The sequence below is a fragment of the Ursus maritimus genome, unplaced genomic scaffold (assembly GCF_017311325.1).
Source record: "Ursus maritimus isolate PB19 unplaced genomic scaffold, ASM1731132v1 scaffold_7, whole genome shotgun sequence".
In the NCBI taxonomy this organism is placed as follows: domain Eukaryota; kingdom Metazoa; phylum Chordata; class Mammalia; order Carnivora; family Ursidae; genus Ursus; species Ursus maritimus.
Window position 1 is genome coordinate 14,318,385 of NW_024426885.1, and position 72,089 is coordinate 14,390,473.

Genomic DNA, 72,089 nt, shown 5'->3' on the forward strand with positions numbered 1-72,089 from the left:
TCAGAGATGAGCCCGATGTGAGTGTGTTAGTCACCCTCTGGGTGGTGTCATCCTAACTCTACTGGGCATGGCCTCTGCTCCCTCTGCCTGGGACCCTCAAGGAAATGATTGCCCCTCTGGCCACAGCGCTCACTCAACAGATCCTTGACGGATAGATGTGTGTGTGTGTGGATGGGCGAAATTCCAGTTCTATTTCTCCGGGATCTTAGCTAGTGTGAACATAAATTACACCGAATTCCAGAATGGAATCACTTGTAACAACGTATGTGGTGACCACAGATTTCAGAAATGAAAGCTGACTGATTTCTGTCTACTGTTATCACTTCCACACGAGATCAATGAGCAGAGGGTGAAGAAGATGAGAAAGGAAGTATTTGCTTCTCTCTCTCTGTGCCTGCTTCGATCCCAGTGCTTGCCATGATGGGTTCTAAGCAAGGATCTCCTTTCCCATGTCCTCCTGGGTGCTGGGCAGAGCGCAGGAGCAGGGGCTATCTCGTGTTTTACATAAAACCTCATTACTTCACACAATGCCTGGCTCAGGAGGAAAAGAGGAGGATAACCCAGGAAATGTTTGCTCAAAGAATGAAGGAAAGAAAAGCCTATGAAAAGAAAGGAAAAGTACGTGACTAGGGCAAGGGAAATATTTGCAAGACGCAAATATAGAAAATAGGCTGCCCAAGGAAGAAAACGTTGGCCCCAAATCTTTGGCTCAGTTGACACAGACATTCAGCCTCTCCTACTGGAATGAAATCTCGTAGAAACTCCATTCTCCTAACACTTAAATCATTTACAGCAGAACTTTTAGAGACGTACGTGTAAAATAAAGAAGCCCATCTGGTGTTATAAGTATGTATTTGGGGGGAAAAAAGCATAACACAAACAAAACACACCTATCATTTTTATTACACGATCTACAGAAAGCAAAGGTTTACAAAATCTTTTTAGTCAGAAAGTATATGAAAAAAGATTGATTTTTCCCAAGTGGAGGAGTAAAGAGACATGAGCAAGTATTTTTACATGAGATTTTTATGTTTATCTAACATGAGCTGAGGTTTTAAGAGGCTGGGAAACAGTAACTTGGCATACGGTTCTGTTCCTGAGGCCCCGGGGCTTGTTCTGGACATTTGCAGAGTCAACAAACCCCGAGGGCTCTAGTAAGCAGGGTAATTCCTATTATCCGCTCTGATCGCTCAGATCGGAGGAGCCTGGGGAGAGAGTCACACAACTCAGCCGGGTAGCTAATCTTCCTTAGCTTTGTAGGACCCTTATTGTCTACCTCCTTCTGCCCCAGACGGAGCACAGAGTTCAATGCCTCTCCCATAACCGGATCTTCACACGGCCATTTGCCCCTCCTCCACTCTTCCCAGAGCACAAACTCTTGCGAGCAAACTCCTCTTCGGGCACTTTCTCCTCTTAGCCTGGTGTGTTAGTATCCAGAGTCCAAGCCATCCATTATTACTCTCTTCTACCCACAACTCTCATTGGTATAGCCCTTTCCACTTTAGAAGGTGCTAATACTATACACTGTTATTTAAAAGAAAGAGAGAAAGCACGAGCAAGCACGAGAGAGCTGCCAGGGGCTCATTCCCCACTACCCGGCACAGAGGAACCTGAGCCTCCTCACGTCTCCCAGCCTCAGAACTGGTTTACAGGAAATGCACGGGACGGACAAATGTGTGAAATGATACCAAGTGGGTTCCAGCAGCTGAAGGAGAGAAAATTTCCAGGATGCGTGACCTGGTCTATTTAATAACTGGTGTGCAAGAAGGGGAAGGAGGAGCTGTTACAGGTGAACAGAGACTGAGGGACAAGTCGATCAGAGGCGGCGTATGGATTCTGCTTGGCTCCCAGTTTAAACAAACTCACTGCCAAAAGACATTTTTCAGGCAATCTTGGAAATTTCAAAACCACCTCAATGTAAGATGATATTGAGGAATTCCTGTTAATTTTTTCAGTTAACCAGAAGTTTATTTAAAAAAGATTATTGTTGGGGTGACTTGGTGGCTCAGTTAAGCGTCTGAGTGTTGATCTCAGCTCAGGTCTTGATCTCAGGGTCGTGAGTTCAGGCCCTGCGTTGGGCTCCATGCTGGGCATGAAGCCTACTTAAAAAAAAAAGATTATTGTTAATCTTTATAAAATGGATATTGTAGTTATGTTTAACAATTTGAAGTGTAAATGGGAAGAAGTACAGTAAAACCAAACAGGTTTGGAGGTGAGCATTTGGGGTGATATGATGACAAGGTATGGGTGAACTAATGGCAGTGAGGGATGGCTCACTAGACTGGCAGTCACTCTGCAGCATTAATGGCAGTCCATTCAAGGAGCAGAACTTCCTCTCAGTCCTTGCCCCAGTATCTGCTGGTTCAAAATACTAAGTAACCATAATGCAGGGCACTCAGAGAGAAAGGGCGTCATTTTTTAGTGCTTTCCAAGGAAACAATAGACTTGGAAAACAATGTCATACACATGGAAAACAATGTCATTCTAAACTTTCAGAGTCGCTTTGCCTAGATAGACCATGCACACTTTCATCCTCACAACATTCTCATAATGCAAGGGAAAAAAAGGACAATAGTAAGATCTATGGAACAGAAAGTTGGTGTTTTATTAAAATAGGTTGCCAGAAGTTAATTGACTCCCATTTGTCTTTTCAAGCTTAGAAAGAGCCAGCCAAGAGGCCTCTTGGGCAAAGAGGCAGGCCACACTCACAGAGCCTAATGCTGCTACTTGATCCATAATCCTTCCTGCTGATGGCCAAGCCCTTTAAAAAAAAAAAAAGAAAAGAAAAGAAAGAAAGAAAGGCTGAGCAGAGAACAGTGCAGGGTCAGGACAGCTGCTGGCAAGGGAAGGTGTCCTGCCCCCAGAGGCATGCGGCCGACTCCACCGCCAGACTGCCGAGCAGTGCTGGGCTGCCACACTGTTAGTAGGACTCAGAGACTCAGACCGTCCCAAGTTGCTGCTCATGGCCACCCTGTTCCGGGTTGGCCTAGGCCTTGGGTTGACATGCCCACCAGAGAGTAGACAATCAGCCAGATCGTGCCAAATGTGTCCTCATCTCCTTTCCTCCTTCTGTTGAGTCTCATGCTCCAGTCAGTCTTGTATCTCCCACTTGCACAATGGGAAAGAGACACGCTACTTGGTTCTCTGCTATCTGCCCCAGCACAAGTGTAAGTATACCCAGGGGCCTCTTCCTGAGGTTCACTTGGCAGCAAGGCACCAAGGAGAATCAAGAAAACTTCTGCAGAGGAGCTGTCATCATTTCTTTTCAACAACACTTATAGTCCAGTGCTGTGGGCTAAACACTAAACCCATTAGAAAACAGAGCAGATAAAAACAGTCATCTTTGATTTGCACTGGGTAAGGACAACTGAATTACAAAAAATTGAAGCAAAGTTTTAAAAAATTGACATACTTAAATATTACAGGATCATTATTGCAAACACAAAGGGTAGTCAAGTGCTTTACAAATGAAATGCTCCCTTTAGGCTAATTGCAAATTTGCAATGGGGCTTCTAGAGAAGGGGCTGATCCTCAGGGCCTATTGCTAACTGTTGGACGTATCACAGACAAGCCCCTGAATCTTTTACTTCACACACACCTGAAGACCATGGAACACCTTGGAAATACTAATGTACTCTCATCGGTTTCCATTATTAATACATAGACATACCAACCCATGGGATTATCATCTACATATCATGAATTATAGCCATAATTTGTCTTACCAAGATTTAACAATGTAATAAATATTCTTTAAATCATTCTAGAACAATGCTTATTCTACCTGGACATACTCAAAATGTACTTCAAATATTCAACCAGACAGAGTGTCACTTCTGCGTAGTGAATTTATACCACGACACTTCGGCATCACTTCCTCTCATTCAGGGGAATTCCAACACAGCTTTATTCTGGCAGTGATACCCAGATTCCTACAGATTACCGTACTATACTCTGTCCTAGGACTCCGTCTGTTTTTAAGGCACCTACAAAGTTTATCAAGGAGAAAAACATTCTATATAGAAAATAGCAACAACGGTACTTTTCTATCTCACTCACGAAGGCCAGGTTTGGTTCAGATACCAACCAGAAGGAGATTCTTTCTTTCACTGCTCCCAATAAACAAATCCATCAAGACTGTATCTGAAATTAGCATGGTTTCAGGATCTGGGCAATATTGGGTCCCATAATGTCCTGGCTACAGAAGGTAGATCTGAAAAATTTTAAGGGGGAAAAAAAAGGATATTAAAATGATTTTAGGGGGAAAAAGAGACATGGTAGATCTAATTTAATGAGTAATTATTATTTTATAAACAGTTTTGCAAATACAATGTTCATTTCTTAAATAAGTTTCCATTTCTTTAATAATAAAATTTCAAGATGTACAAATTTTTATACAAGTTGCAAATTTCAAGTTACATGTAGGTTTCAAATACCATTAAACATTGAAACTCTGTTTGAAAATACAAGGGAAAAAGTAATACTTACTCGTACCCATATTTTCCAGATATATCTGTCACCACTTCTGCTCCCAGCTTATTCTGAGAAGGCCCAAACAAATGTTCCTTCCACATGAACTCCATATTTGTTACATTTCCAACATTAACGTCTGCATCAATTAATTTTGTGTAAGTCATTCCTGGCTTAAGTGTTCCACTGTAAACAGAAAAATAAGACTCATAAGCTCACACTGGGTCTTCTCGATGCTGCACTGAAGCCACGCGTGGGTACCATGAAAGAGAGAGTTGCATCCGCCGACATTTGCTTACAGATGTATTCTTTTCGTTTCCGTCAATCAGCATCTTGGAATAGCCGCGTTCTGAAGCTTGAGAGGAAGGGTGAGGTAAATGGGAAGCTTGACTAGTCGATGTTGGGGAATGCCTAGAGAGGCGTTATCTTGACCAGATCTCCATAACGGAAGGTCTGGTCTTGGCTTCCTAGTCTCAGAAACCAGATTTTATGACACCAGGAAATGAACAAACTTTCAATGAGGAGCTAAATTCACAGAAAACTGATCTCTCTATTCCCAAGGGGGAAATGCTTTCTTTTTATTAACCAAAATGTCCTCCAACTCTCTCCCTGGTCACTTCTTTATCTGCATGAAAAGAACCATGTGACCAAACTAGTCATCAAAAGATGTTTTGGTGAGCATGCCACCAGAGCAGAGAGAAGTGGATTATCTTGGGGCACAAGGCACACCCTTTCCAAGCCCAAATTAGACCAGATGTGATTTCCCTCTTCCTGCTGTTTCCTTCTTCCATCGTTCATGTATTGTCTGTCTCCTCTCCCTGGAAGAAAAGCTCCACAAGGACAGGACCGGTGGCTGGATTCTTAGCAATCCGAGCAATCCCTGGCACACCGTGGGCATTTACCTGTCTGCTGAGTGAATGAATGAATGTTGCTATTCCTAGGGCCTGTCTTACTCTATTCCATATAGAATTAACTGCTTTCATTACCAGAAGGCAACTTTTCTTCCAGCTTTCTTAGGGAGAATCTTCCTGCTGCTCCCTGATCCGCCTTCACTCAGTAAATCTACTGTGTAGACCTTCATAACGGTGTCATTAGAAGCCCACGTGACTGAGATATAATCCACAGGGAGGGACCAGACTCTTGATGCTTGACTGAAAAATAGGAATAGAGAGCGTGCAGATGCATTTATCTGACTTCATTTCAAGATGGGACATCTGCTGTGAACTAGAGATCCTGAATCATTCTTAACAGGATTGGTGGCTATGAGACAAGATGACGAACGGCTTCCTTAGATATTTGGAAAAGAAATGCAGACATGTCAAAATATTTTACCATTTTTAAAAGATCTTATTTATTTATTTGAGAGAGTGCGCATGCATGCGGGCTCTAGGGTGAGTGAGGGCGAGGGGCAGAGGGAAAAGAATCTCAAACAGACTCCCTGCTGAGCACAGAGCCCCACGTGGGGCTCCACCTCAAGACCCTGAGATCATGACCAGAGCCAAAACCGAGAGCCAGACGCTCAACCAACTGAGCCACCCAGGCGCCCCCAAATATTCTTACGAATTTTTATTTGTTCCCACCTGCCCCAGGTCAGAGGCCTTCCTGCAGGGCTCTAACTGCCCAGTCTTAGGCAATAGTGAGCCTCAGAGCCTCCAGCACACAATCGATCGTAGGGAACTGCTCTCAGAGAACGAGCTTAATGGAGACACAAAGAACACGTGCAAATGAGGTATGTTAAGACAGGGAAGGGTATCTGGAACAGAGGAACAGCATGAGTGAAGTTGGGAAGAGAGGAAAAGGTGGGATCTAGTCAATGCAGGGTAGTGTAATCACGGTAATCTGGCTGCGCTAAAGATGAACACACCAGATGGTGGGAGATGGGGCTGGAAAGGTGGGCTGGGCCTGTGCATTCACCGGGGTCCAGCGGATCACAGACCAAACCCATAGTTGCAGGCAGGTGCACTGAGGCAGGATGATGTGCACACACGGCCAGAAGGATTAATCTGATGCATTCTTCGACTGACAAAATAACCACAGAAATCTCTTGTTTTTCATGCCTCTGCCCACTCTTTGAAGATGATGGAAAGCAAAGAGGCAAAAATCTAATCCATTCATTGGTTTGCAAAATGGTAGCATCCAATTAGTGTGCATAACCTTAATTCGGAAATGGATTACAGAATTAAACAACGTAAGTGAAATCTCTAATACGAAAATGCTAAGGCTGACCGAAGAAAAGGTTCAAGGAAACTCAAGATAAAAGGGACTTTAGCCAAAGGTACACAGTGAACGTCTCTGCTGAATCATTCCCACCTTTGACTATTTCAACACGTGTCCTATATCTGTGTGTGCTACTCACACAGCTTATTAGAAATCTGGCCATTTACATATATGTCTTATTCCATAAGTAATTTGAGTCTATACAAACCAAAACATATGTGAATTCGTATAATGTTAATGGGCCAGATTAACAATAACTCTCGTTTATTGTCCACTTGCCTTAACGATCTACAGCTATAATTTTATGCTATCACTTTCTGACCTTTTCTGTTTGTAGGTGGAACTGCAGAGACAATAGATCCTATGATTTCTATTTTACATCTGGAAAGCCGGAAGTGAAAAGAAACGTCAAATATGTCATGACAGCCTGAAGCATTCCGCTGTCGGAAAAGCCCGAGCTGCTGACTGAGCCAGTCTGAGTAAGTGCCCAGCACTGTGCCACCTGCCACTTCCTCGTCCTTGGCCCTTGCCTACCTGGCCATCACAAACTCCTCCGTGTCCCCAGTTGTTCCACCTACACGGAGAAACAGGGTCCCTTGAGTGACGTTGTTTCCATCAAGTTTGACAGATAATTTGTGACTCCAACCTGGAAATTAAAAAAAAAAAAAAAAAAAAGAACGAAAATGAAGAGGTGAAAACACAAGAAAAGCATGACCTCCTGGGCACTTTGACGTGAACGCAACTTTCAGCCTTGAACGAGGCTGCTTGTGTTCACGAAAAAGCAACTTTATATAGCTTGAGTGAATCTGGTAAAAAACCACATTTAAAAATACATATACATGTACATGAGTTCATTTTGTGAAAGTAAATAGTGTCATGATATTCTTTAAAGAAAATTCTTTAATTTTCCAGGCATTTTTATGACTTTTCAAAGTGGAAGTGTGTGTTCCTCCGACTATTACATTTGTATTCTGCAGCATGTATACTTTGCACGGCCAGGTTTTTATTGGCCATGGTTTGGCAACTAACCCAGAATAAATCTAGAAAGCCTAGCAGGCAAGAGGGTCTGTGTCTTTTAGAATGGGAGGTGAACTGAGTTGTCCCTTCCTCTCCCGTGGGGCTCTGCACTCAGAAAGCCCAGTTAGCCCAGGTCTGGGGCAGCACAGAGCCTGCCAACAGGGCAAATCCCTTGCAAGTGGCCAAGTGTCACTTTTAAAAAATCTGGAACGAAACAGATCTTTCATTGTGAATTCTGAAATTGCTGTATGTTTAATAACACATTGAAAAAAAAATGCAGTTCTTCCTACAATTGTTTGAAAAACGTCTGGAAGGGGAAAAAAATCTCCAGAGAGAATTTCCAATTCCTGAGTTAATTGTTGCCAGAGTTCCTCCCTCCTCAGCCCACCCACTGCCACCTCTGCACGGAAGCCCCTCTCCCCGGGCTCCCAGTGACGGCACCAGCGCTCTATCCCATGAGCCCTGGGGACTGTTTCATCTGACCTGTCAGCATATTTGCTGCAGTGGCTCCGTCCTCCCTTCCTCACTGTCTTTCACTGGCTCCTCTTACCGCCCTCCACGCTGGTTTACCTTCTCTCTCTGAAAGAGACTGAGACCTTCCTCGGTCTCCTTTGCAGGTTCTCTTTCTCTGCTCTCTTTCTTCTCATCTGACACACTTTTCTTGGCTAATTCCGTCATCCGCCTCCACAGCCCTGACGGCTGTCTACATGCAGGTTTATCTCTAAATCGTTAACTGTACATCACATCGGTAGCCCGTATCTCTGACGGCCTTGTGGGTGCACACCCCCCCACGTCCCAAGGCTTTGAAAAACCTGGTAAGTTAGAAACTGAACCCATCAATTTCCTCCAAGCCAGCCTTTCTTCCTGTGTCATCAAGGTCAGTGAATGGAACAACGTCCAGTGAGCCACAATCATCCTTGACTTCTCCACTTTGGGCATCCCTCACATCCATTCACCAGATTCCATTTTGCTTCTACCTCCCACCCATCTCCGTACTCTCTCCCCATCTCCCACCTTTCTGTCCAGCTTTATTGAGACATAAACACTGTGGACGCGTACACCTTGACATACATATAACGATATATTGTGAAATAATTAGCATTATAAGGTTAATTAACATCCCTCACCTTCCCTGTGGTGAGGCAACACTTGTCCTAACAGGTCATTCTGCCTCCATCTTGTCTCCCTCTAATCCATGCAGCAACAAGAACGACTTTTTAAGAAACCAGTCTGATAATCTTAACACCTTTTGGTGGCTTTCCAGGAGCTCATAAAGTCCGAACTCACCACGTGGCTCACGATTTCATTATTTGCCTTAATTTACTTCTCCTGCCTCATCTCATATTTCTCTCCTCCTGGTCTCCACAGTCCCGGCAGGGGGTTCTTCTTTCTCTCAATCTCTCTCACCTCCAGGCACCGACCCACGCTGTTCCTTCTACTTGGAATGCTCCCATTCCTTCTCCCTCTGACTCATCTTCCAGGAGTCTGCTCAGAAATGACCTTCCCTCAGAAAGCTCCACTGACTTGGTTCTAGAAGACCTTCCTTTGCACGTCTCTTAGCACAACATTTATTACCCAGGATTGAAACTCCCCACTAGTCTAAACTCCCTGTATTGCTCCTCACTATATCCTCAGAGTCTGGCCCAGTGCCCAGTTATCTAGTAGACACTCAGTAAAAACTGTTGAATTTTTAAAGATAAGTACCTTAAAGCATTACAATAAAACTGAGCTACAATACTTACGGGCAAATGGGGAAAGAGACCCTGTGTTTAAAAAATAATATGATCTATTAGGCTGCATATTTTTGAAGTGAAATCTATCAGCAAAATGACCCATTGTTGGGCAACCTTCTTTGGGACAACGGAAGCAATTTCCCTGGTGACAGAAAATAAGAGGTAGGTTAGAAATATAATTAGAAATGTTGACTTTCAACAAACTTTTTTTTTTTTAAAGATTTTATTTATTTATTTGACAGAGAGAGACAGCCAGTGAGAGAGGGAACACAAGCAGGGGGAGTGGGAGAGGAAGAAGCAGGCTCCTAGCGGAGGAGCCTGATGTGGGGCTCGATCCCAGAACGCCGGGATCACGCCCTGAGCCAAAGGCAGATGCTTAAGGACTGCGCCACCCAGGCGCCCCTCAACAAACTCTTGATACATTATTAAACTATAATAAATCTTTGAAATTTAAATAAAGCGTATGCATTTAAAAATGGCTAAGTTGCCTAATAGGCCACCCTGTCTTCAAAAACAAACAAAATAAAACAAAAACAACTGAGGGGGAAAAAATGGTCTATTAGAAAAATGAGTAAATGCTATGAATAGATAATCCCCGGAAAAGGAAAATCAGATAGTTGGTAACTATGTAAAAAGCTGCTCAATCTCACTAGTTGTCAGGAATGTGCTAATGAATACAACACACAATTTCATACTCAACAGATTTGCAAAAATTAAAACAAGTTGCAACATCAAGTAGTGGTGAAGACAAGTGTGGGATTCTCATTTGCTCCTGACGGGAATGTAAATTGAGGGATGTTGCAGACAGCAATCTGGTAACGTCTAACAGAGACAGAAATGTGGGGCCCTGGGTGGCTCAGTCCGTTAAGCGTCCGACTCCTGATTTCAGCTCAGGTCATGATCTCGGGGTGGGATCAAGCCCCGCGTGGGGCTCTGCTTGTCCTTCTCCCTCCGCTCCTGCTTTCACTCTCTCTCTCAAATAAAGAAAAACAATCTTTTAAAAAAAGACAGAAATGCACTTAGGCTTTGACAATTTCACTTGTACTACGCCCTATAATGAAGCTTCCCCACAAGCACACTAGCAGACACACAGGAGTGTTTACCGCAGAACTGCTTTTAATAACAAACGCTGGAAACAACCAAAATGCTGTTAGTAAGGGAATGAAGAAATAAATTGTGACCGATTCCTATAAAATAAACACATTAGATCTACATATATCAATGTAGCTCTCAAATTTATAAAATTTAACAAGAAAAAAAGCAAATCCAGAAAGATACAGTGTAATACTATTTATCTGATACATGCAGGATTCACTACAAGCCCTGCCTCAGGGGAGGGTGTTAAGGGAATAAAAGGGAATCAAATTTTATCTGTACATTTTATTCTTTTTTTAAATTTTTATTTTTTAAAGATTTTATTTATTTATTTGACAGAGAGCTAGAGAGAGCACAAGTAGGCAGAGCGGCAGGCAGAAGGAGAGGGAGAAGCAGGCTCCCCACTGAGCAGGGAGCCTGAAGTGGGGTTCGATCCCAGGACCCCGGGATCATGACCTGAGCCGAAGGCAGACGCTTCACTGACTGAGCCACCCAGGCACCCCATATCTTTTACATTTTAAAATCTAAAGCAAAACTAATAAAGTGTTAACTTAAAAAAAAATCTGGGTAGCAGTATTTGAATATTTGTTATTTTAGGTTTTGAAATTTCAGATTTATAAACCATGGACATTTAGGCTAGGATTATAGTAAAACATTCCATGTAAAACTATGTTTAATGAAGCAAACTTGTAACAATAATAAAAGGGCTCATATTTATTAAGGGCTTACCACATGCCAGGCACTTTTTAAGCACTTTATCTGCATTTAACTAATTAATCCTCACAGGCCTTTTTATTATTACAGTGCTTTTAGCCTCCCTAGCTAACAGATGAGGAAACCAAAGGGCAGAGCAGTTAAAGAATTTGTCCAATGATGCGTGTTGAGTAAGTGAGGGAGCAAGGATGTGAACCAGACAGCCTGGTACTACAATTCCTCCTTCATTTTATTTTATTTACTTTTTATTTTATTTTATTTTATTTTATTTTATTTTATTCCATTCTGTTCTGTTCTATTTATTTCATTTCACTTCCTTTTTATGACTGTTTGGGGAGAAACACAATAAAACATGTCAAGGAAATTGACACGATGTTCTCTAGTTTGTAGCCATAATTAGCATCCATGTGGCACAGGAGCCTCGCTTCGCCCATCTCGCAGACTGTAGCCCATTATCTCTGACTATACTGTGACTCTGAGGGCCTCTTCCACCTGCCTTCAGTATAGTCAGTGCCAAGATCCCTTTAGCCACTCAGAGCAGCATCTGGGGCTGGAAGAAGGAGGAGGCAGCATTGGTTATTGGGGAAAGGCCAGGGTTTGGCTGGCAAGCTTCCCGAGCACAGCAGTTCACCAGGGCGTGCCGTGAGTAAGAACAACTGGCTCGGGAGACGGAGAAGGTGGCCAGAGGGCATCCAGTCACCTTGCTCTGTTTAAGAGGACGGAAGCGGCTTATTCCTGTCCCAGCACTGCACTTACGCACCAAGTGCTGTTACTTAACAATAAATTCCAGCTGGAAACCTCACATTTTCTACCCTGATGAAACAGGGAATTAGGTCTCTGAAGCATAAGAAGGAAAATCTTTCCACTTCCCACTACAAAATAGATTTTCTTTCTCCTTTTCATAGTGATAACCAAATGAAAAATACATTTAGCTCAGATCTGGGACCGTGCGTTTTATGACTCAAGCAAAATCAGATTTGGTATTTTGTCCCTTATTGATCTGTGTGGAACTCCTGTGAGCTATCTGTGCCTTAGTTCGGCCCTGTATAAATAATTAAATTCTAATAAAATAATTTTCACGTTCCAAGTAAATAGTAATATGTTTGGTTGTAGCTATTGATTGGTTCAGCCTTTTCGGGGCATCTTTGAAGATGACATTTAAAATATATACACAGAAAAATTCTGCCCTGGACTTGTGCCTGTTACACAGTAGCATCTAATTACTGCATAACAAATGGCCCCAAACGCAACATTGGATATAATCTTCAAAAGAGCTGAAACAACCAGAATACAAATAGTTGGTTTAGTTATTTAAGCCCTTCAGCAATCCAGCTACTGTTCAGTACTCCGCATAGAGAAAGAATCTATTATTTCCCAAAATGGCAGATGCATTTTTTTGCCACATACTCAAAGCACTAATTTTTAGTTGGCTGATCATGGTTCAAAAAATGACTTGCTAATGAAATTCCACTGCAAAACACTTTACTTACGGCTTTGAAAGATTTGTAGGATCTACAAGGATAAGCAATAAATGCTTCAGGATTGAGAACGCTTTCAGTATAGAAGCGATGACTTCGGGCATGGTTGCATTCAAAGAAGGAAGTCACTTCTGTGAAGACAGTTTCCAGTTAATTGAGAGCAATAAACGGATTAACTGATAAGTAACAGTACGAACCATTTCTTAGAAAAGTAACTTAAAACAACAGATTCTTGACTTGGGAGGTCTAGACAGCCAGACTTTGTGTGTAGGCTTGGATACTGCACAACATTTATCAATAGCACGTATCATTTTCTTTGTACCAAAGAATTCTTTGTGTGACCCTCAAGCGACATTCAAGCAGGATAAATAAACAAATGCAAATGTAAATGACTCTGTGTTCTGCTACTATTATCTTCAGCACTTCCCAGGTCTTTGACCTAGAGCTTGAAAGCACTTAGAGCTTTCTGTATCCTTGTGCGCACAGCATCTTCTCCGTAGACCCATTCGTTCACTGTCTCCCTGTTTCTGCAGGAAAGCTGATCTGCCTCCTGTTCAATCACAACACAGCCAGCAACACCCTCAATGAGCTTTGAGGTGTGACAAGTGCGAAGTATTATTAAGAATGCTACAGACAAGTTAGTTTTGTCATTGTTAGGCATGATATTATGGGCACTAATAGTTTGGATTTTTACAATAATAAATAAGATAGATCTAAATACATTCGTGCATTCTGAAGTTATCATAGCATTCTAGTCATTTATGCTCTTTATCTTCTATAGCAACGTCTCTAGTGTCTGCCATGGACTATTCTTCCAATGACCTACACAACTTGGTTGATCTTTGAGAAACTAGATTTTGTTTTAGTATATGTGGTAGATCATTATACTGTAATAGTGACCTCCAGTGAGTCACTCTTTTTTAGGTCCTTACCCCTTTGCAATAACAAAACAGATTACCATTCCTCCCTTCAAGAGCAAGGAGTCTTTTTTTTTTTTTTCATTCCCCCCACCCCACCCCACATTGCAAGCTAGTCCTGTGACTTGCTTTGACCAACAGAACATGGAAGAATTGACCCTGTGCAATTTCAGGTCCTCAGTCTTAAAAGACCTTCTAGCATACACTCTTGCTTTCTTAGAACCCAGCTTTTCTGTTAAGAAATCCCGGTTAACTGCCTGGGAAGAAAGGTCCTGAAGGAGAACAGACCACTTAAAGAGAAGAACCAGTACCAAGAACCCAGACGCGGAAGACCATGTTGAATCTTCCCACCTAGCTTAACCCAGTGTAGACCCCAACTGGATGCAATCACAGGACTCACATTGCAGAGCAAAGTCTCTGCAGAACTCTGCCTGAATCTTGACCCTGAGAACAATGGGCAATAAAACCATTGTTCTTTTAAGCCATTCTGGCTTGTCATGCAGTAGATAACTGAGACAGGGTAACTTCAGAAAGCAGAGATCAATAATTGGCATCATCTTTTTTTAAACAAGGCCATCTCTTACATCAGGTCTTTTTATATTCAGATTTATATTCACAATTAATTGTAATGTAGACAAGATGGTTCGTTAGCATCTGGGAAATATAAATTTTAGAAGTAAATGATTTCTTAGTAATAAATATAATGTAAATTCGAATATCTTAATGTCTTCAAACTCATCTAAATCATAACATGAATGATACACATACTTTAAATAAAGTTGTAGGAAATTTTATAACGTCTTAAAATGATAGCTTGTGATAAATGTATTTTACTTCAATTAATTCTTTACAGAATTTCAAATGTTCTGTGTACGTATACAAGTTAAAAAAGAAATATTATGATCTATATTTTATACTAATAGAAAGGATTTTAAGTCATAATATGGAAAATAAGAAGAGAAGTTTTATAATAGGTCTTATTGGAATGAATTTTGCTTATCTCTTCTAGCTGGAATTGGCTTTCTCATTTTGAGTGTCTGTAATTCACCAGTTATATTGTTTCTTTTCTTCAGTGGGCATGGCAAACAGATACTTCTAATCACATTTACTCTTCAGAACAGATATTGAAACTTTGCAATTTGTCTCTAGAGAAGAGGACATTCCAACTACTCTCAATGTCATGATCTGTGTATCTTCCCACTATACCAGCCAATTGGAAGATCAAATAATTACATCATCGAGAGACTCTAACCATGTGGAATCAGATGGTGAGATATTTAGAGTCATCCATTAATTATCATATCATCATACATTATATTATTATGTATTTTATATATTATGTATGACACATTTCATTATTTACATTACATGATGATGATATGTAGATCCAGAGAATAATGAATTCCCAAATAATAACTTTTGGTGCCTTATTACCAGGCACTCTATAGACACAGTTGTTACTGGAAACTATTATAAAGGGTTAAATACTATTTGTTTAATTTGTGATTAATTTAATATATGATCCATAGTGATTCTGTTAAAAAGTAAATCAAACTGTATCTCTTTTTTGCTCCAAATCCTCCCATGTCTCCCATCTCACTTGAGTAAAGCTGAAATCTTTACAATGGTCCATAAAGCCCTGTATCTTCCCCCTCTGCCCTCTAACCTCATGTCTATTACTCTCCTCTTTCAATTCACTCCAGCCACAGTAGGATTCTCACTGCCATGAACTTCCCAGGCAGGCTCCTGCCCCAGGCCCTTTACACTGGCCGTCCCCCACCCATTGGCCTGGAACGCCTTTCTCCCAGGTATCCTCATGGCTAACTCCTTTAGGTCATCTTTTCAGTAAGGACTCCCTGGCCACCCTATCAAAAATCTCCTTTTCCCACTCGACCCCCACTATCACCAACACCTTACATTTCATTCCATGCTTTATTTTGTTTCCTTACTCTATTGTTTTTCTAGCACACTAGAATATTAGTTCCATCATGGAGGGGTTTTTGTCTTTTGTATTCATCCCTACATCTGCTGTCCCTAGAATAATGCCTGGCACATAGTAGGCACTCAATACATCCTGCTGAATGAATAAGCATATCCTCCCTGTTTACACTGAGTGACTACAATATGCTAGATATTCTGATAGGCCCCGGGGGATACGAACATAACTAAGACATGGACCCTAATCTCGCAGCTCTCACAACTGGTGGGAGCTTTATACATGTGATTGTGTTTTGGGCTAAAGTATATTTTTATATTATATTATGTGCAAAATGGTATGGATCCTATCCAAGGAGGGAGCTGAGTGAATGTATAATATCCTCCTTCATATTTTAGAAAGTATTTACCTTCTTTGTAAGCATTGAAATCAAAGTTAAATAAAGGTGTTATTAAGTCTTCACATCCTGGCATGTGCTTCCCTCCATTTGGGTAAAAGTCAAGGTGACCACAAGCGTTAATAGTTCCAGCACCTGAAATAGATAAAAGCAGGATAAATGCTTCTAAAATTCTTTTCCATGCTTCAGTGTAGTTTGTTTGTATCGAAAACTTACCAAACTCAAAGAGCAAGCGAACTGCATTTGTATGAATGACATCGACAAAGTCGGCATCCGAGGGGTCCAACCTAACTTCATTTGGAGTATTGTGGAAATATGGCCCGGCTGGGTCCAACCCTGGGAAAAAGCATGAATGTCCATTAAACCAAGACATGTTCTATCCAAGAGTACATTCTTAGTGTTGTTATTTTGGAAGGATAGATGGTGAGGGCAAGGTATTCTTTCCTTTATGATTTATACAGGTCAAACACCACCCAAGACAAAGTGTAGATACATAAATTGAGTGGATACATGCAGGTCTCTATACATTATAATGTCAGATTCCTATATACAAGTAAGGCTGTGTCCAGACAATGCAAAATAACTAACAAAGTCAGAAGAATCAAATTCCAGGGTATGTATAGGGATTACCATCTACATAATTAAGGTTATGGATTGCAGACGATTTCAAAAGCAACATCTGTATGCAAAAATATAGATAAAAATAAAAGATAAGGGGCACCTGGGTGGCTAAGTCATTAAGCGTCTGCCTTCGGCTCAGGGCGTGATCTCAGAGTCCTAGGATCAAGCCCCACATCAGGCTCCTCCGCTGGGAGCCTGCTTCTTCCTCTCCCACTCCCCCACCTGTGTTCCCTCTCTCACTGGCTGTCCTTCTCTCTGTTAAATAAATAAATAAAATCTTTAAAAAATATAAAATAGAATAAAGGTTAAGAGCTCTTCAATATGTAAACACGAATCTATGAAGCAACACACTTAAGCTTAGTTTTCAGCTGTGGCTCATTTAGTTCCACTTCATCATACTACAAATGAAGAGCCTGACATCCCGTGAAGTGAAGTGATTTGACAAGGCCGCCATATATTGGAGGCAAAATGGACTAGGAGCCCAAGTGTCTAGACCCTCAGCCCACTGTCTCCTGTTCAAATATCTAATAAAGAAAAAGGTAAGAGATCTAGAGGTCTCTAAGATGTTATGACCACTCACATGTCCACTCATGTATACATCTGACATTTATTTATCAAGCACGTACTACATGCCAGGAACCAGGTTCAGCACTTGGATACAAGGAATAAGGCCTAGCTTTGTCCTCACAGAGCTTTGTGTTTGATGGGAAAGGCACCTTGATCCAGCACACTCAGTGCAGAGACAGAGGTGAGCCTAGGGATTTGCAAGCACAGGGAAGCCACACATAAACCAGTCTTGGGAAATTGGGACATGCTTCTGCTGGAGATGGGAAATATGAGCAGAGATCTGAGGAACCAGAAGAGTTGGCCAGAGTCAAGAGGGGTCAGCAGCACCCCAGGGGTAAGAAAGAGACTCTTCATGGCCTGCGGGTGAAACAGTTAAGCACATTTGGGGAACTGTAACCGGTTTTTGAGGGCTGGTGTACAGAGTTTTAAAACTGGATGAAAGACAAAGCTAGCATTGTAAGCAGGAGCCAGATGTAATCTGAACCACGCAAAAGGGTTTGGACATCATCTGGTTGGCAATGGGAAGCTCTTACAAGTTTCCAAAAGGGGAGATTTACATTTTAGCAAATATCTCTTTGCTGTAAAGTGGAAACTGGATCCCAGAGTGGAGAGGACTTGGAGCGGAGGAGAAGCCGACCCCTTTGGAGATGCGGCAGGAGTGAGAAGTGAACATTTGTGCCCCACGCTTACAAGACACAACAGTCTCAGGGGCGCTCTTAAACGCTAGGAAGTTTGTTCGATTGTGTAGTGTGCAGTCACCAATTCGCTGCAAACTTCTGATGAAGTCAAGAGCTCTGCAGAGATGCATCCACATATAGGAGACCCGCCTCTGACTCCATTGATCAGAGAAGAGGCAGACAGAGGGAAGCGGGGCACCCGCGTTCGTGGCTCCTGAGGTCTCAGGAGGAAAAGCAGCAGAAGGTTCCACTTATGCAGGTCTTAAAATCTATCATTTAATTTTGCTTTGAACTGGTTTTATGATAAAGCTAGTATCTTTCTTGAAGTTTTGGTTCTTTTGTTACTCAAGGAACATGATTGTTCAAAAACTAACTGCTTGCAAGGAATATAGATTGCAACGTTCAAATTACAGCAATCTTTGGATTTTCAGAGAGCCTTTAAAAAAAGTATTGTTTTCTATTTACTCAACGGGATAATTCACTGGGCAGGAAAAATTGGAAGTTACATAGTATCTGATTTTTGAAATCAAAATTGAGAAAAACAAAGTCTTCACAAATTTATGGTAACCCAGTGTGATTTGTAATACGTGAACAGCAATGTTCCTCCCTCTCGTTTATGGCTGAAACGCCCACAGGCTGTGCAGGCCCCATGACGGTCCATCTTCACAAACGGCCGTCTCTTCATTCCCCCGGGCCTGAAAACTTAGAGCAAAGGGGCATTTTTGCTACCCAACGACTTCAGAATAAAAATACAATTTTAGGGGCGCCTGGGTGGCTCAGTCGTTGGGCATCTGCCTTCGGCTCAGGGCGTGATCCCAGGACCCTGGGCTTGAGCCCCACATCAGGCTCCCTGCTGGGAGCCTGCTTCTTCCTCTCCCACTCCCCCTGCTTGTGTTCCCTCTCTCGCTGTCTCTCTGTCAAATAAATAAATAAAATCTTAAAAAAAATACAATTTTATTATTCCAAATAAGAAAGGCGGCTGTGGGCTGGCATTGGGATTGGGATTTGGGAGCTGGAAGAAGTTTGCAGCAGGAAAAGTCTGCTGTACTGAGAGGCTGCACAGACAAGACACTGTACATGCAATCTGGAGTTCGTAACTATTTTTAGAAAAGGATACGTAAAGTTCAAATTTGAATTTAAAGCATAAGTATGTGTTTGTATATATATATACACACAGAACAACAGTGTGTTGTCTTAACCAACAGGAAAGGAACACATACTACGTGCCAGGCCTGGGGAGGGGTGGGGGTAAGGGAGACTTTCTTAGTAGTTCAGAGTCTAACAAAATAAACAGGTGAATGAATAATTACATATAACCATACAAGAGTTGCATTTTCGGGTATAATAGAGGCATATTTCAAAAGATATGGGAAGTAGAGAGAATTAACTCTGCCTGAGGAAGGTGCATTTGAAATGAATCTTGAAAGATGAACAGTAGCCATTTAGGGCAAGGGGCAATAGCTTGTGCCAAGGCACAGAAATATGAAAAGCCACGATGAACATGAAACTATTTATGTGACAAGCTAAGAGGCTTTGGGCAATGGAAAGTTCTAACAGTGAGTGATGCAGCCTGTATTTGGAAACACAATGACTTGGCAGCACTCATGGGGGATTGGGGTGGGGGACCAGCCACAGGTGGCCAAATCCAGGTGAACGATGAAGAGGGCCTGAGCTGGGACAGTGGCCAGGACACAGACAGGTGCAAAGCAGAGGAGGAAACCTGGCACCTGCTGACTGAATGTTGTTTGGGGGTATAGAGGAGAGAGAGGCCAGGCCAGCTTGTTGATACTGGAGCTGATATTTCGATCTCCATCCATCTGACTCAATTGGTTTGGAAGTTGGAATACAGGGAAGGGAGATGATTAATTATCATCCTCAAAAATCTAGTTCACAGTATATACTAATTCATGTTAATTCATAGTATATATACCTGACTCTGCAACTTATTTTTAGACTTGACAGTATATTCAGAGGTAATATTCAACATTCTAGAACTGGAACAGCATGGGCACAGGCCTTAAACCAGTTCCACACAGCCAGTGTGCACTGTGAGCTGCGATCCTGATGTGTCCCGGACATCCTTCCAGAACCATCAGTGGGGCTCTAACTCATCCTCTGTGTTAGCGGTGTGGAGTTGCACACCATGTGTCATATTCATCAGCCATCCTCTACGGCTGGGTGGTCAGTTCCCATTACTTTGCCACCACAGATAACGCTACAGAGAACATTCTTGAACGTGGATCTACACCCGCATGCTTGGAAAACACTTTTATGGGTAGTTGAGTCCCATTTTCTCCATCTTACATTTGCTTCCTCTACTTAGTTGGTGTTTCAAATACTTGATTTTGTGTGTGAACAAACGTGTAAGCAAATTCCAGGCCCAACTCCAGGGCAGGCTTACCTGTTATTCTTCCAAGGCCAGGCACCCTTGACCCAGCTTCCCCAGCCAGATGTGCTCCCACGCTGTGGCCAATCAAGTGAACTTTAGAAGGAGAATATCCAAATTTTTTCTGATAGGATTTTTAAAGGAAAACAGAACAAATATTTTTAAAAGACCAGGTGGAATGGCTTAAATGTGCTTGACATATGCTTGATTTATCTGTGCCTCTCACAGGATGGGGACTAGTCAATAGACAAAGTGACCCCCACATCCACCCACCTCCTTGTCTGGCTGAAGGAGAAAGCACCGGGCAGGACTGGAGGAATGCCTTCTGTCAGGTTCTTCTGCCTGTGCTAAGGGGCCTTGTGGTCGTCAGGAAAAGAACAGCCCAGCAACCACATCTATGGCTTCCAGCCCATGCCCACTCTTCCTAAGACCCAACCCTTCCAGCACACTCCCGACACAGGTCAATGCAGCCATATCTGGGCTGTCACCCACCCTACCTGTGTCTGTCTCCTCCAATTGAAGGCAACTCTAGCAAATGGCTGGGCTGAGTTTGGTCTTCAAGAGGAGTTTTTAAGAATATTCACAAAATGACTATGTGCCTAAGAGTTCACACACACACTCACACTCAACAGGGAACAAAGGGGCAAGCATTTTTAGTTTCATCTAAGCTTCCAGTTCTCTTCATGGTAACGGTGAAAATCAAGCAATTGCCTTCACGTGGATAAATTTATCATTGATCAAATGATCCACTCTTTTTCCCACCAGTAATGACAGTATTATATGCTGCTTTATAAAGAGTATTTTCTCTCTCATTTACATGTGAATGGCCATTCCCAGGATGTCTCCTGTCCTTAGGGGGCTCCTTCCTCCACCACTGCCCCGTTCAAATTTCTGCTTTTTGTCTTCCTCCACAGCCTGGTATCTGAGGTCAGCCCTCTTTCCCCTCAGCCCTCCCCTCCTCTGTCCCCATCAATTCACTGAACACGTACCTCAGTGAACGCTTTCCTCTCAGCTCAGCGAACGTTTCCTTTCCTACAAGCCACTACTATTCATTTCCTGGAGCCAGAAGAGCCCACAGCGCAGGCCCCAGGATCCACAAAGAAATTCACAGAAGCTTAGGACAGGTTCTTCTCTGAAGAGGTGATGAATCGGATTTCACCCTTTGGATCAAGGACCCATTCTAAGTACCTCCTTGTGCCCTGATCTCCCTAGACAGCAGGAAGAGCAGACAAGCAGTGTGGGGGCAGAGGTGAGGACTTGGCTCCCCGAGTCTTCTCCAGCCGCCTCCTCATCGTCCTCAGGGTTGGAGTATCACCTCCCTGGGCTGCCCATGGGGGTGAGCTGCTGCTCCGGTCCCTCTCCATCCCCCTGCCTTGGACTTCCTCATAGTACCGTCCCCACACTTCGTCAGAGCAGAAACACTGTCTCACTCGCCCTGTATCTTCAGGGACTAGAACAGCGTCTAGCCCACAGCCAGTGCAGAGAAAACTATTTGTTGAATGAATGAGTGAACCCTCCTTAAGAGTCTGAAAGGGTCATAAATCTTTAGATTTTACTTCACTGCATTTAATGGTGGGAAATTACTTTCTATAATGGTAGGGCATTTGGAGATTTATAAATGTCTCAGGGTATAACCCTCATAAATAGCAAAGTCTATTTTGTTCTTTTAGAAAATGTATAGGTTATTGTGCCTGGACTGGACTATAGACCTAACTAATTCACTGCCACAGAACCCAATTACTGTGGGAAAATGTATTTCACCTTCTAAACAAATAGCATTCATAAGATGGGAACAGTTTATAATCATTAAGGATAGGTTTACAATGGGACGAAAACTAACTGGCAGGATAGGGTCCTACAAGCTGACCCCAGAAGCAACTTGGGGGTGGGGTTAGGGGTGGGGAAGCATTTGGTGAGGAGCCTGTGAAGGGACACTGCCACCAAGTGGCGCTTTGTAGAACCACAGGCACTTCTTTCCCAGGAAGTAACTGCCCTTTCCTGGTCACCATACAGAAAGGAATGCTCAGTATCTCACACGTTCAGAACTCGTGTGAACTAATGAAAAAGCCGTAAAATCAATGCAAATTCTTGGTGTTATGATGCAAAGCCAATTAAACGCAATTTTTTAAAAACCAGCTTTTCTTACCGTGAGAACATCAATAAAATACGCCACCTCAGCCCCAACAACGCGGAGATTGTTTACGGCATGGATGTACTCCAGCGAACCATTAATCCAGTCTATGTTAATACAGTTCACGTCTTCCACTTTTAGTAACACCTGGTACAGAGATTTATTATAAGGATGTTAGAAAAAAGAATTAAGGAAAGCCAAAGTGCCAGAGTAATGGATTCCATAATAAGAAATAACACTACTGGGTATTGAGAACCTACTACACGCTAGGTCCTGTCCTAACCCTTTTACATATATTATCTTATTTAATCCCCTTTACAGATAAGGAATCCAAAGCACAGACAGGTTAATTAAACTTGCCCACAATCATAGTACATAGAACCATGGTATGAATTCAGGCAGCCTGACTCTATTATACTATATGGCCCCATAAATAATTGCTTACTATGTTAGCAGTCTATTAATCTTGAGTATAAGAGAGGAAAATTAATTTCTTGGAGTGAACCTGGAGAATTTTTTCCCTTAAGTGAGAAATTTATCATAGCATTCAATCTTTTGTCAAAAGTGAGAATTTATCAAAGAATAATTACAAAGAAATATGCTCCCATTATAATCTATGCAATTCATAATAAGTGAGTATAAATGGGAAATGGATAATTCATTTGGGGCCTTGGGACAGGGACAATGTAAGTAACTGGGTGGAGGAATTTCCATGAATATGCATTAATATATGCAAAGTACATTCCCATTAAACATATAGCTTTTATACTAGTATAAAGAAGCGTTTATTCACATCATACATTGCACATGTCTTGCTGCCATTTTCCATCTGATTTCCATCCAGGTATGTTGATACGGGTCATCTTGTCTGTTCCAAAGTGTGAGCCCTGGATAGTTAGATAATTAACTGCACTGATCTCCTGTTTCAAGTGAAAAGAGATGAAGGTAAAATAATAATTCAAAATTATTTGACATTTAGTAGAATTATTCTAAGTCTGTTCAAAAGTCTTCCACTACATTTGATTTTTAACAACTGTCTTTAATATATTTTTACCAAAGAAATAGTTACTGCTACACACTGCAAAATATCAAGAAATTATTCATGCATTATCAAATACAATATATAAATGTAATCACAAGGAAAGGAAAGAGAAGTGTTTCGTTTTAAGGCAAGGTTTGTAAGATGATGCTGGGTCAGTTTCAATCAGGACTTCTGTCAGCCGTACTTTCGTAAAGCACTTACTTCTCTGGAGCCAATGGAATTCATGAGCAGTGTGTGATTTGGGACTTAGAAGCATGCTGCAAAGGTGGCAAAACAGATCGCTCACCCCACTTTATGAGGGAGGAATAAAGGTTAGGATCTCACCACATGCAGTACAATAGCATATTAAAGATCATTTTATGTAATTTACCTTAAATGTTCTTTTGTATTTCTAGTATTTTGTTGGATTGTTTCTATAACCAATGAAACTCAATTTAAGTGATACTATGAATTTAAGTGATTTCTTTATGAAGAGAAAAAATGAAAAGGCACAATATAAGAAATGCTCAAAATTCTATTTTGAGAAAAAAAAATGAACACTCTAATCAGCAAATTGCAAGTCTGACAATGGTGAATCCTGTAACAAAGAGCCTTCAAACAAAGACCCTCTTAGTAGCTACCTGTGTTTAATAGTCACATGCAAATTAATCATACAACTTGCTGGCTAAACTATCTCCAAGATGGTCAGCAAACAATTATGAGAATCCGAAGGTGGCTTACACAGTAATTATAATATAGCTACACTCGTATCTGCGTATATGCCAGGAATTGTTCTAAGCACTTTACAGTGTAGCGCATTTACCCTCCACGACACTGCGAGGTAGGCACTAACTTTACAGATTGGGAAAGGGCACAATGAGAAGTCAACTCACTTGTCCATAAAGCACTCCAGCTAACGAGTCCTGGAGTGCGGGGCTGAAACCCACATGGTCTTTCTCTGAAGTCATGGGTTCCACCCCTGAGCTCTCCAGTTGGAATCTGATCATACTGTTCTTTACTGATAGGGCCCAGAGCAGATGTGGGATTTGTTGAGGCAGATAATATAATCAAATGTATCTGGGCTTTCCTGGAAGAGCTGCTCTGCTGAATAATGGAATCTAAGTGCAAAAACATTTGTCAGTCTATATATTTAAAAGAATCCAGATGTTAATTCCAACTCCAGCTGGAGCCCCTTAAACCCCAACTATATTTCTATTTCTATGTCAAAAAAAAAAAAAAAAGAAAGAAAGAAAGAAAGAAAGAAAAGCGAACCTATTTGGGAAAAGGGATTTGGTAGGAAAAGTTTGTTTAATCTTTCCCCCTCGTGAGAGGAGCTGAATGTGGGGCCTTGTGAAAGCTTCCAAGTGTCAATGTGACCAGTACTGTGGGATCCGAGCGTCCTGCATTGTCACGAAAGCCTTGGAGAATTTAATAACGTAGGAAAGGTAAAAAAACAAAACAAAACAAAACACTTCCGTTCACTTCATAGTCAATCTGGTACACCCCTGTGAAATGGCATACTAACCTAGAAAACAGGAAACTCGAAACAACATCATGGAATCAACTCAAAGAAGACACTCAGCTTCTGCTGCCCAAAGGACAAGGCCATACAAGGGGGTCAGGACAGAATAGGTTATCCCAAGGAAGGCCCAGGTGAAGTCTCAATGTTTAGGGCGCTCAGGCCTTTACTTTCAACTTTCTTATCTTTGAGGAATCGTAGAACCTAACTGGTATGAGATCAACGCTTTCCACAAAGCATGACTACTCTGGCGGTGATCTCATTTGTAGTAAGCCAAAAGTAGTCAGCAGTTAGGCATGTTGCAGCCTTGAGAAAAGCTGCAGGCCCAGAAACTACCATAATTATGCAAAATGTGCATCACCGCTAGTGACTAACCGTGTGAGCCTCTCTAGGGGATGGCAGGTTGGATTTATTCTTGCAGAAATGCAGCTGTGAAGACCTGTGACTCTCAGAAGAGTCAAGTTTATTGCGCCATGTTTAGCTTTAACAATTCCTCCCTCTGAGGAAAGAGCACGTTAAACCATCGCATAGTTAACTTCTGCTTTCTCATACACAAAGTCGGATTTGCACAGTGTAGCATATGGGTCAAGCCTGGGGCAATCAAGATTTTTAATATTGTACCTTGACTCATCCTGTATCCTCACTGCTGGTATAAAACATGTTAACACCAAACCCTCTGGCTTCCATCCATTGCAAAACTCAAGTACAGACCTGGTTTGTCACATGGTTTTTTCCAAATGGAAGGGAGTGGAAAAGACATGAGGAATATTGCCTTTATGGTCCCTTTCTTAGGACAGTGCTCGGTGTCTGACATTCTCTTCATTGCCTTTACGGTCCAGACTCTCCTAAAGACTGACGGTCATCACCTGTTTTAGTACCTGTGCTCTACGAAAGTTCAAGTGCATGGCCACTATGCAGAAGGATAAAGGACCAACGAGTCCTATGAGGACAGAGGGTCAAGACCAGGGGATGCAGTTAGTCCTGAATGCACACACACATGCACCCTGAAAGTCCTAACCAGAGAGTGAAGGTGCTCTGAAACATTTGTGTTCAACAAATTCTCTTTACATGAAAAAAATTGTGGCAAAATACATATAACATAAAAATTACCACCTTAACCATTTTTAAGTATACAATTTAGTAACATTACATCACTGGCATCGTTGTGCAACCATCAGCACAATCCTTCTCGAGGGATTTTTGTCATCCCAAACTGAAATCCTGTACCCTTAAATCGTAACTCTTCATTGTCCCCTCCCCCAGCCCCAGGTAACTATTATCTACTTTTTCATCTCTATGAATGTGACTATTCTAGGTGTTTCATATAACAGGAATTATACAATGCTTGTCCTTTCGTGTCTAGCTTATTTAACTTTGCAAAATGTTTTCAAGGTTCACTCATGTTGTGGCATCTACTACAATGTCATTTCTTTTTAAAGCTGAGCAATATTCCTCTCTTTGCTTTTTGATAGTGATGGAAATCACACTTTTGAGTACACTTGCTTTGTAAGTTTCTCTGTACCCCAAATAAGGGTTTTTCTTCTTTGTTTTAGCTAGAGCTGTCATCCATGGAGCAAATGGCACATTTCAGCGAAGAGCCGTGTGCCCATACGTGTGTGTGTGCATCTGGTAAGTAGACAGCTACAAATCAGATTCTGTTTGTGTGGTGCAAGGGCAGAGCAGAGGCTGTCTTGGCTGGGTCTGACGGAAAGAGGCTCCGGGTTATAGAGTTGCAGGTAGAGACCAGAAATGATCTTGCACTGGGGGGTTGCTTTTTCTCTGGCCCTTGTTCCACTTAGGTCTAGTATCATGCTTTTTTGCTCTGTCCCTGGGATCACATCACTCTTTGCGTTTCAACTCTAACCTCGGGGTAAAAGACTTTAGAATCTCTTCCTCTAGCTCTAGACTGCCCACTGAGCTACAAGAAGCAAATCTCCCATAGCCTGCCCGAACTTCACTGGTCCAAAATGTAACTCATTCTCCAGCATCCCCAATCAAGTTTTCTTGATGAGAGGGTCATTATTCTTCCTGTGACTTGCGTATAAGATCTCAGGACAGTTTATGATGTTTACCATGTCAATTTTCTATTATCACACTCATGCTCATGCTCAGGCTAGTTCCTGGAGTCTGATCCCAACTGCACTATGGTTTTCTAGCACTCTCAAATAGAACTTTCTGTGATGGTGGAAATATCCTATATTTGCACTGTTCAAAATGGTAGCCACTAGCCACATGGGGCTACTGAGCACTTGATATGTGGTTGGTGCAGTTCAAACACTGAATTTTAAGTTTATTTAGTTTTAATAGCCAGGTAGCTCATGGTTAGTGTGCTGGGCAGCCTCATACTAAACGGTCTGGCAATCACCCACCGGCTCTCCAGGCTCCGGTCACTGCATCCAAGGTAAATATCCTAAAGCCTCTTTAAAAACTCCCATGGGGCCTCATGGCTCACAGGATCAAGTCCAAAGTCCCCAGGAAGGAGTTATAGAATTTGTCCCTCAGTTGACTCTGCATTTGAGTACTTCCTCTCTGTCCCAGTCTAACTCACATGTTGTAATCATCAGATGTACTCTGCAGGCTCCCTCCTGTGTGTATTTGTCCACGCCACTTCATTTGTCACTTCCCCGTGTGTCTCTGCTTACGCAAACCCTGCCCACCTGCGGGACACACCTCAAACAGGTGTCTTCCTCAAAGCCTTTCCTGGCTCCCGTCCCACCCCCAAGGGGAAGGTAAGCCCTTTCTTACCATGCTCCCACATTCTTTGGTTTGTATCTTACGTAACAGATCTAATTTGTGCTGCCACAGAGGTTAATTGTTTACATACTCCGTTTTCCCTAATATAATAAACTAAGGATACTGTCTTGTTTATTCAATTTAATACATAATAGGTACTGTTGCTTGTTCACAGTCTTACATGTGGAAGGCTCTCAATTAATATATTAATCAAATGAAGTATCAAATTAACCTCAGATGAAAAAACAGATTCAGAGCAGTCTTTATATTTAAGTACTAGGACAAATAATAAGACAAGAAAATCTGGCTCACAATACTAAAAAGAAATATTGGCCTTTAAGTCAGTAGTTTATGCCAGAATAAGTTACTGAACTTAGGTCTTCTGTATCTATAGCTACATCTTCTATTTCTGAATCACCTATGTGTGAAGGCAGCAAGTTAGCTTACCTGATAGGCTGTGGGATTATGTCGTGTGTAGAGCAGAAAGCGAGTGTTTATCTCCTCTGGAGACCAGGGCAAACCTGCGAACTGTCTTGACAAAGTCCCGGTCCATGGTAAACCGTCTTTAAAGCACCCCACCCTTTCATAGCAAACATCTTTTCCTGCAGCAAAAAGATGGAGTGTCAGTATTGTAGGAACCAGGACCAGAGAGAAGTTGTGTTTCCCACCATGAGGGTTCACTGAAATAGGTCTTTAAGTTCAGCATGTCTGGCTCAGGGAGACTCTCTTTAAAAAATGCTCTCCTCTCCCCTTTCTCCACCAACCTCCTCATATTATTTATGACCATGACTTTGTCGATCATATTGTTGCAGAGGAGAGCATAGGGGCTTTGGAATCAGACATATCTGGCTTTCGGCAATTCTTTTACCTTTTATGAGTCTCTGTTTCCTCCTTTGCCAAGTGGAATTAATCCCACTTACCTTACAGCCTTGATAGGAAGACTAAATGAACTATTACACAGGACAGCCCTTGTGAATGGGCCTGGACATAAGAAGGATACCGTGTGTTCCCTGAATTCCTGCCTTTCCTTATGAGACTTGAAGTTTTTAATGAAAGGGACCTTGGAGTCCCTAGCAGCTAGCATTATGCCTGACATGCAGTAGGAGTCCAACACAGGTCTCCTGAAAGTATAGATGACAGCAAAATTTCATTCAGTTGTAACCAAGTCTTGTCTTTCTGGAACTCACCTCACTCATCTCTACAATGAGAAGCTTTGGGGAAACTGAGTCTTAATGTTTCTGACATCCACTCTAATTTATCTTTTCAACTATGGCCTTTCTTTTTCATTTAATAATGGAAAAATTCTTGCTGTTTTATGGAGGAATAATTTAACTTATTCAATTATAATTATTTATTCAATTTTATTGAATTATGTACTCAATTTATTAGTATTTCTTAAATTGGTTTTCATTTACTCATTTTGGGATTATTCGTTAGTATTGACTGGAGCTGTTTGAAGATGTGAATTTGAGGGTTTTCTTTTATCACTTATCAAAAAATGCTGAATAAATCTTTGACTTTCAAGTCCACCAGATTTTACTTCAAAATTTTAGGAGATTTTGCATTTTCTCCATTCCCTAACAATGAGGTTCCACAATAAATATAAAATAAGAGGACAGGGAATTAATTTTTTAAATCAATGTTTATACATTAAAAAGAAACTGTGCCGATGAGCAACATCCCCTGGTCACCCCCAAACCCAGCCCTCTCCCCAGAGGCGACAGGTTTTCTGGTGGTTATCCCCATATCTATCTATAACGAGCTTACACTGCCAAGTTTTGATTTATTAACTATAGTCACACATGATCTATTAACTTGTTGCAATAATGAGTGAGGATTTAGCCCACCTATTCTTGGGATCAGCCAGGATCAGTGCAAGAAACAAATCACACTGATTATTTTAACTGTGAGCGTTTAATACAACGAATTGTCATCAGTCAGATGTTGGAGAACTGAAGGCAAGAAGGGGACCATGTAGTAGCTCCCAGGTGACAACTGCGGGGAGCAGCTGCCAGCAGGGGGCTGGTGGAAGGCAGAAGAGGTTCAGTTATCCAAATGAGGAAACTTGGAGGAAGGGCTGCTAGACCCGGGGAGGGGTGCTGGAGAGAGCTGGGGTTCGGTCCCTGAAGAGGGATGCTAGCTGGCTAGTGCTGGCGTCGTTGAGTGGGCACCATGCGCCTGGTTCTGGGAGTTTTAGAACAACTGCAAGCCGGAGCCACCTGCTGCTACTGGATGATTGTTCATGCACGGGTGAAAAGCCGTTGCTGGAAAAACACTGACAAGAACCAGGAGCCAGCAGGAAGGAACACCTCCCATTTCCCTCTTGGAGCCTCAACGTCCTTCTAGTGTCCCTACTGACAGTGTCCCTACTGACATGGTTGAGTATCCCCGCACTGGCCAGGCACGGGCTGACCTGAAGCAGGGGGACAACAGTTCCTACAGGTCCCACTTTCCAGATTTTCTCAAGTCCTCTTCCTCTACAGGCAATAACACTGTTTTTAGCTCCTTTATCAGCTTCCATTGTAAACTTAAATAATAATCTTCAATTTTTTTTTTTTTGAGAGAAAGAGAGCGAGAGCATGGGAGTGAGAAGGGAGAGGGAGAGGGAGAGAGAGAAACTTAAGCAGGCTCCAGTGCCCAGCAGGAAGCCCAACACGGGGCTGGATCTCATGACCCTGAGATCATGACCTGAGCTGAAATCAAGAGTGGGATGCTTAACTGAGTGAGTCACACCAGGCGCCCCAGTAATCTTTTATTTTTTGATCCATACCTCCTACTCCTCATAACTTGACTCCCTACCTTTGCAAGACAAGTTTTGAGCCATGTTGCCTGTCTTCTTCCCTTCCATCTTCCAAGGCCTGCTAGCCGCACTTTGACTTTCATACCGTCAAAGTTGATAACATTCAGACTTTGTTCTATAATCCTAATTAAGTCTTTCATGTTTTGTCTGTAGGCTGGCTCCGAAAAATTGAATGTCAATAAACAGAAACATATTATTGTGACTAGATGAATATTTTTCCTTTCAGAGCCAGCTACCGTGCTATAATTATATTTCCTTATCTGCATGTCATTATTCAGTTACCCATTCCCTTCAAAGGAGAATATTCAAATGAATTATCTTTTCATAGACATGAATTGCTCAAGATCAGTGTCATTTTTGTTTCTTCCATATTTGGATTATCCTTTTCTTGTGCCATTTTCATTTTCCTGGATTCTCTGGTTGCCTTTGTTTTCTCTTGTTGCAAGAGTAAACATGTGCCCTCTTCAATATATCTCTAGTATAGTGCAGCTCCTCAATCAATATTTCTCCTGCCTGGAATCTATTCTGTGTTTTCTGTTGAAGCACACATATATCCAGTTCTGATTTGAACCAATGAGTTTACATTTGGATTGTGCCTTTTTTTTAAAGATGTATTTGTTTGAGACGGAGAGAGGACAGGGTGGGGAGAGGTAGAGAGAGACGGATAGAGAGAATCTCAAGCAGACTCCACGCTGAGCATGAGCCTGACACAGGGCTCCATGTGGGGCTCCATGCCGGGCTCCATCTCACGACCCTGAGATCACGACCTGAGCCGAAATCAAGAGTTGGATGCTTAACTGACTGAGCCACCCAGATGCCCCTGGATCATGCCTTTCTAATACAACCTTCTGTTTTTTTCTAGAATGTCCAGCTGCACTGCATGGCTTATCCCCCCCCCACACACACAAATTCTTAACTACATCATTCAGTCTATGGAAGTAGTTTGGATTTTGAAATGAAGATTGTTGTAAATAGTGTCTATTCTCTATGTTTGTAAGTTACCAGGGTTATTGGTCACTATGCCCTTTTTCATAAGGAAATATCCATTGAAAGAGCACAAAGTTAGAAGAAACTACATGTGATGAAGGAGACTGATCAACATCATAAGGTAATAAAGCCATTTAGAAAAAAAATTGAAAGATTAATAGTTCTCTGAAAATAACATGTTTGCTATAAAATCAGTAAGTTGATATTGGGCCAATAACTTAAATGACCAATATAACAAAGAATATAGTTTTAAAATGGTAGCCTTGAAGATAATATGCAGCCATTGAAAGTGTTTACAGAGATTTGTAATGCAATTTGTAATGGAAGTGAGAATGATAACAGTGTTAGGGGAAAAGGCAGGTAGCAGAACTATGTATGGTTTTATTCAAAATGCATGGGGAAAAATAAAATTTTAAGGAAGTGCATCAAAATATTAATAATGGTGACAATGCATGGTTTTCATTTTCTTTCCCCTTATCTATGGTCTTAAATTTTCAATGATAAATAACGATTACTTTTATAATAAAAAAAGTTACAACAGAAAAAAAAAAAGAGTACTTCTTCTCCAAATCATGTCCAGTGTGGCTTCTTTGTCTAATTAATAATAATTAAAACAGCAAAAACAGACTGAGCCCTAAATGTCACATATGTGAGGACGTGGAGACTTAAAAAAAGAGATCACTCTTGCCCAATGTGTCATTTTATCAAGTGGTAGTGGGGAAAAAAAATGAACCATCAGGCAGCTCATTCTATCACTAAGTAGAATTGGAGGTACATTAATTAATTAGCTTTTCCTAGGTTATGCTGTGGTAACCAAGAGCCTCCAAATCTCCTTGGCTTACCAAAATTAAGGTTTACTTCTCATTCATGTTATATTTTGGCTACAATAGTTTTAGGTTCATTGTGGCTCTGATTATCCGGTCCTCTTCATTCCAGGATCTAAGCTAAAAGAGACCCTTGTTCAGATCATGTTGCTCTTGGGGCAGAGGGAAAGGGGGTGATGGCTGAACCCTGCAAAGGCTCTTCACACAGGCATTCAGACTTGGACTGCTCTCTGCACTTCCTGTGGCCAAAGGTAGGGCTGTAGAGTCCTCTTCCGGGAACTGGGAGTAAATAGTGGGGGACACTAATAAAGTCTGCCATGGAAAGGGACGTGGGTTGACATTTTTATAGGTGCCATCAGAAGGAAAACCTTTAGTCATTTAAATTTGCATTTCTTGAATTACCCACACACTTGAATATCTGTGCATTTCTGGCCCTTTGCACATCTGTGGGTGAGATCTTTGTGCCCTATGCACATTTCTCTAAAGTTTGCTTTTTGCTTTTTTCTTTGTAAAAACTCTTCGAATAGTGGAGAGATTTGCCCCTTTCCACTCAGATATTGAGAAAAGATATTTTAGTTTGCTGTTTATATTTTTGTTTTATAGAAGTTTAACATTTTATTCAATAAAATGATCAATCTTTTCCTTTATAGTTTTGGAATTTCATCTTATTTAGAAAAGCCTTCCTTACTTCAAGATAATTAACAATTTCACTCTGTTTTCTTTTACACTTTTCTTGTTTCACTCTTTTACTTTAAATTTAAGTTCATCTATCTGAGATTTATTTTGGAGTGAAGAGTAAGATTTTCATCTAGAATTTCAATTCTCTTAGCCTGAATTTATACAAAGTATAATCATTTTAATTTCTTCCATACCTTTGGTTATTTCCCCTGGTTTATTTAAATCTGTCAGCATGGTTTTCTATTTTCTAAGTTTTATTAAGCAACCACCACACATATTTATCAATTATATTGCCTTTCTCCTGTTTTTCTAATGTGTTAACCTCTACGCTTATTTTTATTAATGAAATTCTTCCTTCAATGTTACTTGTTCTTTTTCTAATTTCTTCAGTTCTTGAGTCATTATATTTTGATATATTCTGCAATTGAAGTGTTTTATTTCCTCTTTGACCTAAAAGTTCTTTAAAAGAGCATTTGAAATATAGCACATTACATGAAGCTAGGTTTAATTGGTTAAGAAATCATATAAAGTTGACATACCAGTTCATATTTTCTTAATTTCCACTTTCTTAATGAGTCATTTCTCTATCTTACTGTGAGCAGCCTTTTCCAAAGACAAAAAAAAATCTTGAAAATAGATTCATTAATTTATTCAAGAAATATTTATTTGAGCGCCTATTAGGGGCCAGATATTGTTCTCAGCACTGGGGATTCAACAGTGGGAGAACTAATCTTAGCCCTCAGGGAGTGGTCTAGTGGGGTTGCAGGGACAATGAATAAGTAAATAAAATGAAGGTGCACGTGTGTTTAGGCGAGGAGGGGTTTACTATTCAAATAGGGTGGCCAGGGAAAATCTCACCGAAGTAGAAGGCATTTTTTTTTTGTTTCTTAAGTAGGCTCCACACCCAGTATGGAGCTCAGCATGGGGCTTGAACTCATGACCTTGAGATCAAGACCTGAGCTGAGATCAAGAGTCAGACACTTAACAACTGAGCCACCCACACACCCCTAAAATAAGAGGCATTTGAATCCACAGCTGAAGGGGGTGAGGAGCAAACCGTGGGGATTTCTGGTGGAGGGCAGCATTCTAGGGAGAGGGAAGGGAATGTACCAGCCTCTGGGGGAAGGAGCGTGCTTAGTGAGACAGAGGAATTACTAGGAGGCCACCCTGACCAGAGCTGAGGGAACAGTGGGGAGAGACAGGTCCACAACAACTGATTCTGCAGTTTCAAAATCTAAAAATCTTTGGGGAAAGGAAGTGGGGTGTTAACTTTTTCATTCATTTGTTCTTCAATTTGCAGCAGACTCATTTGGCAGCAAAAACTGACCTAAGGCTATACACACACACACACACACACACACACACACACACATCGTTATCCCACTTAATAGGAGTATTCATAGATTTTATTACAAAATATCCGTGTGGTTGTGTACAGGGTGCTGAACCAGAATTCCTCTTGGGGTTTTGTTATTTTACAGTGTACTTAACATAGTCCCTTTCTAAAATAAAATAAAATAAAATAAAATAAAATAAAATATAAAATAAAATAAAATAGGAATTCTGGAATACATGTGGCCCCATGGGGGTTGAATAAGTGATGGTAGACAACTAGCAGGGGATGGTGTTTAGAGAGGTTACAGAGGACTAAAGCTTGAAGCACTTGGCAGATCACTGGAAGGACTTAGGCATTTCCTCTGAGGTGAGGGAGAGAGCCATTGGAGGGCCTTGAACAGAACAGTGATGCAGACTGACTTAGGTTGGCTTTTATTTTGAGAATAGATTGAAGCAGGAGAAGGGAAGAGACAGAGAGACCAGTTGCGAGGCTACTGTGATCAACAGGACAAGAGACAACAGTGTCCAAAAGGTAAAGATGATAGCAGGGTGGGTGGTGAGAAGTGGTCAAGTTCTGGATAAATTGAGAAGGAGGATCCAAAAGAATTTATTGATTAACTGGCAGGGAGGTGTGATAGAAAAGTCAAGGACGACACTGAGGTTTTTAGATGAAGTTCCTGGAAGACTGGAGTTGCCATTGATTGGGCTGGAGAAACTCTAGAAGGGACAGATTTGGGAGTAGGATCAAGAGCTCAGCTCTCGATATGTAGCTTTTATACAAATAAGACACATGGTGGAGATGCCACAGAAACAGCATGATAATGAGATTGGACTTCCAGGGAGAAGTTCAGCTGGAGATAGGAACTCGGAAATCTTAAACATAAAGTTGGTGTTTGACGTCATGAGTACGGATAGGATCACCAAGGGGGTGATGACAGTTAAAGAAGAGGGATGACCTAAGGATGGAGTCCTAGGACAGTCTATCATTAAAACATCAGGAAGATGAATGGGGATGAGCAAATAAGACTGCCAAGAAGTCGTCGAAGAAGTAGGAAGAAATTCAGAATAGCATGGCATCCTAGAAGCCAACTTAAAAGGACCTGCTGCCAGGGGAGGGGGCAATCAAAAGTACCAAATACTGCTAAGTCTAAATGGATGAGGATGGAGAATTGACCATGGGCTTGTCACCATGGGAGTGACTGGTGACTGTAACAAGTGTAGTTTCTGGGGTGAAAGCCTGATCGGAGTGAGTTCAAGAAAGAAGGGGGGGAGAAATAAGAAACCCCATGTACACAACTCGGAAGTGGGAGTCTTAAAGATGGGTGAAATAACACGTTTGTGTGCTGCTGGGAATGTCCCAGAAGAGAGGAAGAAAACTGGTGAGGCAGGAGAAATAGAAGAAAGCATTGTTGAGTCGAATCCTTGAGCAGGTGAGAGGAGATAGAGTGTCATATACATACATGGGGGAAGGGCTGGCCTTTGTTGGGGCAAGAACAGCTTATCTCTTGTGGGAGAGAGAGAAGGCAGAATGTATGGGCAGGTGCATGCACATAGCTGGACAGATGTGGTACTGGGAACTCTGGGAAGGCTTCTTCTGTTTGTTTCCGTTTTCTTACTGAAATAGGAATCCAGGCCATCAGCCAAGTGGGCATGAGCAGGGAGGGGTTGGAGGTTTGAGTGGAGGGGAGAAGAATGAAACAACCCAGGAATGGATGAGGGAAGAGGAGTAAGAGGGCTCGGCAGCTTTGGGGTCTGCTTCAGCTTGGTAACCATGAATTCGCAGTGGGACAATCAGCATGGTATGTGGTTTTCTCCAGGCACATTCACTGCCCATTCAGCTGCATAAAGGAGATGAAGTGTTGGATTTAACCAGGGTTGTGGTTAAGCCAAGTGAAGTAAGAGCAGGCAGAAAGAAGTCCAATTTGTAAGCTAAGGTGTGATTATGATGGACCATGGGATTTAAACTACATAAGGAGGGAACTGAGAAGAGAGTTAGCTGCCAAATAAATTAAAAAAAAATAGGTAGCAATATGAAATTTAGATTATTTATATATAACACATATACATGTATCTATATTTCTATGGCACACATACATTCATTACAGAGCTGCCATAATTAAAAATTTGAGTCTCCATCATATTTGTATTACTACCTATACTGGCATCTATTAAATTTGTAACAAGGCCCATTTGGGTTCAGTTCTCTTGTAGCTGCCATTTCACAATTTCTGTTTAATTCGATAAGCCTCCAAACAGAAATCACTCCCTACCAAAAAGCAAACATTTCCGATGGCCGTAGGGAAGCCTGGCCAATCACAACTGTGTCTCGGGCGCTTAACACAATGTCCGGAACATAGTAGGTGATTGTATTTGTTGATGGAAATAAGACAGATTAGCATCCTTTTTTGGAATTTTGAGGGGTGGGCTGTGCATAGAAATGGCAAAGAGGCACTGAACTCTGGAAGGAGGAGAGACCACCTGAGAAAAGAAGGTGGCAGATAAAGGAGAAGAGACCAGGGTGGACTTCTTTCACTCAATTCCGCTTTGGAGCTCATCAGTCTAACAGCTTCCAGCATTCACATCAGGCCTGTTTTGTGCCCCTTCCTGGAATATACTACAGCAAACAATAGCTCCATCCACTTTTATCCCATAGTAAAAAGCTGAAGGGCAGGGACTAAAAACACTGAAATTCTTTGATTCTGTTTTGGTTAAAACATATCAACTAACTTTTGTTGTGCTTTAGGAGGTAAAAACAAAACAAAAAACTAAAAAAAAAAGGAGGCAAAAACAGAGAAAACCAACTACTACTTTGGAGGAGTATAAGGATGTGAAGAGCACAATTCAATGAGTTTTGAGTTAGTGTGTAAGAAATGTTCACAGACCAAAATCCCTTCCCCAAATCATGATCCAAATAGAAAAAATCAACTTGGAAGTTCCAATCAGCATGAATTATGCATTCATTCGTTCATCCATCCATTCATTCATTCATTCATTCAGCATCTACAGTGAATCAGGTACTGAAATCAGAAATATGAATGTATTTTTTCATTTACTACCACATACCTATCTTAGAAATAAAGAAATTAAGACTGTAACAGATAAATTACTTGACCAAGTCCATAAGGCTAAGAAGTACAGAGCTGGGAGCCCAGGACAAGACCATCCAGCAACTTTTATATTATTAGAAATAGATGCTTATATACTCATCGGATTTAGTATTATTAAGTTGATGCATTTTCCTTAGATACTTTTATGACAAGTAAATCAAAGTACAAACAGTGACAGTATTTCAAAGCCCATGTCAATCACATTTTGGATGTGACTATACCCCCTATTTTTTTTTTTTTTTAAAGATTTTATTTATTTATTTGACAGAGATAGAGACAGCCAGCGAGAGAGGGAACACAAGCAGGGGGAGTGGGAGAGGAAGAAGCAGGCTCATAGAGGAGGAGCCTGACGTGGGGCTCGATCCTGGAATGCCGGGATCACGCCCTGAGCCGAAGGCAGACGCTTTAACCGCTGTGCCACCCAGGCGCCCCTATACCCCCTATTTTTAAGGAACTAATAAATCATGAGTCTTACCTGTTGCTGTGCCGAAGAGTAAGAGTGAAGCAATCCAAAGTGCAAGCATCTAAGTTGATTTTAAAAATCACATCAACTCTTCTTGAAGGTTTATACTGATAAAGTCCCCTCACTAGAAAGTATTAAGCAAGTTTCTTCGAAGTGATACCATTCAACATTTAAATTCTGGGTCCAGAAGAGCATGGAGCTCACACCACCTTGAATCTCTATGCCCTGCAAAGTAATGTGCCATAGCCTACACTCCTAGCTCCACGTTAAGAGATTTAATTAGCAGGGTGTGCCTTCCATTAGGTGATTGGTAATTAAAACTTCTGAGGTTTTGCTGTTTCATCATTAGCAATATTTTGATTAAGCACAAACTGAGTCACTCTTGAAAGTTAGTTTAAGGCTTTGGGATGGTAGATAACAAACATTTAAAAGGCACACTTTTTCCAAATCAGGATTAGGCACTTTGAGTATTCTTTCCCTAACGCATTTCTGACTGCAAACATTTGCCTACTACGAACAGAACCTCCTAAAATATTATGACTTGAATAATGAACGTGGTTAATAATGGCTAATCTGCCCATTATAATGTGGCAATATAATGCAGCACTGTCATCTAGAGCCCGATCACCTGGGTCCAAATTCTGGCTTTGCCACTTATTAGCAGTGACCTCGGGCAGGTAAGCCTCAGCTGCACTTTTCCTCACTTGTAAAATGGGGATAATCATGGTTCCGACCTCATAGGGTCACTTAAGTGACTGAATTACTTATTATCTGAATAGCACCTAGTACATAGTACTATATTAAGAGTTAATTTTATTAGTTATTTTTCCACTATGTTCATGGTTAGGAGCACAAATTTATGCCCACATACAGCTACATACAAGCCTACGTCATGGTGCATAGTCTCCGTAATGACATTTAATGTAACGCAAAATGTCTTCACCTTGTTGGCTAAGACATTCACTTAAAGCGACTGAGTTCACAGATCTCCTCAGTCAGTTTCTTCATTTTTAAAGGTTCATAGAAGATGGCTGAAAGTATTTCTTGGTTTTTCTTAAGTTTTTCCTCTTACCATAATGACATTAAGATTTTCAAGTATTTATGAAGCATTCAGTCCTTTCATACAAATCTTGTTACATTATGAAAGGATCAGACAAAGAAGAGATTGTGACCAAGAGCAGTTACAAGTCTTGGGTGCTTTATTTGGTTGAAATATTTCCTGCATGTGCAGGCGTGCAGACACGCAGGAGTTCGAGAATGGCCTCTTCAGCAGCACGGAGCTGCGTGCCTGGCACACTGAATGGCCAGGAGCTACGCCATGGAAAAGGCATGCTCTAGAAGCTTTGCCAGTTGCCACTGGTCATTTTTCCAAGAATCCATGTTTTCAGCCACACATGCAGGGTCTGCATGAATCTCAGAATCATCAGTAGAACCTTTCAGAAGACAACTCTTACTCATGTCTGCATCCCAAGGGACAAGCACAATGCCTGGAATTTAGCATGTGCTTAATGAACAGTTTTAAATGAAAAAAAAATACAAAGCTCTACAGCGATAATATAGGGACTTTTTCCAAACCGCGCTCTCTTCTGTGTTTTCACAGCACTTCTCAATGAATCTGCTACAGTACTCAGCATGTAATAGAATGGTTAGATATTTACCTGTTCGTCTCCTCCCCTAGACTGAACTGTTCCGAGACAGGACTGGTTTTTGCTGATCTCTGGGCCCCCAGGATCTAGCAACAGATCTCTCACAGCAGACACATGGTCAATATTTGTTGATAGAAAAAAGAAGTAGCATTAATTTTCACTGATCTCACATTATTTGAGGAAATTGTTACTCTAGAGAGAATATGATTCTTAGAGTAGAAGACGCATTATACTTAAACAATTATATTTAACGATCATCAGATACTGGGGACTCCATAGCGCTTGCTGAAATCATGGCCATTCTGCCTGAAAAAATGTCACACAGAGCAGTTAACAGTAGCTCTTAAAAGTTCATCATGAAATCAAAGCCCCACTTATATGTGCCAGCACACCAAAATGAGGAAAAACAGCAAAGCGGTTGAATTCTTGACTCAAGAATAGAGAATAATTTAATTAATTTTGTCCCTGACATGATAAATTATTTTTAGGATTTTGTACGGCACAGAACCTTTAAAGATGTCATGACAGATATTTCAATATTAATGTCAGAACCCTGAAGAATATGGCTGTAATTTAAAAAATCACTTTTTAGGCTATTTCTTAATGCATGACATTTTAAATTATCCAAGATTTCACAGAGGCCAGGATTTTGTCATGGCCATTTTGGTGAAGCAAAGAAAGAGTGAAGTACAAAGACAAACACCTACGTAATCTCAGCAAACCGGATACTTGCGTGGCTACTACATGCCAGGCAAATTCGAGTTTCTGGTGATACAGCCATGAATAAGAGAGAGTGAAGACTCTGCCCTCTTGAACAGAACAATGGGGAAGGCAGCCAGTAAACACAGTTAACAAGTAAATGACAGAGTATGGGGAAAAGTGGTTTAAGCTCTATGGGGGAGAAAAAGAAAGCAGAGTAAAGCAGATGGGGGAATTTGGGATTTGATTGGAGGAGAGGTTTGCTATTAAGTTTGAATGGTCCAGAGAGGTCTCACTGAGAAGGTGATGTTTGAGCAAAGACTACTGGCGGAGGTGAGGGAGGTACCTACGTGATCCTCCAGAGAGAGGGACAGGTGCTCCCTCCCGTCTTTGAGGAAGAGCGAAAAGGTCAGTATGGCAGGAGCAGAGGAAGATGAGTAGGGGATGAAGTCACAGAGGCACTTGGGGGCCAGAGTGGGTAAGGCTTTATTGGTCATTATACCAACTTCAGCTTTTCCTCTCAGGAGAAAGGAAGCCATTGGAGGAGGGCTCTGAGCAGAGGAGACCTGGTCTGACTGTGGTTGTAACAGGGTCTTTCTGGCTGCTCTGCTGCCTAGAGACTGAAGTAGGGCGAGGGCAGAAGAACTTTTTTTTCCCCTCCTTTCTGTTTTTTTTTTATTTTTGTAGTAAACTCTCTGGAGGTGGCTGGTGGGGGTTGTGGGGAGCTGGTGGGGAGAGGGCCCTCCTGGGGAGGGGGGTTGGGGGCGGGGTTATTGCTCTGAGCTCCCTGTCTCCAGGGGGCCGTGTGGGGAGGGTGTCAGGACTGGGGCTGGCACAAGGGGAGACACAGCTGCACAAACACACAGGTCACAGCATGGGGGGTGGCAGGCAGGAGAGGGTGGGCGCCATATTGCAGTTTGGGAGTGGGGCCAGCCTCCCCGCTAGGAGTGTATTTTAGTAATCCAGGTGAGAGATGATTGTGGTTCAGACCAAGAGGGTGCCAAGAGAGGTGGTGGGAAGTGGATCGGTTCAGGGTACAGTCTGAAGGTAGAGCCAGTAGTGTTTCTTTTCTTAACATGTCTATTCTTCAACTTATCTCGAGGGATGCAATAATATAAGAAGGTCCCCAGTGTGTTTTGCAGAGGTACAAAAATCTACTCCCTTTTTTTTCCTGCTTTATTCTTGAATAACATATTTTTTCTCATAAGTATCATCAAAGTAGTTCTTACGAAGTTTGAAAGGACAAAAATATTTTAATGAATTTATTTAGCTTGATTGGTTTAAGAAACGTATTTTTTCTGCAAATTTTTAGAAATGTGTTTCTAAAGCAGATGATGCTTCTGGAGTCTACCTCTGTAGTCAGGCTTTATTTGTATGCACATTTTGTAGTTATACACCACGTGTAGGCAGACATAAAACAAGCATCTCATGTGAAAGAATAACCTCTACCGAGGAAATATTGTAAACTATTACTTTGTGAACTATAGACTGTAATTAGATAGTCATCACATACTTGTTAAATTATACACAGTAAAAATATACATTCCATCAACACAATTCATTATAATTACAAGTTACTCTAGAAGGCTACTTGGAGTTTCCAAGTAGTACACTTTTCATAATAGTAACGTACTATATTAAGATGTGCATTAAAATTACACTTGAAAAATTAAAATTAAATTCTCCCACATTCAGGAAAGAAATTGGAACATACAGAAAGAAAATATCACTGTCAAAGAGGCAAGGGAAGGAGAGGTTAGGATTTATATCAGCAGTTCACGTATGAGACTTCAACACAGTTTGAAAAGGCCTCAATTCTGGAAGCAGACTCTCACAGAAGGAATACAGCAGTGTGGTGACTTCGAGTCTGGACTTCACAGCTGGATCTGGGTTCATGGCCAGCCAGGACCTCTTCAGCTGTGATTGCTGGCAACTTCACCTCTCTAAGCCTCAGATTCTCCGTGCACATTGGTTAAATAATTAAGTCCCATGATCTTACATCCACTAATTTTATTTTGAAATTTAGTAAGTTTGCCTTTTCTCCTTTATCTAACTATTCATTTCTTTCCCTCCCTCCCCCTAGCTTTATTAACTGACAAATAAAATTGTATATGTTTAAAGTGTACAATGTGATGATTTGCTCTACATACATTGTGGAATGATGACCACAATCAAGGGAGGTCAGGGTGTTCTTGGGAAGATGGGACGAGCACATGCGCATAAAGAGCTTGGCCTACACGAGGCACCCAGCACAAAGTAAGTGGCAGCTGTAACAACAATTGCTATCTTCTTAGCCAACCCAGTCTCCTGTTATGGGTGGGGTGGTATGTAATGAATGCTACTTGTCCAAACAAGCCCAGGAGAAAGGCAGGACTGGAAGGGAGGGTCATCCACGGGTAAGTCTTCCTTCCGTGGGTGCATAGTGACAACAGGGAAATCTGTATGTGGACAGCCTGTGTAATTACAAAGGAAACGTGGGCCCAATAGACATGAACTGCAGGGCGAGAGAGAGAGTCATGGAAAACAGGCTCATTAGGAGGCATGATGAAGTAGCTAGATATGGTGAGGAGAGGCATGATTTTGGGTGTGGATGGCAGGAAGAGAAACAAGCATGCCCAAGGACAGGGAACAGGAAGGTGACTTCTAGGTTAGAGAGAAGGGGGAGGAGACATGAGTTGCTTCAGCAGGGACTGAACGTGTTTCTGGGATGTTCTCGTTCCACGATCAACAGCATTCCTAACTTTGGTTGTTCTGTCATATGCTTCCACCCACCACCAGGAGAACCGGAACTTAAGTAGATTAGCGTATATCCAGCCAAACACATTTTTAAAAAAACGCAAATGCTCATCCATGAAAGAACCTACCACGAGTTTCTGGGCTCCCTACGAGTGAGACAGATGCTCTCAGGGCCTTGGCAGGGGAGCTGCAGCTGTTTCACCCTGCTAAGGTATTCAGATACCACCTGCCTGCATCTCTTTCTGCTCTGGCTCCCCTTCCATCACCTTCCCCTTGCACGGGTGGTGCTGGAGTGGCTGTGGGCATTTCTGGGGCTTAAGGGAGATTTAGGGAAACATTCTGTAAGTGTCTGACTCTGCTGTTTGATGCTTGACTGCTGACAGCTTTCAAGCCTCACCCTAACTTCCTTCGTTTCTACCCCACATCTGCTAACCTGATAAGAAAGCCCGAGTCCTACCTTTTTTGGCATGAGTGGGACGTCCAAACAGGGAATCCCTCTCCCATGCCTGTGGGAGCCATAGCTTCAGCCCCGCCTTCTACGCACCATAAAATCCCCAAGCCAGTGTCCTCTCTCAGGTTGTTTTTAGACCAGCAGGTGCCTGCCCCACTTTCCCAGAGATGCACGAGGTAAGTAATATGAGCTCGTTTTGTTCTCATAAGTACCCTACGAGGTTGATATTTTATTCCAGTTTCTATTCAGGTAAGAAAGTTGAAGTTACAGAGGTTAAAAAAGTAAACCCCAAGATAATTATGAAAATTGAGCAAGGATTTGAATGCAGTAAAACCCCTAAACACCGCACTGTCTCCCAGCAGCCTCCTGAGTGGTCGATCCTCCCCATCCTCTCTGCTGTATTTATTTCTTCCTAGCTCTGGAAACACACATCTCATTTTCTAGGTCCCTGAAAAAACCTGTTTTCCTACCTATTTTTATGGATTCTCTGATTCCATTGCCAGTGGCTTTTTCAATTTTTTTTCTTACTCTTCAAATACAATTATTCCCCAACATCCTTCTCCTTTCCTTACGCTGTAGATTCCTAGATATTTCCACCTGTGGCAAGAGCCTTCCCTCCTATGACTTCACCTTTTGTGTCTAGGTGAAAACTTCCCAGCATCCTCTTTCTGAAGCTTCTGGCTCCAGCAGTACCAACTGTCTTCTGGACCTTTCTAGCTGGGTGTTTTAAAGGAATCATAAAGTCATCCCATCCAAGTTCTAAGAAACTCTTTTCTCTGCAGAGCTCTTCCTCACATTACCTGTTCCTATCGTAGGAGCTGCTATTCTTTGAGTCATGAGTTGGAAACACCCACAGCATCTCTGACGCTCTCAAGGGCCCTCAAGAATATTGATTCTTCCTCTATGGTGTCTCCTTTGTTCATCTCCCGTGAGACTCACTGTCATGATCCCTGCTTAGGACTTGATCTCTTGCCTGAAATATTGCTCCTCTCTCCCCAGCCATGTATCCTAGACGTTATTTACAGAGCAACCATCTTGAATCATACCTCTGATCACATTCTCCCCAAATGTCTCTGTTGAATGAAGCTCAAACTATTTAACTTGGATAAAGGACCTTCTTGTCCTCTCCTCAATTCAGCTTTTGAACCTCCAAGTCCACACCCCTCCACCCCCACTGCCCTTGCTGACTTGCTGAGGTTTTGGTTCCTGCTGGTTCTTTCACCTAGATGGCCCTCCCCCACCCTTCTGTACATGCTAAACACTCCTCCTAATTCAAGGCCCAGTTCAAGCGGGACAGTCTCTTTCCTGAATATTTCTCCTGATTCCTCTCAGTCACATAAGATTTCTTGTTTCTAAATATCCACTTAACTTGTATTATTTTTATTCTTCTTATAGCTTTCAATTTTATTACTCCGTTTTTAATTTTTTTCTTTTGTCTGTTCTCCCTTGATCCCCCTTCACCCATCTCTCCCACCCCCACCCTCCACTCTCGTAACCACCCATCTGTTCTCTGTATCCATGAACTTTCTTTTTTTCTTAATTCCCCATATTAAAGAGATCATATGGTATTTGTCTTTGTCTGACTTATCTCACTTAAGCATAATGCCCACAAGGCCCTTCCATGTTGGTGCAAATGGTAAGGTTTCATTCTTTTTTATGGCTAAATAATACACCACTGCGTGTGTGCATGGGTGCATATACCAAAATTTCTTTATTCATTTATCTACTGATGCATACTTGGGTTGTTTCCATATCTTGATTATTGCAAAAAATGCAAATAATTATTTTTATCCCTCTTATAATTTAAAAATATCTCATCTATTTTTTCATCCCCAGTATTAAATTGTAATGAGCTACACTGTAATGTACTACATTCAAGGCCAAGGATATATATTTGAATGCTTGTTATGATACCCGATTAGTACAGTTTTTTCCCTAAAACACAAATCTGATCATTTTATTCCTCGGCTTTGTCAATGAAATAAAGTCCGAGCTCATCAGCATGTGATGCACGGCCTCCCTCACACCACCCCTTGGGCTTCTCCCACCACCCCTCACTCTAAGTGCCCATCAAACAGAACCACTTACAGCACTGCCACAAGCTCTCTGTGCTACGCCTCTGTGCCTTCATTTAAGCTATTTTTGCATCACTATTCCCTTCCCTCCTCTAGGGGGTAAAATCCTAGACTTTCATCCAGATCCACCTCGGGTATTACTGACTCTGTGAAATCACCCTCAACCTTTAAACTGGACATTTTCACTTACTCTGGGCTCCCCCATACTTTAGACACATCTCTAATTCTGATGCTATTACATTATAATTCATGACATGTTGGACTGTCTCACCTGACCCCTCCTTGAAATTAAGGAAATCAATGCCTCATAGTCATCTTCATCTTCCTCAGTACCAGGTAAGGGGCCTGCCACTTGGTGAACACTCAGTACCGCTAGAACAGATACTTGAGTAAATAAATGAGTGAAAGAATGAAGGAAAGAAGTAGTCTAACTAAATATTGAATGGACTCATCTTGATTTTGCTAAACATATCAAAAGAATAGGATTCTTGTCGATGGTCCAAATTTCTATTATAGCCTTCAACAACTTATGGAAAGGAAGCAACTCTATGAATTTCTCCATTCCATTCTTCATGTTTTCTAGTACATGTGGGCTTTTAAAAAAAAATCAACTACGGGTCTGGTTTCCATCCTCTGAAATCTAAGGATCACTAATATGTATTGTTCTCTCTGATATACTAAAATAGGTAGATATATCTTAATACAACAAATGTATATATTCTCATGACAAATAATTCCAAGAATTCAACTTTGGTGCCGATGATCATTTATCTGTAATCGGGTTAAATCTTGATTATTTCATTAAATTGCTCAATATTATTTATTTATGCTTCCATATTTCCACAATGTCTAGTTGCTATCTTAATGAATTTAAATTTTCTGAGGAAAAGATGACTTGGGGGTAACTTGAAGACAACTGGGTTTCCTCTTTTCACAAGAGACCCAGGATTTGGGCTATTATGGACAGAATGGCATCCTGCGATTTGAGTTTTATTGAATACATATCCTTAAGCTCCTTATGTGATAAATCACAAAACACGTTTTAACCAAAGCACTTATTTCCCTCTGGCAGTTTTGTATTTAAGCTTTACATGACATTACACGATATAGAAAAGACAATTCAATTTGACATCTGAAGGGAGTTGTGTGAAAAGGCTCTCTGGACACAGAGGGATACACAGAAGTGAAGGGTCCTGGTTTCTACTTCTGATATGGCCACTAGCTAGCTAGGATCTAGACCAATAGACACCTTTCTGAGTTTAAGTCCCTTGTTTATAAAATGAGGAAGATGAACTTTGTGATCTAAGGTCTTTTGCATCTCTAAAGCAATCTAAGCTTCGAATTTTAAGGAGCACATTCAGAGATCCTCAAGTAAGCCTGTCTTGTGAGGAAAAAAAACAAAACTTGACAAATTTGTCTTCCTCTCTCACAGTAATGCTTTGACCATAAAACCATCCTGAAGCGCGATCATTTCTTGCCATCCATGCTGACTCAGTATTTATCATCGTCAGGTGGTGTGACTTTCGGCACCACCCAGAAAGGAGCTCTTGGGGCAGGATATCATTAAGTAATTTTAAGAATGAAGAATGAGTGACTTGAATTTCAACCAAAAAAAACCCCCAAAGACTCAGTATGTCTTGATGAATAACGGGATTGATTTAGGTTCAGTCAAACCTGAGACCTTGGAGGGGCATAAGGAAAATTAACACCATTGTTATTTTAAAAGAATAGAAACTGAAATCAGTATTTTTCCCCCATTATGGAAGAGGATGAGGGAAGCAGTAACAAGGAGCCGAATACTTTTAAGCTCCACAATAAGGATGAAGCCTCACCCTTGGGCTGGGTCTCCCAAGAAAGAAACAGCACGACCAGCTGACAGAACAGAAGAGCTCAATTTAAGGGGGAATTTTCTAATAAGTAGAATGTCCCCGAGTAGGAATCCCTTAATTGATTACTTCAATAATATATCTGAGAAAGTTATTACAGGGAAAGCACTTGTTATCAACAGGATATTAGGTATTTAAATATTGAATCTGCCCTCAAGGAGACTATAGTCTAGTAGAAATCATATGACATGTACATAAAAAAACCCTAAAACCAGATAGAAGGTAAAATTTATGAACTGAGTAGAAAAGTAATAAATTCAATGTCAGTGGCAATATTCAAGGAGAGGCTGCATGACTGTTTGGGTGACGTAAGAGAGATTTATACATCCGGCAGGAAGTTAAACTACATGACCTTCAAGATCCTTTCCAACAAATGCTTTGTGGTTTTATTAGACTGTCACTGTAGTAAGGATTTTTTTAAAAACAGGATTGTCTGATTTTCTGTTCCACTCACATCTCTGATGTTTTTCTTACAGAAATGTATCTCTATTGTATAGTATCTTTTTCCAGCTTTAGTTCTTAAAACAAACATTCTTAATTCATTTACTTAAAATATGTCTGAGAATTCAATCAGTTAGAAAAAGTCAATAGAGCATATTTAAAACTATTTCTAAAAGGCAAATACAAACATTTTTTCCAATATAATCATGAGGGACTTTTTTAAAGGAAAACTTAATTATTTTATATAATACAAACCAGAAAAAAATGGGACTTAAATAATAATCTTACATACATTTATATTTTCCATTCACTCTTCATTCTATTTTAGCTTTAAGATTAATTGTTCAGAATCTTATTTCACAGTCACTCAACTTTTATTGACTTCGATATTGACAGACTTGGTACAAGTTATAAAGCCTTATGTGGCGTGATATATAATTAAAATACTTTGTCTCATAACTTATATTAATGGGTACATGTCAGAGAATGCCGATTTGCCTCTGAGAAGAATGTAAACCCACATTAATTAATTTATTGTGGAAAAGCCTATCAGGGCCATTAACCACTCTGTCTTTGCCTTACATAGTGAAGCGCTAGCTGTTATAGGCTGTGGTTAGGGGCCCTGCAGGCTCAGCTTACTCTCTTCCTTATGACTTCTGTTAACAGTAAATTCATATTCAACTAGCCTACTGGTAAATTTTTCAAAATGTAGGGCCGTTGGATCTGGATCAAAGTAAAATTTTTTTTTTAAAAAGCATTAGTAAAAGAGTAATTTGATTTCAAAATGATTGTGGTAAGGAAGACTCTCACTGCTGTTCCTAAGTACTCATAATGGGTATGGTCCAACCATTTTTAGAGCGCTGAGTTATAAATAGTTAAGTAGCAGGATCTGGTGTGTTGTTTATAGGTCAAGATACACATACTCTGTTCTTATGCCTAAGGATGATAAGGCTCTAGCAACTAATTTAGTTACCCAGACTGATGAAAGGCTGCTATGTAAACTGGAAAGCAAATTTATTAATGTGTAGGAGAAAAACTCACTTTTGAAGAGAAAAGAAATTTTGGTGCCTCGCCATCTCCCACAGGCCAGGTCAATAATGTTGTTGCTTGGGGCGCCTGGGTGGCACAGCGGTTAAGCATCTGCCTTCGGCTCAGGGCGTGATCCCGGCGTTACAGGATCAAGCCCCACGTCAGGCTCCTCCACTATGAGCCTGCTTCTTCCTCTCCCTCTCCCCCTGCTTGTGTTCTCTCTCTCGCTGGCTGTCTCTATCTCTGTCAAATAAATAAATAAAATCTTTAAAAAAAAATGTTGTTGCTTAGTGAGCACAACATCTGATCAAGGATGGGTAGTTGAATGATATTTATGGCTCCCGTTACCCATCTAGAAAAGACCCGTGTGTCTATCTCCACAGTAACAATATCCTCGAGGCCCCTGGTTGGGATATTTTTCCCCTAGAGAGTGCTGGACACACTCTGACAAATTCTTGCTATTTGGGATCTCTGTTTATAGATACCATAAAGGTTATTTTCTTTAACATAGCCTTCCATCAAAGGATGAATGAACATCATATAGAGGCTTAGGCCAAGGTGGGGCGGTGGGTGGGGGGAGTTCATTCAAATGCCTCCAGGCGCCAGCCAGTCACAGAAACAAGTGAGGTTGATGAGACGTGAGAGAAGTGTCAGAAAATTATCAAATTTCTTTTATTTTTTCCTGAATATAGTATGAACAGGTATGTATGCTGTTTTTAGAGATATTTGAAATTTTAAAATAAAAAACATTGAAAAATAGAACTATTTCCTTACTTAAGTTCTCTTTCATAATTTGTTACTTCTGAACTTATCATGGAAACATAAGATATCACTGTCAGGCCATGTCAACCTAAACCACAAATCCTTCGATTGGGTGCAATAATTTGATTTACTCAGTTTCATGTGCAAAAATGGTAACGTTGGTGCTCCTTTACACGTACAGGCTGTCATTACACAGTGCTTGGGTATGGAGAGGTGTTTGTTCAGTTCTGGGATCCCCCTACCATTGTGCTTAACTTTCAGTTACTGCTTTGCGTTCAATGGCTTCAGTTTGTAGCTCTTATTTTCATATTATCAATCTCAAAATATAAAGGTAAACTTTCTAATGTCTCAAAGTTACTTTATTTTCATAAAGTTTAAAATCGGAGAACCTTTTTGGAATTCCATTTTCAACTCCACAGCTTTGGTAATGTAGTTTGAGCCATGACTTTCATTTCAGGAGAGTGATTTCAGTGCAGGATAATGGGCCAGATTATTCCTTGCCAAATTAGTTTCTTAAAACAATTTCACTTCAAGTGAGCAAATTGAATCATACATTTGTGTAGCTGATGAATGTGGTGAATGTCTTTGCAGAGAACTATTCAAAATTGATAGGTTCTAGCATCAAAAGGCCAAGACTTTGATCCACTTTTCATTGTTAGAGATTGAGTGGCAAGTGACATAAAAGCATCCAAAAATATTGGCACTTGGCCACGTAAGTCCATGTACTGCAACACGCCACAATAGTATCCATCTAATTTATAAAAAGAAGCCCTGGGATATCCAGATTTTATGCTATGTAACATTATCCAGTTTGCAGGATTAATTACGGCACCTTCACGGTATGTGGCATTTTAAATTCCTTGGCACAAAGAAATTCCTAGAAAATGATGTAATCAGGAGACCTAAATTCTATGTCTTGGGGAATGTTCCCTTCCTAAATTTAAGTTTTCACATTAACACTGTCCATTGTAAGAGCTGAATCACACTGACTGATTTTGACCAACTGCCCTGCATTTTGCAAATTTCCTTACAGACAAAGATCAGTCATTTGCTGAGTCCAATCACAGCCTGTCATCTTCTGACACATAAGCATTCTTGTCAATATCACCAATTCAGTGTAGCTGATGATGTGACATTATTTAAATCTGTGCTCTCATCACCTGCAGTAAAAAATGCTGCAACCAATTTAACTTTTTTTATACAACTTTTCTGCAAGGACTAAGACATAACTTCAATATTCTGGTCAACACTACTTCCAGTAAGACTTCAATTTACAAATGCTTGTCTCTGTGCAGAACACATAATTTCTGCTGTACTCTATGATGCTCTTTTACAAACCTGCCATCCTTTATAAAAAAGCTTTTGCTGTCTGGGTAATTTTTTCACTTAATATATAACTTCATTTGTAAGAGCATCAGATATTTTATTCATATTCAAAAACAATCATTGACATTTCAATCCTAGTCTCAGGTTAAGTTTTTCATTTTTCATCTTCTTCATATACCAGTCATAAATGTTATGATTTGTCTCATAATGGTTTCAGATGGTTTATTTCATATTTCACAACTTCTTAAGCTGTGGTTCTTTCAATAGGGACATCTTTTATTTGCATATTATATATGGGAGACTATTCTTCACTTCATCAAAGAAAGATGATCTTTTCCATTAAGTCTGAATCAAGCATCTTTCCCCCACATTTAGTGGAGAGAGGCATATAGAGAAACAATTCTTTACTCTAGAAGGAACAAACACAAGTGGCAACTGACATCAGCTTTTTAACATTAGAGAAGCAATAGGGAGTGATGGTGATTGTGGCTAATTAAAGATCAAATGTTCCATCTAAGGGAATAGTTGCTGCTGCTCCATATAAAAAAGGTAGCTAATTATCTTCATGCAAGAATGCAGATCTACTATTGCCAAAATTGTCTTTTTTAAAAGGAAAAGCTGCAAGTGATTGGCTCAATTAAAAAAAAAAAAAGGAAAGAAACTACAGGTCAGTAGGCTAGACAGAATAGGTCAGACGCTGAATCAGTCCCATAGGCAATCAGTATACGATTTCTGTAATAAAGTATTAAGATACTGTCATAGAATTTTACTTTTCTGAGATTATATCCACCACTGTGATTAGAATGCTATATGTTCCCCAACAACTCAAACATGCACAAAAAAATTTATAAACGTCAGCTCATAGTGTGAATCTCATATTTTTGTTATCCCAGCAGGTTCTTTGTACTGGTAGGGATGTCGATCACACGGACCTGCATCCCCTGCGTCCACCATCATTGAGAGGATGTCACGTGATGTCTACCTCCAAATGATGCTAACATGGAGAAAGAGATCAGAGCCAAAAACATGAAGAAAAGAGATACATAAATTGGTCATAATATCATTTGAACTGCTGAAGCCAGCCATTTCTAAAGCCAGAATTTTCCTTGGTCTTCCTAGTTACATGAACCAGTGTATTTTCTTTTTAGCAGAGGCTGGTTTAGGGTGGGTTCTGTAATAAGCAAATAGTCCTGACTCCGTCTGATTAGTACAGATAACTAATATTACTCATTATGTCTGAGTTGTTTGGCAAGCTATATGGTCCATATAATGCTAAATATTCTCCATTATAAAATACTATACTTACTTGTAATCTCTTATTTAACATCAATTTTATGTACCAGATTTGAAAAATGTTATCTGTGAAGGGCAAGATAGTAAATATTTTAAACATTTTGAGTCAAATGTACTCTGTCACAAGTAACTTAACTCTGTCTTTTTGGGCAAAATCAGCCATAAGTAGTCCATAAACAAATGAGCTTGGTTATGTTACAATAAAACTTTATTAACGTCACCAAAATGTGAATTTCATATAATTTTCACATGTCATGAAACATTACTCTTTTTTTTTAAATTTTTTTCAATCACTTAAAAATCATTCTTAGCTTGTGAGCCATGCTGGCCTGCAGGCTACGGATTATTAACCCTGTAGTAGATCATAACCTCCATAGGGGCAAGGAGGGAGCCTCAACATCATTGTGTCCCCAGCACTAAGGGGCAGTGCTCACAAGTAGCAACATATCCCTAAATACTGAATATGAGTAAAGGAATACTCAAGGAAGATCAAGATTATGGAAAATTCAGTTTTCACAAAAAACAGTAACACTAAGCATTTTGGAAACTTAGTAGAAATTATTAAAGATTGAAGGAACCCAATGAATGTCACCGCTTCTTCCCAGTTCTCTGGCCCCTTCTTTGCCCCTTCTCCTCATCTCTTTATACCATCCCTCCTGAATTGTCCCAGGAACCCCAACTTTTTCCTCCTTCTATTATGCAGACCAATGTCTTCTCTTTATAACTACTATCCCCAAACCTGCATACGGAAACCAATCAAAGTATTCAGATGAAAAGAGGGATCTACCCTACAGGTCAGGGAACCAACCTCCCAGTTCTATTAGTGACATCCTCAACAGGTCATTGGTCTCAGGCAATGTAAAAGCTGATTTTTTCCCACACATAAAATAGAAACAAGTATCACCTTTAGAACCAATTCCATTTTCTTGAAAGTTCCACATGAATTAGTAAGCATATGGGATACATAAGTTTTTTAAATTCCTAAAAAAAATTTAACACATTATTGGTAAAGGTTTTAGAACTTTTTATGATGATGAATGTTTATGAGGAATGTTATCCTGCCTGCTTAACAAAGCAAATTTGTTTTAAAGGGGCCATCATTGTAATGAAATTTCTCATCTTAAAAAAAATTAGGCTTTACAGGCTTTCTAAGAAGAAATATCAACTACAACCAGGATAACTTTCATACTATATTTTTTAACTGAGAATCTTGTATTCAACTGATTGCAAACTATTAATACATGAAAATGAAAAATGACAACATCTGCATTTTAATTGTATAAAAAAATAAAAGAACTCAGCCAGCCTAATCTCAAGAAAACAGGAAAATTACACCATTAGGCTGTTATGCTCTAGAGAAATGTGGATATTTCTAAACATCTTTTAAAATATTTTATTCTAGTGGAATCCTTTTCTCTTTCATTAACCTGGAGGATAAACTTAGACTTTTAGTTAAAGTAAGTATCAAATGAATAAAACAGCAGTGTATTATCAATATATAACACACTGATCTTAAATGATAGTATTTAAAATTTTTTAGTCTTTCATGCAATAATGAACAGGTCTCTTCACTTCAAAATCATCTTTAATGTGTTGCATAGCTACTGTTGCTAAGATTCTTTCTTTTTTCTTTTTCTTGAAAAAGAATATTATGTTACATAGCTTATGGGGTCCTCTTATCTTATCTTAACTTCTGCTATCATAACTACACAAAACTAAAAATCTATACAGACATATCTTTGTTTTAAATAAAGAATGACACATGGAAGTGGTTAGATTTTAAATTGTTTTAAATATTCACATTATCTTTTAAACCATCAATTCTCACAAATGAAGTTTGGGTTTCTAGTCCATACTATCCAGTTAATTTGTCCATTTTTGCACTTATATTTGTTTATGAAATATGAGAGAAAAATATAAAATAACTAATTCTAAGCAAATGTGACTCCATCATTTAAGAACAGGATAAAAACATCCGGTTGTTTTAACACTAAATGGAATTATAATTGCTCTCACTGGTTATATCCAACTCTACAAAATCAAGTGTGGACCTAGAATGGAACATTCTTTCTCCTTCTCTATTACTCTAGCAAATAATATCATTTTCCACAGCTGTCATTGAGGGACTTTTTCAAAAGAGATTTTATTCTCATTTTCCCCCCTTGTGGGGGTGGTATGGGGAAAAGGGCAGTAGAGGAAGGTAGGGAATTTAAACCAAGTCCTGCCAATTTTCAAAAAAAGATAATGTGTTCTCACCACCTCTCACTTATCACTCCTAATTAGTAAAAACCAAAGTTGTGCACAAGTTTATCTTTCCCATTACACTGTGAGTTCTTCAAGGGAAGAATCCTGTTTTGCTCATCTTTTTATCCCCAGCACCTAGCATGCATGGCACAAGAGAAGTAGGAAGAATTTAGCAAGAGTGCTGAAAGAATTAACGAATGGGTGAAAGGCCAATGGTTAAGATTCTATGTGTAGCCACCTCCATAAGTCCCTTTAAAAGATAAATGAAGACAACATCTCACTGGCTAGGATTGTAGCCCCCCAAAAGAGTAAGAGTAGTCATTGTTATTATTTTAAATATAGAAAATAATTGGAAGCCACTCAAAAATTTGCATTCATCTGTTGAGATCTGAAAGTTTGGGTTGGTTTATGATTGATCACAGGATAGTAGGGATGAAAGAAATACCACTGGATTAGATACTAACAAAAGTTTTGCACGTCAAAGACCACTTTAATCAATTGTTAGAATTTTTGTTCCTTTTGAATTCCTGTGTTGCTTATGATAATATTTTAGAATGAGGCAGGGTGAGAATTGCTTTTCACCAAGTAAAGAGCTACATGGAAAAATTGGCTTATCTTCTATTTTCTGGAGACAAAGGTGAGATTCTGTTGAAAAGAAATAGGACAAGAAAAAACAAAATTAACTCATTCTCAGTATTCCTGGTCTCCATCCTGTTACTCAAATAGATCTTTTGTTTTCAAAACAAACACTTTGGGACATACTGATGAGTTTGACATTGATCAGTATATGTCCCAAGATTTCCTTGATGGTTTTCCTTTGCATAAAAGAAACAGATGTCCCTGGGCAGTTTATGGAATCTGCTCATGTATTTGAATAAGGCCTTTCATCATTACTGCTTCATTTAGAGTAATAACACTGATTATTACAGCCACAACATCTGACATTGCTCAGAGATTATACCTTCAAAAAAAGAATCAAGAACTATGTTGCTTATGGCAAAGACCAGTATATCTATTTCACCATTAAAATTTTTTGCATTTCATAAACGACATAGGACAAAAATCTAATGTGGAATTACCAATAAAATCTTCCCAAGTTAATTTCTGACTGAACTCAGCCCAATTAAAATCCCCAGCCAGTGAGACCACATAACCAAACACCACAATAAGTAAAGTAACATAACCTGATACTAATGTTGTCCATATTACCCAGGCAGGAAGCTGTTGCCCACAGTGTCAACAGAATTCAGGAAATACGTGCATCAGCATGCATGTGTCGGAATGCAAGGAGACAAGCCAAATCTGGCTTTGACTATATAGTATCTAGAGCTTTATCTGACAAATTCAAAGATAGAGTGTGTACATCACAGGAAGTGCAACTTCCAGTTAACCTGACCTTAATGAAGACTTGTAATGTTATAATAAAGTCTATAACTGGATGTGAATATTCATGTCTTCTCAACTATAAAAGGTTCTTACTCAAAGTCAACACTAGGGCCTAGGCTTCAGGGCAGGGAAACATTAACAGTAGCCCTTAGAAATGGCTATGACTTGGTGATGTCCACTGGAATTCTTGGGAGTCAATCAACAGTGAATAATTCCTCACATGGTCTGTTGCACTGATGAGCACTGTTTCTGATACAGTTAGAGACAGTGCAGAGAAGGGCGACAGCAATCCAGACAGGGGGACGGCTTACAAAAATGTCTTGGGAAAGAAGTGATTCACACCATTAAAAATCCAGGTACAGTAAACTGATAATATGGCCTCAGTATTACTAATTTCCTAAAATATAACCTGGGAGTTTACAGAAAGAAACGGTGTAATTCTATCTGGATTCTGACATTACACCAATTTACTTAAAAACTAAAATATGGGGAGTGCCTGGCTGGCTCAGTTGGTTAAGCACTTGCCTTTGGCTCAAGTCATGATCCCAGAGTCCTGGGATCAAACCCCGCATCAGGCTCCCTGCTCAGTGGGGAGTCTGCTTCTCCTTCCCCCTTTGCCCCTCTCCCCTCTGGTGCATTCTCTTTCTCTTTCTCTCAAATAAATCAACAAAATCTTAAAAAAAAAAAAAAAAAGCAACCTAGACTGTGTATCTTTTGTTTTAAAGGGGTAAAACAAAAAACAATTAAAGGAAAAAAAAGGGGGGGATATCACACTAGTGAGACAACGCCAGTAGGCTCTACCAAGTCCCTACAAAAAGGTTTCAAACCTAAAGCCACAGGAGCATTTTGAGAGGCCGCCAATGATCCATCGAATAAGAACATAAGCACCCATATTTAGTGCTTACAAGGCACTCAGTTTTTACCATATATTTTTGTTCAATAAATGTGAATTACTGCAGAATTATTTTATAGCCTACTAGAAAAATGTTCCATGATATTAAATTCACCAGCACAGAGATGCTTTCTGGAATATCAAGCAGGTACCAAGTTCTGAATTTGTGCCAGAACAAAACAAACACAAACCACAATTTTTTTGGCTTCACATTAAGAAATCAGATGGTGCAGAGGGAGTACATGTGCATGCTTAAGGGACAATGTCCTCCAAATAAAGGAAGCCCTCGATCCTATCTCAGAGTCAAGAAGTTCTAGAATTATGTCTGCAATTATGTCTATATAATTTACATTGATTACAAGCTGGTTTCTGGGCTACAAGGAGGAAGCCTGGTGGGAGTAGGAAATGGGTGGTTAGATAAATAGGACTTGAACTTTCTGACAGGAATTGCAAGGAGAACCTCAGCCTTATTCACATGGAGTCAGGTGTCTGTGCCTTGACAGAGAAGAGGTATCCAGAAGAGAACCCCAGGCTCAGGGATATGTCCCTTAGTGGCCAGGACAGTGGCCGGTGATTTTGGGGGTTTTGTTTGTTTGTTTTTCCAAATAGAAAGGATACCAGGAAGGCTATATGAGAACCCAGCACTGGAGATTTACAAGGGTGGAAAAAACTCAGCTGACAGAAATACATCAGTATCCTCCACACTTCCCCAATTTGCACAACAGCCTATAGAGGAGTGCAATCCAAAGGTAGAAAAAATAAAATAATTATCTTTGGCTTAAAGCCACCAGCAATAAAACAGACCTTGATGCCACAATTATAGTTACTTGCATCTATAGACAGATCACTAGACAGGGTTAGTTTCTGACTCAGAGTCTGAGTGAATGAATCAGTTTGTCTTGGTTGGTATTAGGCAGTCTATGAACAAAGGGGTTATTTGAACTGCCCTCATGGTTGCCCCCAGTGAATGGTCAGGTGGAAAGAACGATGTAGATAACAAAGATTATCACACTGAAGAAGATTGCCATTAAGACTCACTGGGCTCCGTATCACGTGTCCCATATTAAAAATCAGAGCCTGTCCAGTGAAGACAAGGGGATGGTGTCCCCACCTGGCTTCAGCCGTCTCTGAGTAAACTCTGGGAATTCACGACACAATCCTAAAGGCTGCTGTACCTGTTGTACCGTACATTTCATTTTTTTAACAAGTCATTTTTTTAAACAAGTGGGTCTTTGTAGAAAACTGTGGGGTTACCAGGGTTGTTTTCTGCCATGGGTATTGAGGAATCTGACTTTGAAATACACAGTACAGTGTGCTTATGGGCCAACAGCTCTGGAATGACCAACTGGAAAATGTTTTCCCCAAAGAACTAAATGATACCAGAATCATTAAAGTATTTCTCAGCCTTACTTGCATATTCAGTTTAGCTGAATTATTCCGAGAGATCTAAAATCTTGGCATTAGTTTTGATTTGCTTACTCATTTTGTTTATTCAGCACTTTTTCTCTCTTTAAAAATATTTAAAATTGAGGTATATTTTGTGAGATTGGAAGTGGGTGTAATATGGATTCTGCTAGATTTTGCTATCTTATGGCTGAAAAACTAGGCATTCATCCCACCAGCTGCCATGGATGGATTTTGAGAAAACATGGCAATTCAAGTGTGGCTGTGTGGAGTGGAGTGAATGTGGCAGGCGTTTCTTTCCGGAACTGAATTCAGAAATGGGAACAATGACAGTGAAAATTGGAAGGAAGTGCCTAAGATGGCAGATGAAAGTGCCTATGAAGTCGTCAAGCTAAAAGGATATACCAACTGGGCTATTGGATTAAGTGTGGCTGATCTCATTGAATCCTTGTTGAAAAATCTATACAGGATTCAACCAGCGTCAACAATGGTGAAGGGAATGCATGGCATTGAGAACAAAATTTTCCCGAGGCTTCTGTGTATCCTGAACACCCAGGGATTAACCAGTGTTATCAACCAGAAGCTGAAGGATAATGAAGTTGCTCAGCTCAGAAGTTACCTTGTGGGACATCCAGAAAGACCGAAAACACCTGTGACTTTTGGCTTTTAGGCTGTAGAAATTCAAAATTACAGTGTGATTGACTGTGAGCCTTTCGTTTCTCATCCATATACATGGATCACAGTTTGCTTTTCTCTTCCTAAATACGTGAATCTGGGCTCACAGAATCGAAGCTACATGTGGTTTAATGCTTGCAGCATGAGACCTCAACAAATAAAATTAACTATAATAAAAATATGAATAAATTGAGGTATATTTAACATTCAGTAAAATATATAGGTCTTTGGTATTCAATGAGTTTTTTTTTAAATTGTGGTGAAGTATAAGTAATATACAATTTACCATTTTAAACATTTTTAAGTACAGTTCAGTGGCATTAAATACATTCACACTGTTATGCAGCCATCACCCCCATCCACCCAAAGAACTTAATATCCCCCAAATAAGACCCTGTACCCATTAAACGCTAACTCCTCTAGGGGCGCTTGGGTGATGCAGTCAGTTGAGCATCCAACTCTTGGTTTCTGCTCAGGTTGTGATCTCAGGGCCCTGATCTCAGGGTCATGGGATCAAGCCCCACATAGAGCCCTGTGTCAGGCTCCTCGTTCAGTGTGGAGTCTGCTTAAGACTTTCTCTCCCTCTCCCTCTGCCCTTCCCCACTGCTTGCTCACTTCTCTCTCTCAAATAAATAAATAAATAAATAAATCTTTAAACACTAACTGTTCTGTGTTGTGAAGCATCTTTTTTATGCGTCTACTTGCTACCTGTATACCTTCTTTTAGGTATTCTTCTTCTTTTAAGGTCTTTGACCCATTTTTTAATTTGAGTTGTTTTCTTACTGTTGAGATTTAAGAGTTCTCTGTATATTTTATATATTTAATAGATGTTTCTTTTGCAAATATTTTCTCCCAGTCTGTGGCTTCTCACTCTCTTGGGATTGTTTTTCACAGAGCAGTTTGTTATTTTAATGAAGTCTGGCTTATCATTTTTTTCTTGGTTCATTTTTAATATTAATTTACAGGAATTCTTTTTATATTCTGGATTCAAGTTCTGTCAGAGTTATGAGCTTCAAGTATCTTTCCCAATCTGTAGCTTGTCTTTTTATTTTTTAAATAACACCTTTTGATGACAGGAATTTTTAATTTTGATGAAAACAAACCTAGAGGTTTTTTTTGTTTTGTTTTTTTGGTTGTTTTTTTTTTTTTGTAATGGTTAGCACTTTTTGTGCCCTATCCAAAAAATTCTGCCTACCCCAAAGTGGCTAAGATATTCACCTATGTTTTCTTTCTACAAGGTTCCAGGTTCTGGGTTTTACATTTCAGTCTATAATCCATTTCAAATTAAGTTTTGTGTATGTAGTAAGAGAGGGGTTTATGTGTATTTTTTTCCATATGGATATCCATATGGGATATTTGTTTAAAACAACTTTCCTTTGCCCCACTGGATTGCCTTGATACAGTGGCAAAAAATGAACTGATCATATATATATATATATATATATGTAAGACAATTTCTAGCCACTCTATTCTGATCTCTTGATCTATATGTTTATCTTTATGCCAATACCACAGTATCTTAATCTAAGCTTTAAGGAGTAAGTCTTAAAATCAGGCAGTGTAATTTTACCAATTGTGCTTTTTTTTTTTTCAAGATTGTTTTGGATATTCTGGGTCCTTTGTATTTCTATGTAAATTTTAGAATCAGGTTGTATATTTCTTCATAAAATCCTCCTGGTATCTTAATAGGGATTTCATTGAGTGTATGGACTTATTTGGAGAGAACTGACATCCAGATGTTAATGAGCCTTCCAATCCATGAACATCTCTCTCCATTTATTTAGGCATTGTGTAATTTCTCTAAGTAATATTTCATACTTTTCAATGTAGAAGTCTTGTACATCTTTTGTAAGATATCTGAAGGTATTTTCCAAAGTATTTGATGTTTTTTGATGCATTCATATTTAATATCTTTTGAAATTTAATTTTAAATTGCTCATTGTTTGTATACAGAATACAATTTTGGAATATTGCCTGTGTATCTTGTGTTCATGCTAAATTCACTTGTTAGTTCTACTATACTTTTGGATGATTCCATAGAATTTTTTAAATACTCACTGATGTTGTCTGTGAATAATGAGAATTTTACAACTTTCTTCCAATTTAGATGTCTTTTGTTTCTTCTTCTTGCCTCAATGCAACAGCAAGAACCTCTACTACACAGCTGAATACAAATGGTGAAAGCAAACATCCTTGGCCTGTTTCCAATCTCAGAGGAAAGGATTTAACATTTCACCATTAAGTATGATGTGAACTGTAGGTTGTTTTGTAATGCCCTTTACTGAACTGAGGAGGCTCTCAACCTGGTTTGCTGAGAGATTTCATCATGATGGAGTACTGAACTTTGCCAAATGCTTTTTCTGCATCTATCATGAGTTTTTTCCTTTATTCTGTTAAGTGGTGTATTCCATTGGCTTGGTTTTCAAGTGTTAAATCAACCTTATATTTGTGGAATAAACCCCACTTCACTATGATAAATTATCCCTTGTGTATATTACCAGGTTGTTAAAATTTTTGTGTTATGTTCATGAAAGTTATTGATCTATAATTTACTTTTCTTGTAATATCATCATTAGGTCTCCGGGTTATTCTAGCCTCATAAAATGAAGTAAGAAGTATTGTTACCTATTCCATCTTATGAAAGAATTTGTGTAGACTGGTTTTATTTCTTCCTCCAGTGTCTGGTAGAATTCACTAATGAAGATAACTGGGACTGTAGTTTTCTTTGTAGGAAGGTTTATGATTACAAATTCAATTTATTTAATAGATATGGGGCTATTTGGATGCTCTATTATTATGTAAGTTTTGGTAATTTATGTATGTCTAGAAAGTCGTCTATTTTATGTTGCAAAATTAATTGGCATAAAGAAGTTTGTAATACTCATATTATTCTTATAATATCTACAGAATCTGTATTGGGGCCCCCTCTTGTATTCCAGATATCAGTGACTTGTGTTTCCTCTCTTTTTTGATTACACTTGTTCAGGTGTATCAATTCTACTTGTCTTCCAAAGTATCACATTACAGGTTTTTAAAATGTTATTGTCCTGTATTGTCTATATTGCTTTGTTTGCTTAACAATGTATCATCAACATTTTCCAAAAGTGATGATATTAATATTCCTCAATTTTTGGTAGTTGCAATATAATATGCTCTTAATTCTGTATTTAAGTCATTTCCAAATTTTTCAAAACTACAAACGATGGTGTATTCTTATTTACAAACATCACATAACCCATGCTGGTATCTAGTAGGACCTGCTAGGTTATAAACCATGAAATTAAAATGTTGATAGGGTCTCCAAAAATATTGTAATGTAAAAGTATGCTTTTTCATCATCTTCTTGTTTAATTTTTGCCAATTTCCTAAAGAAATTTATCTTGTTTTTGTTTACATTTAATTATAAATGAGTTTAAGCATCTTTTTGTATAAATAGTGGCCTCTGTATCTTTTTCTATTAATTATTCATATCTCTTGCCCATTTTTCTTTTTTATTAGTTTTTGAAGTTCTTTCTGCATTATTCATATTAACACTCCACTTATCACCTGTTGCAAATTTGTTCTCCCAGTTTTGTGTGTGCATGTGTCTGTGCACAAGTGTGTTGGGTGTTTTTTAAGTGTTAGGAATAGATGAATGTTTATAAAGTGTTTGGCACAGTGCATAGCAGATATCCAACGCACAGAACTATTGTTACTAATCCTGTCATGTGAATGGTTGATGTTAGGAGTCTACCTTGCTGCCCGTACTACTAAAGGTCATTAGGAAGCTAAATGCTTGATTTTCTCTACACTTCTGACTTACATCAGATTTCTTCCCCAACAGAACAATCATGGAGAACTACTGCTTTCCTACTCCCACATTCTGTAATAAACTAGCTAAATTTAAAACTTCTATAGGAAATTGCATTTCAATTAATATAATCCAACTCACACTACAACACTGATACCATTTTGCATGACAAGCATCAGAAAATAATTTAAATTCTTATGACTCATCCTGGAGAACAAAATGTCCTCAGACAGTGGGACACAGGTGTGACAGGTGTCATCAACCTCGTAGTCTCTGTCTCATGCTCTGTGGATGAGAAATAACATACCTTGGATAAGAAATAAAGAAATGTTGATGTAATTTGCTGTATTCCCTGTGCACCTTCTGCCACAGGAAAAGATTTTAGTGGACTATCTTGCTCAGCTTGATCTGACAGGCTTCAATGATATAAACAATTTCTGCAGGTGTTATTAGATAAGAAGGACACTCTTAAAAAAGAATCACAGGCTCTATGTGAACCTAGATGAAAAAAGTGGTAGTTTCCATGAGAAAATCGAGAGAGTGTGAGAACTGACAGTTAACTACACTTGGAAATAAGGCTTTTCAAGTGAGAGACTCTAATTACTGCTGTATGCTCTACTAAGAAGTCCTTTACCTAACATTGATATCTTCCTTTGGCCCAGATTAATTAAGCCTAAACCAATTTTCTGTCACTGAGATTGTTCAGCCACTAGGAAAAGTAGAAAGCTGGGTGAATATTAGCCTTACAATGATGTGTGTCTTTATAAATTTTATCCTATCTTCAAGCAACCTCATCTAAATTTTTAACAAAAACAATTCATTTGATGACTCATTTATTCAACAAGCTTCTATTAACCACTTATTAAAAGTGTTTTCCCACTCTTATATGTTCTAGTACCGAGCACTGAGCCTGGCATGATTATTAATTATTTTTAAAGATTATTTATTCATTTGAGAGAAAGAGAGAGAGACAAAGAGAGCGAGAGCACGAGCAGGGGAAAGAGTCAGAGGGAAAGGGAGAAGTGGACCCCGCACTGAGCAGGGAGCCTAGCTCGGGGCTCCATCCCAGGACCCCGGGATTATGATCTGAACTGAAGGCAGATGCTTAACCGACCGAGCCACTCAGGCACCCCAATCATTGATGTTTAATAAACATTTATTTGACAAAAAATTAATGAATGAAACCACATGCTGTGCTAGGTGGTATGGACATGTTTAAATCCCTACCTTTCTTGACAGCATTTGAAACACTTGCCCATTCCTTCCTTCCTTGAAGCACTGTTCCTATGCTTCCTCAATGTCACAGTCACCTGTTTCTGCTCCTAATTCTTTGGGAAATCCTCACTGTTCTTTGCTGGTTCCTCCTCTACTTCCCCATTCAATTTTGGTAGTTCCTCCAAAGTCTGTCATAGGCCTTCTTCTAAGTCTGCTCACTCTCCCCAGGTCATTTTATTCATCTCCAAGAATTCAATTATTGTTTATATGTGGACAACAAATCATTATTTCTAACCCCGATCTCTCTCTTGAATGACAGATCATATATCTAATTGTCCCTGGGTTTCTCCCCTTAGATATCACACAGATACCTCATATTCATTGGCATCAAACTGGAACTCATTACTTCCCCTTTAACTCCCTTCCACATGCTTCGGCCCCACAACACACTATCTCAATAAACAGCACTCCCAAGCAACCTAGTGTTCAAGCTAGAAACCTGGAAGTCATGTTTGAGTCCTCTATCTTCTTCACTTATTTCTACGTTGTTCTATGCAACCAATCATGAAGTTCTTTTAATTCTAGGGCTTAAATTTTCCCCAAATCTGTCTCGTCCCAATCTTCTCTACAATGACTTCGGTCCAAGCTGCTATCAGTTTTTACCTCCTCCTACTACAACAGTCTCCAATCTCCCTGCTTTCAATCTTGTTCTTCTTCAATTTCTTACCCATACTGTAGTAGGAAAGAATGATTCAATGTAAATATGGTCATATTCTTCTTCTTGAAACTCCTTGTCTATTGTCCTTAAAGTAGATTCCAAGCAGCTGAAACAGCTTAATAATGCATTCCAAGATCTGGCCTGTGCTGTTTCTATACTATATGAGATTCAGTTCCTTGAACACTCATGGTATCATCTCTTACCTCGAGGCCTTTGTACAGGCCCTTCCCTGTTCCTGAAACAGTCACCTCCCATCTCCACATCACCCTTCATCATGCTAACTCCTCCATTCCTTCCATGTCTATTACCACGGTGCTCTTAACACTTGTATCATGAAATTTAACACATACTTTGTAATTTCTTTTTCTTCCCCATTAAAATAAGCTTTGTTAGTGTAGGGACAATGTGTATATTGAACTCCACCATCTTGCCAGCATTAGCATCATGTCTGGTACATCATACTCTATAAATATTTGCTGACTAAATGAATGAATAAATGGGATTCAAACAAAAATAAAATATAGTCTCTGCCCTCAAAGAGCCTGGAGGAAAAAGAAAGACAAAATGATTAATTATAACTGAGCCAAAATTATGTTTTGTAACATAGGTATATGTAAAAGTTAAACGAGAGTTAAAGGACTGATCATTTTTGCCTATATTGCAAATGGCCCAGAAAGGCTTTATAGATAAAATGACACCTGAACCAAATCTTGAAGAATAACCGGACATTCAGAGTGCTTGGAATAGATAAAGTACTTTAGCTGGTAATGCCCAGCATTCATTCTTCCTCCTTGTGGTAACGACACTCCCACTTTCTTCTGGAGGAATATGCTTGTCTTTTCCCAGTGGTTTGCATTCAGCTGACCTCATTCTTTGCCACCCCTCAGCCTGGCCTGGCCAATCAGAATCAGAGAGAGTGGTTCAGGCACAGGGACCTTGTCCATGCAGGCCAATGAGAGCCAGTTCAGAGACCTGCTAGAACTAGTAGAGGAGGAACACTCTTTCCATGGGGGATAGCTACACTGATGATAAAAGCCTGAAGCTGCTAGTAGCCATCTTTGACACTACGTGGGCAGAGTTTACCTGAAGATGAAGCTGGAAGACTGAAAAATGGACGTAGGGGTGGAGAGATGAGACTGGTCTAATTACTTTGTTAAAACCCTTAGATCCAGCTGTGCGGGAAGGCCAATATGTATTCCGGGACTTAACTACTTAAGCAAAACCACACACTCCTTCTTTGTTTTTTGAAGCTAGTTTGGGTTGGATATCTGATCTTTTACTAGTAAAAGTGTCTCAACTTATTCAGCACTTAATAAATAACTATTAAAATGTGTACAAATGTTCAGCTATTAGAATCAATCCTTACACCAACCATTATGATGTCATTCTTCTTGACATGCACCAGGAAACAATTCCTATTCTTAATATATAACCAGAAGATTTGCACAATCTGTACTATATTCAAACAGCATACATTATGACTAGAGCACTGCCAACTTATGATGACGTGATTTCACTACCTTTTCTGCATGATCAAATTACACATCTGTTGAAGTAGATCTTCTCAACTTGTCTCATGTAATTTTAATATTGCAACTTTTCTACACACATGAAACCTCCTTTCTGTTTCCTAACATAATTCAAACATAGCTCTGCTTTAGACAGTCTTCTATCTGGAACACCTTTCTTTTTTTTAATTGGAAATCCAAAATTTATATGCTAAACAATGTATGTAACAAAAATATCAATAGGGCACTAATAGGCTTTTGTATCTCTATAACCTAGGTTCTAAATTAACTTCAGCATTTTCTGAAATGCTCTAATTGACAGAGGTTTATAGGCTTAATACTAGTGCTCAAAATTTTCATTAACCTGGAGATCCCACTAAATGTAAACATCATGCTCCCTATAATCTTAAGAAGGTAACTAAATATAATATAAGGGAAAAATAAGTATGCCTCACTTTAGCTGCAGCCTTGCCTAAATTTCCTATAGTCATAGAACCCATTTCCCTAAAATATCCCATATAGATGCTCTAACAGAGTGAAAAATAAGTGAAAATTAAAGTAGGTTTTTGGCACTTACAAACTGGCTTAATAGATGAGACCTCATGGATTCCCAGTTAAATTCATTAATTTGCTCCAATGTACATTAAAACAGAGCTTTCAAAGATAGAAACTTATTATATAAAACCTAATTAATAAAAGGTTGATCATCTCACTGCTTCTCCATTTAATAGCTCCAAAATTTTGCCAGTTATTAAATTTTTGCTTGGAAAAAATAAAGGACATCCCATGGTGGATTACATAGTCTGAATTCTATAGTCCCATCTATTAAGGCCCCATACCTAATATCCAATACTATTAAAATTACTAATTCCATCCAGTCAATAACTATAAATGAAATTGTTCTATTCCTTATTTTGCATAATTATTACATGGGTGTTTACTGTTGTCAAAACTGACCAAAATCCACTTAAAATCTGTGCATTTTATTGCATAAAAATTACATCTCAAAAAGTGATTTAAATTTAAAGAAAAAACAACTACAAAGAAAAATATGTTACACATAACAACACTACACTTTTATGCAAGCCAGAGAGGAATTTTTTCCTTTAAAAACAAAAGCAAAAACATGTACTTTTATTGAAGTCTTTATAAGCTGATTTATACTGCCCTGTATGAGTTGATTATTAAATTTTAGGAACTTTGTGAACCAGCTGTTAAGCTATTGTTATCTTGAAATTAGCCATGATAGAAGCCTTCACAACACTTTACAAATCAGGGCTCCTCCCACACCCACTGCCTCAGTGAGCTGGTTTACTAACACACCACTGTACTTATGATTTAAATTAAAATAAAGATCTACTTTGCATGTCATGTTTAGAGTTATGGTCAATAAACAAAGCAAACTTTCCAAAATAGAGTTTTACAAAAATTACTTTTATTACTGTAGACTATCAATATCTCCATGTCTGCTCCCCTTTTCTTCCCATCACCTGTGGTCCCAACTAATTTCAACTCTTTTGGCTGTTCATTTTTAATTTGCCTTCATGTCACTAACATGCTGCTGCTGCTTATTTTTTTAGTTTTGGCACTATCTACTGATTTCCCACGTGAAAGATATGGATTTAGTCTTCTTTCTCACATAACATCTGCCACCATCACAAACACACTTCTTCCCACTCCTATCCTTCCAACATTGTGTTATACTTTTAGTTAGATCAATAGTCTACTATGATTATCAAAATATCCACAGCTGAGCTATCTAGTATTATGATTAGTATTACTTATCCTTCCTTGCACAACTTTTTGTTTTCTCTGGAGTTAATGATATTCTTGTGGTTTGTTTTATTTGCTTAATTTTCCATGTACTTATCACTGACCGAAACTCTATCTGAACTGTTTAAAATTCCTCTCAATATTTCCAGTATATCAGGTATTGTAGCAATTCCATTTTGGGAACACCTCTCTGGAGGCTATTTTCATTTGGATTGGTTGCTTTCCAGGACTGGTGCACAGCTGTGATCCTGGGATTTATCTTCCCCATATCTATAAGATTCTCATTACCTCTCTCGTGAATTGGTAAACCAACTGTTAGATCAGTCATCCAAGTATTGCTGTTAAGTTCAAAGCATTCTGACTCCTGATCCCTTAGAGGTGAACTATTTTTCACTTTGCAACTTCCTACGATCTCATCTTTGTCCTTCATATTCTGAAATTTTGTGATGATGTCAGTTGGAGAGCAGGGTTAATGATTCCACTACGCCCTTAATGTGTTCTTTCAATCTAAAAACTCAGGTCCTTTAATTCTTGAAAAATTTCTCTGCTTTTTCTGCTCTCTTTCCAAACTCCTATTATTCAGATATTGAACAAAATGAACTGATTCTTGACTCTTATCTTTCTTTCCTATTTTTCCTCTTTTGTTTTTTTGCTCTACTTTCTGGGAGATTTCCTCAACTTTATCTTTTCACACTTTTATTTTAAAAAAATGCTCTTGCTAACATTTTAAATTTCATTTATTTTGCATCTTGTAATGGCAAATACCTTCTCACATCTCTCTGAGAATATCAATGACTTTTTAAAAGCTTTCATCTCCCTGAGTAACCTCTTCCAAGTTGCTTTTCCCCTATTTGTTTGGATAGGCCCTCTTCTTGTTAAAGGCATGTCTTGTGGATATTGACTGCTTCTATTTAAGAATGAGGCTGTAAAATGTTTTAAAATTTCTTTGGGGTGCATGGGTGACTCAGTCAGTTAAGCATCTGACTCTTGATTTTGGCTTAGGTCATGATCTCAGAGTTGCGAGATCCAGCCTTGCTTCGGGCTTTGCGCTAGGTGCAGAGCTTGCTTAGGATTCTCTCTCTCCCTCTCCTTTTATTCCTCCCTCACCCCCACTTGCACTCTTGCTCTCTGTCTCTCTTCCAAAAAAACAATCAAATTAAATTAAATTAAGTTAAATTAAATTTCTGGACACATGGGTGGTACTTATCAACTGTGCGTTTCATGCTGGGGTCATCTGGCTGGACTGTTTCACTGAAAAATTTCTTTCCTTAAGTCTTTTCTGTTGAACTTGTGAAATTCCTCAGAGGATATTCCAATCTTTTGTTTGGAGTGGTATGGTTCTCAAACTTGAGTGTACATCAGACTCACCCAGACACCTTGTTAAAACACAGATTGCTGGGCCCCACCTATAGAGTCTCTGAGACAGAGCCCTAAACTTGAGTGTACATCAGACTCACGTAGACACCTTGTTAAAACACAGATTGCTGGGCCCCACCTATAGAGTCTCTGAGACAGAGCCCTAAAATTTGCATATCTAACAAGTTCCTAGATGATATTGATGCTGCTTGTGCTGGGATCATACATTGAGAATACTGGCTGGCCTAGAGGATATAAATTTCATTGTCCAAATCAAGGCCTAGTTTAGAGTAAAGTGTTGGGCTTACAACATTTAGAATGTAAGCATTTCTTAATCCCACTGTTTTCAGTAATTATACTCTATCCTCAACAGTGCCTGGTACCTTCTGTCCAGAGACCTTCTGTTTTATAGTTTCCAGAAAATAAGCCTAAAATCTTCTGCCAGAGCTGGGAGGGGGCTGTTCACAGCCTGAATGGGGAATAGGACCTGAGGATCTCACTGTTTCTTAAACACACATCCAACCAATCCCATTGTTTTCAATCCCACCTTCACTTACACTTCCAGAGGTACATAGTACTGCCAGTTTCCAAGTGTTTTGAGAATTCTTTAGGGGCAAATCAAGACGGGTCTCATCTTTCTTTCTGCCAGTTTGGGATCCACTTTCTCAAGTTTGCTAAGTCATCTCCCAACTATCCATCTACTTTCAGCTTCCAAAATCATACAACTATCAACTCTTCTACATCATTTCTCTTTGTCCTTTAGGCTTTCAAAAAAAATTTTTACTATCATATTTGTAGAGTTTGGGGAAAGAAGCAGAGGTAAAAGTTTGTGTTCAATCTGCTGCCCTCAACTGGAAGTTAGAAAAGTCTTTAGTATCCAACAAATGATATTCCCAGACAAATTACATCTCAGAATATAAAAACAACAAAAGCAAATTGAATCATCCCCAAGAGTTCTGCTAGACTGGTCAGTTCAGCTGTTTCAGACTTGGCAAAAGAGGTAAACTATGTTTGCATAGGATGGTCTCTTTCACAGCTTCAGACTGCACCTCTCCCACAGCCAAGTGTGTCATGGGTCTGGGATACAAGCCACACATATGAAATTCTGGTGACTCAAACAAGATATCCAAGTATGTGAACAAGAAAGTTCCTCTTTGCATATAGAGAACAACACTAAGAACATTAATATCATGCCAAGTTACACTATCTGTTCCATACTGTCTTCTGCCCAACAACAGCTAAAATGACTAGGATTTATATACACAATGTCAGAATTATGCTAGTCCCTTTATATACTCTGTCTTATAGAATCTTTACAACAACCCAACACAATGGATATTATTTTACTCTTTTATTACCAGTTAGGTAACTGAATTCCAGAAGAGTTAGGTAACTCGCCCAAGGCCAAATGGGAAGGGCAGAGCCAGAATGGGATTCTAAAGCCACCGCATGACCATTTTTGAAATTGGGTGAGTTAAAAGCAAATAAAAATATTTATTTTGAACACAGAACCAAAGCTGATTTCACAAGGCAACACAGTGTACTTGAATTTAAGGGTTTTTTTAAACAGATTAAGATCACATCTTATTTTGTGTGGGTGTGACCTATACAGCATCCACCAGAGCAAAACTTTAAGAAATAGTCATTAAATTGAAGATGGTTAAAATATATTTCATAGCTCTGTGAATAACACACAAGAACAAGTTCATTCAAGATTATCATAGACATGTCTGGTAAGTCACTAGACAGACTTCTGCCAAGGGAAATCAACAGGCCAGGAAACCCTTCAGAGACGCACAGACTTTGTTCCTTATCATTACTCTGCAATATTTTCTGTCTTTTTAAATAAAAGCAGATTCTACACATGTGAACCAACAAAGTGGTTTTCCCGAAGGATACTTTGAGGGTGGATATTTTAGCTTTAGTTTATAAAGGTCACTCTGAAGTTTTGTGCTCTTTGAGGAGTCTTCCAAAGGAAGATTTTTACAGGAGAAGAGAGATTCAGTGAGGGGCTAATGATCACATTTTAAAATAAAAAAACCGGAACGAACTTCTTTTAGTATCCATGAGTGAAAGTAACCCAGTAAAACAGATAAATAAGATAAAAGTGGGCAACAAGAGTAGAAGTGGAAAATAAGAGAAAAAAATTATAAAAATGTGTCTGGAAGAAACTCAGGAAAGGCAAAGATGTTAACATTTAGGGCAAGAAGGAGATGAAGGAGGTGAAGGAAAAACTGCTTAGAACTGCCCATGAAACAGCTTTGTTATAGGACTACGGGACCCACTTTGCTGGGAAGGGGAGAAATCACTCAACTACATGTTTTCACTTTATTGCAGGCCAGGAGCTGGGCTACAGAATCATAAAAAGCAAAATGTCATTAACTAATACTGAATTTTTCATTCAATTTAAAAGGACTTGCTAGAAAACCAAACACAAAATGTGCTCCACAACTGAGAAGACAGCTTAGCCTGTCTCAGAGAGCACAAATAGTTCACTGATGTGCTAGGCAGAGTAATACCCCCTTCCAAAGAGGTCCACATCCTAATCTCCAAAACCTGTGAATATGTAAGTTACATGGCAAAGAGAAACTAAGGTTGTAGATGGAGTGAAGTCTGTTAATTAGCTGACCTCGAGATGCGGAGATAAGCCTGGATTGTCCAGGTGGGCCTCAAAATGACAAGGTCCTTATAAGTTGAAGAGAAGGGCAGAAGAGGGAGACCAGGGAGACTCAACATGAGAACAACCTGGCTTAATGGGCTGCATGGAGTAAGATGGAGGAAGGAGCCACATGCCAAAGAATGCAAGCTGCCCCCAGAAACTAGAGAAAACAAGAATCTATAGATTCTATCCTAGAGCCTCCAAACGGAATGCAGCTCTGACGACATCTTGCTTTCAGTGCAGTGAAACCCACATCACACTTCTCACCTCCAGAACTGTAAGACAACAGATGTGTGTTGTTT

The 72,089-nt window shown here is 39.8% G+C and overlaps 1 protein-coding gene and 1 pseudogene across 1 annotated transcript; one reads left to right on the forward strand and one right to left on the reverse strand.

Annotated features, from left to right (window-relative positions):
• Positions 1 to 4,149: 4,149 nt before the first annotated feature.
• On the reverse strand, positions 4,150 to 37,884 carry PNLIPRP3 (pancreatic lipase related protein 3). Its single transcript, XM_008684922.1, has 12 exons — positions 37,836 to 37,884; positions 28,077 to 28,231; positions 23,157 to 23,276; positions 22,372 to 22,503; positions 20,241 to 20,349; positions 16,191 to 16,310; positions 15,987 to 16,109; positions 12,737 to 12,855; positions 9,447 to 9,579; positions 7,222 to 7,333; positions 4,489 to 4,656; positions 4,150 to 4,213 (listed from the first exon to the last, which is right to left on the reverse strand). Exons 1-12 carry the CDS (start codon positions 37,882 to 37,884, stop codon positions 4,150 to 4,152), a joined length of 1,404 nt encoding a protein of 467 aa, XP_008683144.1.
• Positions 37,885 to 57,960: 20,076 nt separating this feature from the next.
• On the forward strand, positions 57,961 to 58,979 carry LOC103659277 (annotated as a pseudogene).
• Positions 58,980 to 72,089: the final 13,110 nt, after the last annotated feature.

Coding starts and splice junctions, on each gene's coding strand:
- PNLIPRP3 (XM_008684922.1), bottom strand. CDS start 37,884: ATGCTTGCACTTTGGATTGCTTCACTCTTACTCTTCGGCACAGCAACA. Junction 23,277..28,076: donor ATAATCCCACAGCCTATCAG/GTAAGCTAACTT, acceptor CACTTGAAACAG/GAGATCAGTGCAGTTAATTA. Junction 7,334..9,446: donor GTCTCTTTCCCCATTTGCCC/GTAAGTATTGTA, acceptor TTTAATTTCCAG/GTTGGAGTCACAAATTATCT.